We start from the raw sequence: 70,061 nt of genomic DNA, 5'->3' as shown, positions 1-70,061 counted from the left end.
TTGTATTAATTGTGATTGCAGGAGTACGTGGCATAAATTTCAGGCAAAATGGGTGAAAACCCAGGCCGACCAGCCTCCCTTAGGCCAGCCAGCCGGCACCTCCTCGGATTTCCACGTCACTGATCCAGGGGCAAGGAAACACACTTACCTTGCTCATGAGCTGTGCACTTGAAGTCGGTTTGATCCAATGACCCGAAAGGCTTCACCCATGGATTAAAGGGCCCATCTACATGCAAGACTCAGGCAATCACCTAAGAACCGCCTCCCTGGATGACATGCAAGTGTTGATCATCAAGTCGGTGCAATGGAGGGACGAGACGTGCCACAGCCAGGCCGACCAGCCTGGATGAGGCAGGCCAGCCTCCAACTGCTCTGCTTCGGACAAACGCAACCTCCGCCACCACCAGGAGCGTATTAGGACCATCCAGGAGAAGGGCGGTGCCATGCGGCCACCATCCCAGGCCGGACGGCCTGGATGAGGCCGGGCGGCATAGGATTCACGCAACTGTCACAACCGTTTTACCGGCGTCCTCTTCAGCACCTCCACACTATAAATAGAGGGGCATCTCAGCTTGTAAATACACACCAAGGAGTTCTCTTCACTTATTTCACTTTCTAGAGTTAGTTTTAGTAGTCTGGGTCTTAGAGTTGACTTGAGCTTGTCTCAGGATTCCGAAGTCATTATCGGAAGTCTAGTATAGCTCTTGTATCTTTCCCTTTGACATTTTCTCAGTATAATTTATCTTCTTTACTTTTCAAGTCAGCTTACTTTCCGCATTTATTTATGTTTCCAAGTTATCTAGCTTCTGTGCGGAAGTCCTTCCCCCTAGCTTAGGCTTTATTATATTTCTTGTTTATTGGGATCTTACCTTGCGGGTTTTCTCGCCCAGACTAGGGGGCTCAAGTTAGTTCCCTAGGTTAAGGGGGATTTCTCTTGTCGGCCACAAGAGGAATCCTAACACCGAGTGCAGACGTGGTATCTGGCTTAGAGTTAGCTACAAAGTGTGTTCCACCCCATGGAACGGTGTGGTAGGCGGCAGGTGGTGACATCCCTGTCCATCCCTTGTAGACCACCACGTTCGGGTGTTTTCATAACAGTAGTTGTTGTTTGCCGTTGGACTCCCCTCTCACCCTTTTCTGCAGTCCTTCCTCTCTCTGGCCGCCGAAGTAAGCTCTTGGTTCCTGATAACAAGTTAGAAGCAAGGTTTAGACTAGTGAGGCTAGCTTGTTTTAAGAGTTTTTCTCGCTCGTTGTCCTCCCAGCTGCATACCGCTCTAAGGTTTAGAGTCTCCTGTGGCAGACAGTCATTTCTTGACCTTTATCTTATCTTTAATATATTGCTTATACCCATTAAGTTAGCTGGTTGATATCTTTGGTAAAAGTTACCATTCGCTTCTTCGATACTTTTTAACCATTATGCTTCCCCGAGGAAATTTACGATACCTTGGAATACTCCAAGGTGAAGTGCTACAGCGGTGATTGTGCGCTTGCAGAATACATATTCTATTGGGCATAAGAAATGCCAACAAGCATTTCTAGCACCATTGCCGGGGAAGTAATTGGCTAAAGATATGGTTGGATAGTTTGATAAAACTTACTGATTTATCGCCGCTAATTTTAGCGGGCTTACCATTGCTCTCTTTGTCTTTGTGATATATGCAAAGCAGTGCATGACCGGTTTTGATCTACCATACAACTTCAACCCAAATCCAGAAAGAATTGGGCGAATTGTCCGACGCAGAGTCGTCCCACCTCTGAAAAGACTTTTCTTAGGCCAAGGTTCGACAACACCAGCTTCATCACATATGGCTCATAAGACATTCCGTCAGTTCTCAGCCCTATCCAGCAGCCATATCCCTACTGGATTGAACACCGACCAATGCAATGAAGGCTTTGAGCTAAAGACTGGGCTTGTCAACACGGTCCAAGCAAGTCCCTTCTGTGGTAAGGCATGAGAGGATGGCAACGCTCATCTTTAGAACTTCCTGGAAGTGAGCAGCACAATCAACCCAAAAGGCACTACAATGGATAACATTCATCTTTGTCGGTTCCCATTCTCTCTGCTTGGGAAAGTAAATACATGGTTCTACACCAACAAGGATGCATTCACCACACGGGATGCCTGCTCTAATGCATTCCTGGCCAGGTACTTTCCGGTGGGCAAAACTAACACCCTTCGGAACAGGATTTCCAGTTTTCAACTACTCCAGGATGAGACACACCTGGAAGCCTGGGAATGTCTCCAGGAATACAATGCACCATGCCCACACCACGGCATGGAAGAGTGGCTGATCATTCAGAACTTCTTCCATAGCTTGAGCTAGCAAGCGCAAGACCACATAGACGCAGCAGCGGGAGCAGCATTCCTCTCTATAGATGTTGCAAGAGCTAAGGCACTCCTTGACAAGATTGCCTACAACCAGAGTTGGAAGGAAGATAGGCAGCCGGCACGTGCTAAAGGAGTGCACCAGATTGATCGTGTAGATATGCTGGCAGCAAAGATGGATCTTCTCATGAAAAAGCTGGAATCTCCGCATCAGGAAGTCAACAAGGTTATGGAATCTTGGACCACATGTGAGACATGTGGCAATACAGGGCACTCGGGCAACACTAGCCCGTCAACTCAAGAGGACATGAATTTCGTTGGGAACATCAATCCCAATAACTTAGGCTACCGTCCTCAGCAAGATTGGAAATCCAAGCCCAACCTCCCCTTTGGCCAACAGCAAGGTAAAAATTTTAATAAAAGTTTTCAGCCCGCACTTAAGGACTTAGTGTATGGCTAGAAACAAATTAATGATAACATTAGCAAGAAGTTTCAAGCTAATGATAAAATATTGGAGAGCTTTAACTTTGTTATGAAAAATCAGCTGAGTTTCAATAAAATGATAGAAACTCAAGTGGCTCACCTGGCATCATCTTGCCCTAACCATAACGAGGTAAAGCTACCCGGGCAACCGGAAGTAAATCCCATGGAAAGTGTGAATGCGGTGACTACGTGGGCTGGATGCAGGTACACGGCGGAAGACCGTAACCGCCAGGGATACCAACGCTGAAGATGAAGAGAAGGAGGAGGCCGAAGGGTCCAACACAACTGCTACCCAGGAAGAAACCGAGGAAGTCCCAAGGACTTCTCGAGAGTACCACGATACAACTGCCTTACCGTTTCCAGAACGGAGAAGGAGGCCGGTGGCCGACGAGCAATTCAGCAAGTTCGTCGAGGTAATTAAGAGCTTTATGTAAACATACGACTTCTTGATGCTATGCAGGTTCCCACGTACGCCAAGTATCTCAAGGATATCCTTGGAAACAAGAGGTGCCTGCTGACTACAGAGGTCGTGCAGCTTATGGAGGAGTGTAGCGCAGCTATACTCGATCCTCTCTCAGAGAAGAAGAAGGGCACAAGATGCCCCATCATCACATGTTCAATCGGAGCTCAACACTTTAAGCATGCTCTTTGTGATCTGAGGGCAAGCGTCAGCGTCATGCCAAAGGTAGTTTATGATAAACTTAACCATCATGCACTTGCTCCTACTATCATGTGCTTGCAGCTAGCAGACCAATTGGTTTGTTACCTCGCGGGAATTGCCGAGAATATTCCGGTGAAAATACAGACTTCCTTCATCCCCATTGATTTTGTCGTTCTCGACATGGAAGTCGACACCAAGACCCCTCTCATATTGGGAAGGCTGTTTTTGAGCACGACAAATGCACACATTGATGTGGGAGTTGAAGAAATTTAGCTCAACATCAATGGGCAGAAGGAGAAGTTCGTGTTCAGACCGAAGGTCGAACAATGTTCCCAGGTCAAGACATTCAACCGGAAGAAGTCCGAGAAAGAGCCGGATAAGCAATCAACCCCATCCATCAAAGCCCTCATCAAATTTGTGGAAAATCTTCGAATTTGAGAGGAGATCAAGGTGTATAACTAACGGAATGCCAAGCGAAGAATCCAATGTAAGAAATTTCTGGAGCTCGAGCGGAAAGAGATCGAAACAAGCAAGTCCACAAGAAACATGTGGCAAAAGAAAGTGTCCACGCCGACGACATCTCCATCCAGCGATAACAATCAAACCAAAGGTATGGAGAGTCCCGCTCAGGACTCAAAACTCAAGCTCTCGCCATGAGGTAACATGGTAGTTATCCATTCTTGCATTTGCATATAGGATAGTTTATTTCCTTGCATAATTTTTCTAACATCATCATGGCATGTTTATGTTTCTGCAAAATGCAGGTTTAATTTTTGAACTTTTGTTTCACTCACACTGCATAAAAAAGACCAAAAATTTTTGGCTAAATTATAGGCCGGCCGACCCCACCTAGGCTGGCCGGACCCACATGTCATCCTATGGCTAGGGTGCAGCCGCAGGGAAGAGAACTAATAACGAAGACTTTAATCAAAGGAGCAAGCACCAGAGCTAGTGCATGTTCAGGCCGGTTATCTCCTCACCATTCCTGTCCCGTCATGGTAGGAATTTGGTTTGAGTGCACATGCAGGAAGGAGCACTAACATGAAGGGAACACACCAAACAAAGGCGATCTCGTGATCGCGCAGGAACACGCCGTTCGACCCCATCCAGGCAGGCCGGCCTATCCCTCACCACTGCTGCCACATCGCCAACCACCGAGGCACGTTCACGTCCAGGTCTACACACAGGTTGTCGAGGTGGAGCTCCAGGCGCTGTCCCTGAGCCCACCGGCCTAGCCTAGGCCGGCAGGCCTCCCACCTTCTCCCACCTATAAAACCCGAAGCTCCCGACATTCATCGTCGCACCACTCGCTTGGGTTCGCATGCACCTCTCTAAGTTCGATTTCTCCTCTCCCTCTCCTAAGCATCCTTGCTTAATCAAGTTCTTTGAGCTAATTAAGTGAAGGGTCTTAGTGCTAGCTCACCTACGAAAAGAAAACAAAAAAATAGTAGCTAGTGATTAGTGCTAATCAAGGTTAGTACTAATCAGGATAATTACTAAGTAACTAGTGCTAATCACCATTAGACAAGAAAACCCAAAAAAATAATATTTCCCTTCTTGAACAAAATTATGGCACGCTTGAACGGCGCACGTTTGTGGTGGTTTCAACCCCACAAGGACGACTAACGACCGACTAATCTTTCTTGTTAGCCCTACGGGTATTCGTGCACTAATTTTTTGCAGGCATCATGTGGAACCCCATCAAGAAGATGCTAAAAAACATCAGCTCTGCCGGTTCCTCTAGGCACTCACGGAGTTCGGCGTTCTCCTGGGATGACATGTCGGTGGACTCAAGCCTCTCCGAACAAGTATTTCCCAGAAGGACACGACTCCCACGGTGCCTAGGAACCACGTCCGCATCCGTATTCGTATCCTGGAAATGATCAAATAGATCGTGGCTCGAAACGATTACGAGTGGGAGGCGTTGGAACTCTTGAAGAAGCAGAGTTTCAGCCACGTCAAGATCTTTGAGTCCCTCTTCCTCATCAAGACGGGCTTGAAGCAAGACATGAACCGCGCGTTCACTTACGCCGGTTGGGAGGACTTCGTCGACATCACTAAGACAGGTTCGCAGCTCCTAACCACATAATTCCTCATGTCTCTTAGCATTGAAGAAACGGGCAAAACAGCTGAAATCTATTTTTGTTTCTTTAATGAACAATATGAGTTAACGGTGAAAGAGCTTAGCGTAGAGCTTGGTTTTAATAAGAAGTGTCTGGTAGATCCTAATACCCTCACTAAAGATCACCACTTTGATCATACCACCTGGTGGAACTCAATTTCTGAAGAACCTGTTAGCAGCAAGAATAGTATAGTGTCGATCCATAACCCCACTCTTAGGCTGCTAGCAAAGTGGTTTTGCATGGTTGTGCACCCGCGCTCCGACCTGCCCCTCTGCAGCTCTCCCGAGCTGCAGTGTCTCTTCGTATGGCTCAGAAGGTGAGGTACTCTCCCATCATGAGCATGCTGGCTCACTGGCAGAAAATGATCGCGGACAGAGGCCCCACCGACATAACCTCTCTGGTTACGCGCATTGCTGCACATGTCAGTGTGTTGGAAAATGCCTAGGTCACCTACTTGCCTTTGATGGAAGCGTGCCAACTCCAAGTTGGCCTAGAGCACTTTGTGCAGGGGCATCTAATGCGTGAGGGGCCTGGAAACTCTCTCTTCATGTTGAAAGGATCGATGGACCAAGAGGGGGGGTGAATTGGGCCTTTTTCAATTTCTAAAACAAGATAAAGCAACCTTAATCTATGCAAAACTAGAAAGGCTCCAATTCACCAATCGGATAACTAAACAACCTACGCAAGCTAGGTAAGATAAAAAGAGATAAAGCCTAGCAAGGTAGAACTAACTAGTGATCCCTAAATCAAGCACATGAATGAATTGCATGAAAGATAATGCTTGAATAAGTAAAGTGGACAAGGGACAACCGGATTTTTTTCCCGTGGTATCGATGTGTTGGCACACACCCCTAATCCACGTTGTGACACTCACAAAGAGTATTGTCACCTCCCAAGTCACCAAGACGAGGGCGCTCACTAAGAGTCTCCGTTCACCATCCCGGTGTGGTGGAGATCAAGCCACGTACAATTCTCTTCTCCGGGCTTCCACAATCCTTGGCAAGCTCCGCGAGAATCACCTCGATCACCAAGATCGCCTAGGTGATGCCAATCACCAAGAGTAACAAGCTAAGGCCTTCACTTGAGCAAGAACCAATCACCAAGAATGGATGCACACAAGCTTCTCTCTACTCAAGTCCTTAATCTTGCTTCTTGAATGATTGAATGAACAAGTGTATGAAATGATGAAGCTCAAGGTGGCTCTTGACTATAGTATGTGTGTTTGGGTGTTGCCTGGTGTCAAGAGTATTAGAATGACCCATTGGAGGGGTATATATAGGCAGCTCACACGAATAGAGCCGTTGGAGAAAAAGCTGCCAGAAAACTGCGTAGCGCCGGTTAATCCGACGTCCCTCCAGTAGTCATCGTCGGTTTAACCGGTGAATGTAAACTGCCCCTTCTGAAAACTAGCCGTTACAGCTTGGGCAGATTAACCGTCGTTGCATCGGTTTAACCGGTGAGTGTAGTCATCCATTGAACATCTGAAAAACCAAGTCACTGGACAACTGCACCGACGTCCAATTTCAAATAGCGTCGGTTTAACCGGTGAATGTAGTTGTCCACTGATCAACTGAAAACCAATTCACTGGACAACTGCACCGACGTTAAATTTAAATATCGTCGGTTGAACCGGTGTATAGACTTGTCCAGACTCTGCTGACCTCGTTTAACCGACGTATAGAAAACTTGAGGCGTCGGTTAAACCGGTGTTAAGGATTTTTCTGATTTTGTGTTTTCTGACTTGAGTCTTGAATGAAATCCAAATACTTCTTGAGATATAAGTTGAGAACCACTTATTTGAGCTTCTAGAAATCTGAGTGACCATTGTGTGCATCCATTTTCAAATGATCATGTCCATGCTCAAGTTACTAAGCCTAAACCCCTCTTAATAGTGCGATCACTACAAAACTATAAAACCTATACTAACCTAAGTGTCCTTCTCAACCTTATGATACTTAGGATAAGAAAGATCCTTAGTCTTGACATATTATTGAGTTGAATGCCGAGATCGCCTTTTTGAATAATGAAAATTAGGGGCCTCTTTTGACATATAACCAAATGAGCGATAATGATCTATAAATCTGCACAAACTCATTAGTCACAATAATGGTTGTCATTAATCACCGAAACATACCTTGAGGGCCTAGATGCTTGCACATGTTTTATCCCGGGTACGATAGAGAGATCGAGCTCCCCTGCTCGAGGCTCTCTCTCTCTCTCTCTCTACTCGGTCAAGCGACTAACTTTGCAGATGGAGAAGAAGGAGCCTGCCCGCTGTAGTGTTGCCGGTCCGGTAACACGAGGCTGGGCACGACGTAGCACCCAGCAGGATCAGGCAGGACCATCGCAGCCGCAGCCCCAAGCAGACACTTCCCAGCAGGCCGAACCGTCTATGACACACATGAGCTTCGAGGACACCTATGAGCATTATACTCAAGGTGGCTCGACCGCCACTGGAGGCATCATAGGGTACGGCCTTGAGCAAGGATTCAACTACCCCTAGGTATGTAGAGTTCTCATGGACCGCAGGTAGGACCATCGACTTCAGCATGTTATGGTTATGAGAAACCCGATCATGTGGGGGATCATGAACCTCACGACCCAAGTCAGCGCTCTAGGCCAGCAGCAGGATCAGATCAACCAGGACCTTGCGCACAACATCGACCTTGCACAGCAAAACTGGGGGATGACCTCAACCATGCACTACGACATCTTCAGCGTCTTCATCCATCTAGGCCTCGGTCCTAACCAGTAGCAGCACTACTACCCTGACCAGCAGCACTACTACCCTGATCAGCAGTAGCACGACCCCAACCAGTAGAACTGAGCTTCATCTAAGCTTGGGGATGTATCCAAGTAAGTCATCCGACCCGTCCGTTTCAAGAGTTGCCATGCCTTAGTTGTAGTAAAATAATAATAATAGTAGTAGTGGTAGTAGTAGTAGTGGTGGTGGTGGTAGTGGTGGTGGTGGTAGTGGTGGTGGTAGTGGTGGTGGCGGTGGTGGTGGTAGTGGTGGTGGTGGTGGTGGTGGTAGTGGTGGTGGTGGTGGTGGTGGTAGTAGTAGCAGTAGTAGTAGTAGTAGTATTGTTCAAAACTTGTATGTGTGGAAATCCGTGTGAGCTCTTATCATGGAAATGATGAATAGGTGCTCTATCCATGCTCTGCAAGTGCTTCGTTTATAGCTTTTTGCTCTCCTAGTACTTTAATTTGTTGGCACTTGGTTATTGTCACCATTGAAAACCATGAGTTTGTGGGAGCATGAGCTTGACTTCCAAGTCTAAGTTGTTGAGAGGATTGAGATAGTTGGAACCAGAATAAAACTAATTGCTCTAGTAAGGAACTTCTCGGAATTTCTTTAAAAAGAATCATGGTGAAGCTTTCCCCTTTGGCTTACATGTTCTATCCAGAGCCATAATGTTTTACTACTTGAGCCACTATAAGCTATCTTGAGTTGCTTTGAGCTTTGCAGAATGGTGAGCCTGTTCGAGGAAGGTACTCGTCATCTACCGATCTTTCTCCATTGCGTACCCATTGTTTTGCTTGCCTCAAAATGTTTGGCACGTCAACTACCTACTCCGGGTATTGACATCCACTTTCACCAGACACTCTACACACACAACACAGCCAAAATCTCCACAGTGAACCCATCCATCCAAGAAAGGTCTACCTCAATAAATACAACATTCCAATGTTCTACATGAGCCAAGAGAGTATGGATCATCTTCTTTAAAAAAAAGAGAGAGAAATGAATGAGGCAAAGAAAAGAGGAGACAAAGACCCACACATCTTCAAAAATTTAGAAATGGGGAGTACAAATAAAAGACCAAAAATTTTCCAAACTGTGAGTCCATTTCTCCCTCTCCCCTAAACATTATCCATTCCATAAGATCGGAATTTGATTAGGTACCAACCTCTTGCAAACCACTCTTGGGCTCGGCAACAAAGGTAACCAAGGTATGCTACACTCTCCCTACCCATGAAACTCCACATATCAGCCTTAGAAGTGGAAGAAAATGGTCAAAATTTCCAACCATGGTGAGGACTATACACCTTGACCGATTTGAGAGCACCATTGGGGAACGTGAACCACTTTTGAAAAACTTGCAAAAAACCAAGATAGGAACCTGAACAGGAAGTAGGAAATATTCTAGTGAAGACTGTTCAGTCTCTCAACTGCCCAAGACGAGGGATGAAGGGCGAATAAGCCCCACACTCCGAAAACCAAGGTACGAGCCAACTCATTCAATGTACATATGGGTAGAGTAATATTTTGTGCACAAGGTACCCGTAGGGTGTGAACATCAACTCAACTCCTGATCCACGAGCCTAAAGTTTTAGCTTTGCTTGAGGATGAGCAAAAGTTTAAGCTTGGGGGTGTGTTGACGGCCATTGAATCACACTTTGTCCATCAACTTCTCGGCAATAAATAGAGCTTTGCACCATATTCCATACATATTTTATTTAAGCTAATAAAGTTCCACAAGTTTTGGATGAGTTGTGATTGCAGGAGTACGTGGCATAAATTTTAGGCAAAATGGGTGAAAATCTAGGCCGACCAGCCTCCCTTAGGCCGGCCGGCCTGGCACCTCCTCGGATTGCCATGTCACTGATCCAAGGGCAAGGAAACACACTTACCTTGCTCTTGAGCCTTGCACATGAAGTCAGTTTGATCCAATGACCCGAAAGGCTTCACCCATGGATTAAAGGGCCCACCTACATGCAAGACTCGGGCAAACACCTGAGAACTACCTCCCTGGATGACATGCAGTGTTGATCATCAAGTCGGTGTAATGGAGGGACGAGACACGCTAGAGCCAGGCCAACCGACCTGCATCAGGCCGGCCGGCCTCCTACTACTCTACTTCGGACAAACGCCACCTCCACCGACACCAGGAGCGCATCAGGACCATCCAGGAGAAGGGCGGTGCCACACGGCCTCCATCCCAGGCCAGCCGGCCTAGATGAGGTCGGCCAGCTTAGGATTCATGCAACTGTCACAACCGTTTTACCGACATCCTCTTCAGCACCTCCGCACTATAAATAGAGGGCATCTCAGCTTGTAAACACACACCAAGGAGTTCTCTTCACTCATTTCACTTTCTAGAGTTAGGTTTAGTAGTTTGGGAGTTCGAGTCAAGTCGAGCTTGACTTGGGATTCCGGAGTCATCGGAAGTCTGGTATAGCTCCTGTATCTTCCCTTTGACATTTTATCAATGTAATTTATCTTCTTTACTTTTCAAGTCATCTTACTTTCCGCATTTATTTATCTTTCTGAGTTATCCATCTTGTGTGCGGAAGTCCTTTCCCCTAGCTTTGCCTGGACTAGGGGGCTCAAGTTAGTTCCCTAAGTTGAGGGGATTTCTATTGTCAGCCACAAGAGAAATTCTAACACCGAGCGCAGATGTGGTGTCTGGCTTAGTGTTAGCTAGAAAGTGTGTTCCACCCCACGGAACAGTATGGTAGGCAGAAGGTGGTGACATTCCTGTCCATTCCTTGTAGTCCACCACATTCAGATGTTTTTATAGCAGTAGTTGTTGTTTGCCGTTGGACTCCCCTCTCACCCCTTTATGCGGTCCTTCCTCTCTCTGGCTGTCGGTATTTAACCTCCGAGCCCATTAAGGGATACCTCCGAGGTGGTAGATTGTAGGTGGGGTGCCGCCGAGATCAAGAACTTGATGGTGCAAGGAACACGAAACTTTAGACAGGTTTGGGCCACCGAGAGCGTAATACCCTACGTCCTGTGTGGTGGTTTATATTACCTTAGATGATGTAATATTTGGAGGGGGACCCTGCCCACCCTTATATAGTATGGAGGGACAGGGTTACATGAAAGTCCTAGCCAAATGCGAGCTTAAGAGTCATACTAGAGTACTACTCAGGTAGTTTTCTTCTGTTCCGACTAGTCTTACTCATATATGAGTAGTTACAACTAGTGTAGGGTGTGGGCCATGTCCCATGCCTTATCTTAGAATATGTACGCCATGTGCGCAATCCCGTGGTGCCAGGTCTGACAAGCCCCCGAGCTCTTCGTAGTCAAGTACTGCAGGCTTCCGAGTACTCCAGAAAGCATCTTCGAGTGCGTCCAAACTTTGTCTTAAAGGTGTCTTCCGAGTACTTCCTTGGCTGCATCGAGGCTGTGAACTACTCATGCCCTAAGTAATTTTCAAGTCTTCTTTTAAATGGGGTGTGATTAAACTCACACTCCATATGGAGAAGCCCCGAGCCTTAGGTTGAATCGAAGAGTCAGGCTGAGGGTCGAATTAGTCTTGAATCTTCTTTCCTTATCTTCCAAAAAAATTGAAAAATAAGCCATCGATGACACGTGTCTCGCAGCCTCCGAGTCTTGAATCCAAATCCCAAGTTTTGGAAAAAAGGGTCCAAAGAGTCAAGGCATAGATTGTGGAAAAAAAATAAGAATTTGATTTGATGGTTAAAATGAGTAATTTGGTTCAGAATGAGAACCTCTTTTTCGGGATAACATCCCTAAAAAAATGGTTAAGCAAATATTTTCCCAAAGTAACCGGAAATGACCGCTCTAAAAAAATTTTATCCCGATGGGGAAAAACCCTTCGCATTCCACACAGTAATTGTGGGGCCACCGCTGGTTATTTAAACATGCGGTAATTTAGGGTTTACTCACCCTTTCGCTTGCATTCTCACTGCCCTGACCTTTCGTCTTCCTCTATCCTGCAGCCGCTGCCACTCCTAGAATTAGATCTAGGTTATTCCAAGCTCATTTCTTGTGTGGAAAGTAGTCGCTGAGAGCCCCTGCTTCCCTCGAGCGCATCTCTGCCACCTCCATCCTCAGCCCCTGAGCGTATGCAAGTGTAAAAGCTCATGACATCAAGAATGGTGAACAAGAAAGGTGCCTCCAAGGGGAAGGGACAGACTCCAAGCCAGCTGCCACCGCTAGGGATGGGTGGAGAACAAGTTGTCCGAAGCTGATCTGCAAACAATGCTAGATGAATGCCTCCTACAGCCCGAGGAGATAATCCAATGGTGCTCTGCCACTGGTGACAAGAGACCATATGAAGAGGCTCAGAAAATTGTTCTTTTTCAATATTTTGTTGAGCGTGGATTGGCCCTTCCTGTATCTGATTTCTTTCATGGCCTTCTCTTCTACTATGGAATCCAACTCCATCATCTCAACCCCAATTCTATTCTCCACATTTCCATCTTTGTTCATTTCTGTGAAGCCTTCTTGGGATAGAACCCCACTTCGACCTCTTTTGCTACCTCTTCCATCTCAAACCACAACCCAGAGAGAGTTCCATGTATGAAGTCGGTGGTGCCGGATTGCATCTGAGCCAGGAGATAGAAAAGAAGTACATCCTCTACAAGTTCCCAACTAATTTGTCAGGGTGGAGGGAGTGGTGGTTCTACATTGGAAACCATAATCCCTCTCTGCCCAAAAGGACCGCCGGGGCGCTCAGAATCCGAGGCGAATGGACAATGGCATGCCGTGACATGACCCAGATCGAGGAGCTGCTTGGAATGATCAAGAAGCACACAGATGCTGGAGTTACTAGAGTGTCATTGATGTACACATGGCTGGGCAGGCGGATCCAGCCTCTGCAGAAGCGTGCACGCTTTGGCTTCGAGTACCTTGGCGTCTCATATCCATCTTGATTTTCTGCAGAGCTCATTGAAAAAGGTGGAGCCTTGCTATGAGTAAGCTGGGTACTCATGGGTGCTGAAACCGTCCCGTATGTGCCAAGCCTGTACTCAGCGAGAAATCCTCCCAAACAGGTAGGGGTAAGTAATCATATCATTCTGTCGAGTACTTCTAATATCCTTTAATCTATTTTTGCAATGACAAATCTTGGAATATTACTGCAGGATGATGTAAATGTGTATAGGAGTATGCCTCCTATGCCAGACAACGAGCGCCCAAGCCACTTGATGCCTTCCAACCGTCCTCTTGCCAACACCGCATCGAGCGAGGAAGAGGAGGATGATGAAACTGACTCTGGCCGCACCCTGACTGAGGTGATCAAGGGCAAATCCAAGAAGGCCACCTAGGAAGGCACAAGCTCTCCTAGTGGTGATCTTTTGCTGAGTCACCCAAAGAAGCCGCGAGTTACTACCCGGAAACGCAGAGCAAGCTCTTCGCTGGGTAGTAATGATGAAGAAACACCCAAGTAAGAGCTTTCCCCAAACTTGCGAGTACTTTTGCTCAATTTGCAGTTGTTGAGTGTTATTGACATGTCCCTTTTTCTTGACTCTATTATGGAAGCTCCTCGAACCCCAAGCACTCAAAACAAAGGGTCGAGGATGCAGTTGGGGATAATATTGTGAGAGAGCGGAGCGTGCCCTCCATCACAGTGGACCCGTCATCAGGTTCTGCTGGGGCTGCGACGGTGCAATCACCACCCGCGGCTGACTTGAGTTCAATAGTAACCATCACGATTTCCCCGCCGGAGCAGACACCACCCACGACCGGCGAAAATAGGTCGGCGAGTACCCTAGGTGCAGCTCCAACACCTAGGGTACTTAGAAGGAAAGTATTATCGGTGAAGAAATCCACTCTATAAGTATTCGAGTACTTTTTCCTTGTGTATTGTAGGTTTGTTGTTGTAGATGACAACTCTCATTGTTGTTCTTTGTGAGTAGGCCATCCTCTGCTCTAGGCTTGAAGCAAACTCACGATGCCACGGAAACTCCAGCCCCCGAGCCAAAGAAAATGTCAGATGTTGCCACGACTGACTCGATGCCGGTGACAACCATGCTTGTCGAGTAGTCGGTGCTGGAGGAGCCCCTAGAGCCTGTCGTCGCAGAGGCCAGAGGGGCCGACCATGGATTCGAACCACCCATGGGGAGAGGACCGAAGTTGAAGAGGAGTCCCTAGAGATTCCCACGGGTAAGTTGATGTAGCCACCCTCGCCTGTATGATCTACTTTGCCTTAATTCTTCTGATCGTTATAGGTCAGGTAACGGATATCCAGCAGTAGCAGCCTGCACCTCAACAACAAGGTGCTGCAAGTACTTCTTCAGGCGGCATTTTGGTCACTCCGCCGAAGTGGCAGTATGCCGTTCCACGTGAGCTGATTGAAGATCCGATGCTTACATCGGCAACCCTGAAGTAGTTCCAGGATACATTTAAGGATCTGTACAAGTTTTCCACGGTAAGCTTCCTGGACTGGAGATGACTGCCTTTATCAACGTGCTTGATCTTATCTAATTGTTTCCTTTTGTTGGGCAGGAACTGACCAACCGCTCTAGGAAGAAGTTGGATAAGTTCTGAGCTATCGAAGATGGATTCCACCAGTTGCAGGAGAAAGATCACTAGATTGGTGAGCAAATTTACAAGAATGTCGAGTTGAGGAATCAACTCGACACCATCAAACATGAGCGTACCCGAGAGGTCTGGCTGCTGAAGAAGGAGATTGAATATCTCAAGAACAAGAGCAAACTGCAAGCCGAGACTCACCGAGGTGATACTCTGTCGACTACTTTATCTTATTTTGCCATACGTGAAAAGTAGTATCTCAAATCGTACGAGTACTTCATCATCTCCATTTGCTTGCAGAACTTAATAATATCATAAGAAATAAGGATGACACGATCACTGACTTGAAGAGTCTTGTGTACCATTGGTTAGATGATGCAGAGAAGCTGATCAAAACGCTCCAAGATGCTGATCCCAAACTTGTAGAGTGCATGACACAGATCAGGGACATGGCCGCTGAGAAGGAGCTTAAAGATAAAAAAAACTTGAAGAGCTCAAGGGTGAGGCGCAAGTAGTCGTAGACATGGTGGATCCTCTAGAAGAGTGAGTAATCAGCTAGAGGACGCTGCTGGAGCGACTCCGTGAAGCCCCACAGAAGATTTCTGGATACATATCGGAGACCACCAGAACTTATGTAGCGCACATCCTTGGGCTCGTAAAGTCCTACTGGCCGAAGGCCAATCTGAGTCCACTGTTAGATGGCATGGCAGCCGACTGCTCTAAGAAGAAGTTCTCAGAGTTTGTCGCCGAAGTAACCTCTTGGTTCCCGATAACAAGTTAGAAGTAAGGTTTAGACTAGTGAGGCTAGCTCGAAAGTTTAGAAGTGTTTTAGGAGTCTTTCTTGCTCGTTGTCCTCCCATCTGCTTACCGCTCTAAGGTTTAGAGTCTCCTGTGCCAGACGGTCATTGCTTGGCCTTTATCTTATCTTTCATATCTGGCTTACCCCCACTAAGTTAGTTGGTTGATATCTCTGGTAAAAGTTATCATTCGCTTCTTCGATACTCTTTAACCTTAGTACTTCCCCCGGTAAAAGTTATCATTCGCTTCTTCGATACTCTTTAACCTTAGTGCTTCCCCGAGAAAATTTACGATACCCTGGAATACTCCAAGGTGAAGTGTTACAACGGTGATTCTGTGCACTTGCGGAATACATATTCTATTGGGCATAAGAAACGCCAATAGTGTGTCGTGCTCCGCAAGGCGGCAACACAATAATTTAGAAAACTTTTGAGATACTTTTATCAAGTATCCACAACCTAAATATATTTATATATATATGAAATAAAAGTATAATTGATCTATTTTTAAACTAAACATAACAATATCGTGTGTACAAATGCAACTTAATTCCTTCATAACCGAATTGATTTTTGTAATACTCGTAGATGCATTTTAGGAATTTTCCAAAGTTGTTTAAAGTGGCATGTACTAATTTTCTAGATTGGGACATGGTTTCCAAAGTTTATAATTATAAATACCTATATTTTATAAGAAAAAAGTTTAATTGAGTCCAGAACATATAAATGAATTTGGTATGGATCTTAGTTTGATCAAAATAATGAAAATAGTCTAGTTTGGTATTATTGTTATACTATTTGTTTTGTATTATTATTATACTATTGTGATGCCCAATGTGACCCCGCAAAATTTTAAATTAAGAAATTGAGATTCCACGTGTGTGGTGAAATAAAATAGATAAATTGTATTAGAAGGTAAATTGAACCAAATAACATACTTTAGGGACTAAATTGGATCAAGAAATAGTTAAGGGGCTATCCTAACTTTAATCATACTATTTCTCTGTTGTCACGTCAACTCCATGGCACTGGAAACCACTCTAAATTTGAACAAGGTAAAAAAAATAAAGATTTTAAAAGTCGGTGAACATTGAAAAGTGAAATAATTTTGTAGTTAAGTGTTAAAATCCAGACTCACTCATAGTTAACCTTTGTAAAATGAAGTTTTTTTTAAGTCAATAGAACCATAAAGCTATTTCCATTCCATATTCATTATAAACATACTTTCTTTCATTATCTATATGGCAGCACACCCTATGAGATGAAGGTCCTGTTTGGTATTGCATTCGTTCAGAGGAGCTTCCTTAACAAGCTACCTGAAGCTATAATTTTGGGATAAATCCATTTGTTGTGGAGGGAGAAGTTAGTTTTTGAAAACAATAATTTAATTTCAGAAGAGTGTATATACTAAGGCCTTATTGAGTGTTTATTAACCACTTTATATCCTAGAAAGGTTTATTATTGACACGGGCGCATTGCAATGCAAAAAAAGGACCGATACGGTTTATTTGGTTAATTAAGTGGTTTCCATCTAGCTACCAAGAAGAAAAACAAAAGAGGCAAATTGCATATTTACTACATCATTGTACCTCAAACTTAAAATTGTCATCATTATAAAAACAGAAACTGCAGAATAACGGCTTCAATCCATCAATATAACATCCTGTTTGTTTAGAACTTTTATTTAGTCCCATTAAACTGAGGCCTCAAAAATAATTCAGTTACTAAAGTAAAAAAGTGAAAGAAAAATCAAAAGACGATGTTGCCTATGAATTATGCCGATTAACTAACTCTGATTGAATGGTATAAATATTACTTTTTGATATTCAACCGGGAAAACATTTTCTATATATGACATTGCTCTTAAACTATAATCCATTATCACTCCAGCAGTTCTCCTTTCCCTAATAAACTATCAATATTGGGAAAAAATATGCTCCAGCAGTTCGCCAATACCTCTCTCTCCTAGTAATTATTTATTTATTCCAATATTTCACCCCATAACTCCCTTAAATAAAGGGAGAGTTTCTGCTCTCCAATATCTTAGTTGAATTAGGATAAAATTATTGGAGAACTGTAAAAGCACATTTGCAAATAACACATGAAAGTGATATTGGAATATCATAACATCTAGTTATTAGAAGATGTTTATTGGGGGGACTGCTTGAGATGATCATTGCACACACCGTGTTAGGGGCCCTTTCAAATGGCAAAGTTGCCCTTGCCAAGAATCCCTAAAATCATAGACACTGCAAGATGATGAGCGGACTCACCCCACTATAAGAAATCTTCTAATTTATGGCTATAATTTTATGATAAATGAAAAAACATTATAAACATATGATGTTTTTGGCTAGAAACAATATAAAGTATTGCATCCAAGCAAATTTAGTAACAAGATTATAGAACGTCATAAAATTTATTTCCAAGGTCAAAAGGAAAATGTCACTCATGGTTACATGGAGGTTTGTTGATAAAATAAAGTCAATGAAAACGTCATAAACCGACCAGAGTCTTACATAAGTAAAAGTAAAAAATAGGGAGGAAAAATAAAAAGAAAAGGTGCACCTCCAAAGATTCGGACCTGTTATGGAGCAAATGATAAAACTTAGCACTACCCAGAAGTTTGGGATTAGGCATGTTTCCTTCTAACTTAAAACATTTTATTAATAAAATAAGATAGTGTCGGTGTTTTACCGGCTGCCCACCGAGGGGTATACCCGAGGTGGTAAGTTTAGGTGAGGAGACGCCGAGATCATGAACTCGAAGGTGCAAGGAACACAAGATTTAGACAGGTTCGGGCCGCGAGGTGCGTAATACCCTACGTCCTATATGGTGGTTTGTACTGCCTTGGGTGTTGATGTTATGCTTTAAAGGGGTCCCTGCCCCCTTATATATCCGGGAGGGCAGGGTTACATGAATCCTGGTCCAATACTAGCCAAGGAATCGTACTCGAGTACAACTCAAGTAGTTTCCTTCTGTACCGACTAGTACTACTCTTATACGAGTAGAGAACAATATAAATAAGAGATAAGACAAGCCTTATCTCTTAATCCTGTTTGAACTACGTTATGTACACAGTCCCATAGCCCTAGATCTGACAAGCCCCCGAGCTCTTCGTAGCTGAGTACTGCAGGCTTCTCGAGTACTTTCGAAGTAGTCTTCGGCTTCTTTTGAAGCTCCGTCTTGAAGTTCTTCTTCGAGTACTTTCTTGGCTGTATCGAAGCTATGAGGTGCTCATGCCCCGAATTACTTCTTTGTTATGGTGTGCGATTGATAAATTGCACTCCATATGGAGTAGCCCCCGAGCCTTAGGTTGAATCGAAGAATCAGGCTGAGGGTCACATTAGTCTTGAATCTTCCTTACTTACTTTTGAAATAAATTCGAAAAAATAAGTAGTCGATGCCACGTGTCCCGCAGCCCCCGAGCCTTGAATCCAAATCTCTCGGGTTTGGAAATAAGGATCCAAAGGTCGTGGCATGCAGTAAAAAAATGTTCCCATGATATATAACTGGTGTGATGGTACGAATGATGAAAGTTAGATCTGGAATTCGAAAAACCCCTTTTTTCGGGACAATGAACCCTGAAAAAATGATTAATCGAATATTTTATCTAAACAATCCATCAAACGACCCCACACTTCTAAAACGACTCCTCAACTTCGAAACAGTAAATCTGTACCTGGCCGCTGGTTATTTAACCCCGCGGTAACGCTTGGTAAAATCCGTGCTTCCAATCTGCAATCTGCTAAGAAATTTCTGAATCCCCCAATCAGAGCCGCACTCCACCTTCACCCCCTTGTAAAAGCCCCAATCCAGCCAAATCTCTCCGCCCCTTTCTCCGCAGCCCCCGAGCCCCCCTCTCTCCGGTAAGTATTCGACTACTTTTTTAGAACAAGTTCTGCTGTTCTGCCACTACTAACTAAAAATCTTCTGCAGGGACACACAGAGTTGTACCGGAGCTATCCACCACAACCCAACATCCCCCGACCAGACCACCTTCTTCCCAGCACCGCGGCAGAAGCAAAAAAGGCTCAAGCATCCAAAGCTCAACCAAGCGATGAAACAACCGAAAGCGAGAGCCCCCTGGCAGAAAGGGAAACTGAAGGGAAGGCGAGAAGGAACAACTCCCCCGAACCATCCGTGGAGTTGACCAAAACTCTGCCTTTGGTCCCGCGGGGTCGTCGGGTAGTGCGCAAACAGAAAGCACATGTAGTCGAATCCTCCAGGTATGAAGTTGCTGCCTTGTTGAATTGTCAAATATCGGTATTGTTGCATGCTAACACTGTCTTTTCTGTAGTCCGTCTACTTCTTCTCCCGACCCCAAGCGCCAAGAGGTGGGAACGGACCCATCAGCTGGTGTGAGCCCGCCGCCGGCAACGAGCACCGTGGGTGAAATACCACGGGCCTTAAGAATAAAGAAAGCTGTCATGAAGAAATCATCGTTGTAAGTGCAAATCCTTTTTGCATAATGAACATCCTGTTCTTTTCGACTTGTGTAATAATATAACTGATTCTGCTTCATTAGATCTGTAACCAACATGAGGTACAAGCCAAAGCCTGCCGCAGCTACTCCAGCCCCAGAGCCACTAGCCCCAGAGGAGCCCGCACCCGAGGATCCAGCCCCCGAGGAGGACACAACACTGCCCGACTTGTCACCCCCCGAGCCCCAGCAACCCGAAGCCAACACCGGTGGAGAAAAACAAGTCGAGGCCACTGATGCCGCTCCTACAGATGGCACAAGTAAATGTCTGACCTCTCCTGCCTAACTGTTTAGACCACAAACATCATGTACTGAATGTGTCTTGACTTGCAGGTACCCCGCAACCACCAACTGACGAGGCGACGGGTACCTCAAGGAACTCTGAAGATCTGCTGGTGCCCGGGAGTGGATACCAGAACATCATTACCACAGATCTAGTGGATGATCCACTCCTGACCATCAGCAACATGCGATACTTCCAGAATATCTCCAAAGAGATGTACCAATATACTGTGGTAAGGCATGATTACTCCTCTGCCATTATACTTTGTCAAGTTACTTGTCTTAATCCTTCCCCTTATGCAGGATGTGGCCAAACTCTCACAGCGAAAGTCTGAAAAGCTGAAAGCAGTCGTGAGTGGCCTCCAGAAACTCAACACAAATGATAAACGCATATCAGAGGAGTTGACAAAGAACATATATCTCCAGCGAGAGCTCGACAATCTGAAGCTAGAGCGGACGCGAGAAACATGGCTTCTCAAGAATGACCTCCGCAATCTTGAGAAGGCCAACTTCAAGCTCTAGAAACAACTCAAAGAACAGAAGAAGGCGTACCAAGGCAAGCCCTTTCTTCCCTCGAGTACTTTCACTTAACAATTTATCTTGAATTCTGAAAATATCTTCACCGCAGATCTTAGGAAAATCTTAACATATAAAGAAGAGCTGCTTAGTGACATGAAGAATATGCTGTATCGCCGTACAGATAATGTCGAGAGGCTGCAGAAGGTGATCGCCGATACTGAACAACAGTTTGCCGACTGCCTTCAGCAGATCAAGATGCTGGGCGAAGAGAAGGAGCAGTGACAGAAGGATCTGGAGGACCTCAAGGGAGCCGCCCAAAAGCTTGTGGACATGGTGGACCCACAAGAAGGCGGCGAAGCAGATGAGCGGCCCTTGCTGGAGCGACTTCTCGGAGCACCGCAGAAGGTCCTCAGCTTCTTCACTGAAGCCCCCATCGCGTGTGTCGGCCACGCTCTTAGCTTTGTCAAATCCTTTTGGCCGGAGGCTCGACTAGAGGCCTTCGCGCAGGGTGTGGCTGCATGAAGAGCAATTCAACGAGTACCTCCAAGAAGCCCAACCTGTAGCAGAAAAGATAGTACAAAGTGTACTACAGGATTGAGATGTAAAAACAAGTACTCTTTTCCTTGTATAAATTAGTCTTTGATGTCTCCACTTGCATGTGCCTTATGACTGAATTGTCAAACAAGTTCAAAAGCTAAGTAGTAGACACTACCCCGGGTGCAGCGACCCTGGGAGTAGTCGAAGTAGCTCCGAGTAGGAACCCATCCAACAAGTTAGATATAACCCGATCGGGCAGGTCTAACCAGTTATGAAAGAACGTGAGCATCGTCGCATGATTGCCGTGCTTATGGCAAGAAGTCGAAACTAGCCTGAGTGCAACGACTCTGGGCGTAGTCGAAATAGCTCCTTATGTGAACCCGTCCAACAAGTTAGGTATAAACCGGTCAAACGGATCTGACTTGTTGGGAAAAATATGATCGTCATCACAAACGACCATCAAAGGTCATGGCAAGAAGTCAATTTATATAAAACATGAATGTGGCCGTGGCCTCCGTTAAAACTCATGGCGAGAAGTCGGTTCATATAAAGCATGAACGTGGCTACAGCCTCCGTATGTTTACATTCCGAATTTTGTGACACATAGCCTCCAAATTGATTCAGAAGAAAAAAGGCCGCCTAGGCGCCCGGAGAACAGCTATCCCCGCACGTCTTCTCATGGGTAGAACTTGCGCAGGTTCTGAACGTTCCAAGAATTTGGGACGGCTTGGCCCTTGGGGTATTGTAGTCGATACGACCCCGGTCTTTGTAACCTGTTTGACGACGAACGGTCCTTCCCACCTCGAGTTGTGCTTGTGTAAGCCGGACTCGTCTTGGATGCGGCGTAGGTCCAAATCGCCTATACTGAATGACCGTTCCCTCATGTTGCAATCGTGATATCGCCGGATCCCCTGCAGGTATCGTGCTGACTGAACAAGAGCGGTGCAGTGAGCCTCTTCGACAGAGTCGAGCTCTAACTGCCTTGCTTCATCCGCCTCGCCTTCATTGTATATTTCAACCCTTGGGGATTTCCACATGATGTCGGCCGGTAAGATAGCTTCAGAGCCGTAGACAAGGAAGAACGGTGTTTGTCCTGTGGCTTTGGACGGCTGAGTCCTGAGCTCCCAGACGACATGTGGCAACTCGTGTATCCACTTTCTTCCTTTCTTGCTGTTTTCATCACAGAGTCTTTTCTTGAGACCCTCGATTATCATGCCGTTCGCCCTCTCGACTTGACCATTGGCCCTTGGGTATGCAACAGAGACATATTTGACCTCGATGCTCGCATTTTCATAGAACTCCCAGAACTGGTTGGCCGTGAAATTTGATCTCAGGTCTGTGATGATGGTGTTTGGAAAGCCGAAGCGATCCAAGATATCGGAGATGAAATCAACAACTCGATCTGGTGTGAGCTTGGCTATCGGCTTGTACTCGATCCACTTGGTAAACTTATCGATAGCCACCAATACATGGGTGAAACCGCCTGGCGCCGTTGTGAAGGACCCAATCATATCAAGGCTCCAGCAAGCGAACGGCCATGATGGTGGTATGGTGATGAGACTATGAGCTGGGACGTGAGATTGCTTGCCAAAGAATTGGCAGTTTTGGCATCTCCGCACGAGGTCCTCAGCATCGGATACTGCGGTGGGCCACCAGAAACCAGCTCTGTATGCTTTCCCCACTAGTGTTCTTGAAGCTACGTGGTTGCCGCAAACGCCCTCATGTATCTCCCGCAGTATGTCGTAGCCGTCTTCTCTCATGACGCGCTTCATGAGCACACCTGATCGTGCGCCACGCTGGTAGAGCTTACTGTCGACTAGGACGAAACCTTTGCTTCTGCGCATGACACGAGCTGCCTCTGCGCTTCTTGCGTCCATCCCCACTGGTAGCCTTTGATCCCGGATGAAGTCGATATAAGCCTCTCTCCAGTCCTCTCCAAGCGTCATAACCTCCTGATCAGGCTGATGAAGGCCAGCATCAGCAGTTACCTGAGGTGAGGACTTGATGGATGGCTGTTTCAGCTCCTGGATAAAAACTCCTACTAGAACCTATGCGCGGGTGGATCCTAGCTTGGACAGTATATCTGTGTCAATATTATGCTCCCGTACCACATGATGAACCTCCAGGCCAGAAAATTTATTTTTCAGCTTGCCCACTTCTTGTACATAAGCGTCCATCATCTCCTCGTTGCAGTCTCACTCTTTGTTGACTTGCTGAACGACAAGAAGTGAATCGCCATATACAAGTAGTCGCTTGATGCCTAGTGATATCACCAAACATAGCCCGTGAGGCAATGCTTCATACTCGGCTTCATTATTGGATACCTCTCAAAGGATTTGGTGGACATACTTCAGTTGTTCGCCTCTTGCAGAAATAAATAGGACTCCAGCGCCGCCACCGTCGAGCTTGAGAGATCCATCGAAGTACATGGTCCAGTGCTCTGGCTTGTCGACTAGAGTTGGAATTTGATTCTCTCTCCACTCAGCCATAAAATCGACTAGAGCTTGAGACTTGATTGCAGTGCGTGGCTTGAAGTCGATTGACATAGCCTCCAGTTCCACTGCCGACTTTGATATACACCCCGTGGCATCTTGATTGTGAAGAATATCCGCCAACGGAAAATCCGTGATCACAGTGATCTTGTACTCATCGAAGTAATGGCGCAACTTTCGCGATGTAATCAGAATTGCATATAAGAGTTTCTGAACTGCCAGGTATCGTACCTTGGATTCGGAGAGTACCTCACTGACGAAGTACATGGGCCTCTGCACTCCAAACGCATGGCCCTCCTCGCTGCGCTCGACTACAATGGCGCTGCTCACAACATGAGTTGTCGCTGCAATGTAGAGTAGTAGATCTTCTCCCGGCAGTGGTGCTGTGAGGATCGAGGGAGACTGAAGGTGATGTTTCAGATCTTGCAGGGCCCGCTCGGCCTCCTCTGTCCACTGGAACTTGTCTTGGCGTTTCAGGAGCTTGAAGAAAGGTAGTCCTCTTTCCCCGAGTCGGGAGATGAACCTGTTCAGGGCTGCCGTACATCCTGTTAGCTTCTGCACATCTTTGATTGTGGCCGGAGCCCCCATATCAGTGATGGCCGTAATCTTCACAGGATTGGCTTCAATTCCCTGGTTGCTGATGATGAACCCGAGCAGTTTCCCTGATGGTACTCCGAAAACACATTTAGTTGGGTTGAGCTTCCACCGAAACCTGCGTAGGCTGCTGAGCATCTCTTCCAAGTCTGCAATCAGGTTGTCGGGATTCCGTATCTTGATGACCACATCATCCACGTAAGCTTCAACATTCCGATGCAGCTGATCAGCAAAGCACATCTGAATTGTGCGCTCATAAGTTGCTCCTGCGTTTTTCAATCCGAAAGACATAGTTTTGTAAGCGTATGTCCCGAACGGGGTGATGAACGCGGTTTTGATTTGATCCTCCTCCTTGAGCGCAATCTGGTGATATCCTAAATAACAATCAAGGAAGCAGAGGAGTACACAACCCGCCGTCGAGTCGACGACTTGATCAATGCACGGGAGCCCGAAGTGATCCTTTGGGCAATGCTTGTTGAGATCGGTGAAATCAACGCACATTCTCCATTCATTATTCTTTTTTCTTACAAGGACAGGATTAGCTACCCACACTGGATGGATTACTTCTTTAATGAAGCCAGCCGTGAGGAGTTTAGCTATTTCCCGTTTAATTGCCTCACGCTTGTCGTGAGCAAATCTTCGAAGGCGTTGCTTTTTGGGCACTGCCCGTGGGTGTACATTCAGATTATACTCAATCAGTTCCGTGGGCACCCTTGGCATATCCGCTGGTTTCCACATGAATATATCTTGGTTGGCCCGAAGTAAAACTGAGGAGCGTGAGTTCCTATTTCTCATCTAAGCCTGCGCCGATAACGGCGGTCTTGGATGAGTCACCCTCCTGGAGCTGGATCGACTTGAGGGCCACATTGCCAGTCGACTGAATGCTCGACTTGCTGGCCTTTCTCAAAGGGATCTCCAGCCCGGCTTGGGAGAGCTGCTGCGCAGCCGCGAGTACTTCGCCTGAAGCATTTGGCACACGCGTAGTTGAAGCATACTGAATCGCCTCCTGGTTGCAATCATATGACTTTTTCAAGTTGCCTCGGAGAGTGAGTACCCCACTTTGTCCTGGCATCTTGAGAAGCAGATAAACATAATGCAGCACTGCCATAAATTTGGCGAGTGCCAGTCGGCCCAGTATGGCATGATAAGAAGATTCAAAGTTAGCAACTTCGAATTTAATGAACTCGGTGTGGTAGTTCTCCCTCGTGCCGAAGGTGACTGGAAGAACCACCGTGCCAAGTGGGTGCACCGCATTACCTGGGACAATGCTGTAGAAAGGAGACTTGCTTGGAACCAGCATGTCCATGAAGTCCAGACCCATCTTTCTCAAAGTGCTGGCGAAGATGAGGTTGAGACAACTCCCGCTGTCGATGAGCACCTTGGTGAGCCTGACTTCTGCCACCACCGGATCCAGGACCAGGGGGAACTTGCCGGGCTCCGAGAAGCTTTTCCACTGGTCATCACGGGAAAACGAGATGGGGACCTCCGACTAACGGAGTGGTCGTGGTACCACCGGCTCGACAGATATGATCTCTCGGAGAAGCAGTTTCTGGTCCCGCCTGGAGCCGAAGTCTCCATCTCCCCCGAAGATGACGTTGACGGTCTTTGAGGCATCCTGAAACTTCGCGTTGTGCGATTTGTCCCCTTGGACGTCGTCTTTGGGTTCTTTGTCCACTGGCTTATTCTTCTTGCCGCCACCAGGATTGCTAAATGTCCTCTGGAGGTGGTAGCAATCAATTGCCGCATGATTGGCGCCTGGATGTCATGGGCATTTCTTCTGCAGGAGCTTTTCCAACTCCTCCTGCGTCGTTGTCTTCTTGCCTCGCGAGGGACGATCCACAGCCGCGACGAGATCGTCTGGCTTGCGCTTTTGGGACGGACCCGAGTAATCCCGCTGGCTCTTGTTGTTGCGGTTGTCATTTGGACGCCTCAGGCTGCTATCATTGCGCCTCGGGAACCACTCCCGCATCTTTTCTTCCTGCTCGGACCAGTCGTGCATCATATCATGAAGCCCTGCAATAGTTTTCGGTCTGTTCCACCCAAAGTCCCTGTAGATGCCTGGGTCGGTGATGCCGTTGTAGAAGCAGTCGATGATGTCTTCCTCCGAGATATTCGTAATAGTAGCGCGGACGTCGAAGAAACGGCGTGTATAGGACCGTAGGAGCTTGTTACGTTCCTGTTTACATTGAGCAAGATCGTGACGAGTACCTGCACGAGTGGTCGCCCCCTAGAAGTTGTCGATGAAGACCTTCTTCAGCCGCTCCCAGGAGTCGATCGAGTTGTTGCTGAGGCTCTCCAACCACGTGAGCGTTGTAGGGTCCAAAACCAGCGGGAAGTAGACGACCTTGGTGATGTTGGAGCCCCCTGCAACTTCAATGGCGGTGGAGTAACAACATAGCCATTACTGAGGAGCTTGCTTGCCATCATACTTGGTGATGCCGATCGGCTTGAAGCCCTCAGGGTACTTGTAACTGCTAAACCGTGCGGAGAAAGCTGGAAAACGGTCACTGCAGTAAGTACCCTTTGTCTCAGCTATTTCGCGCTCTCTGCGCTTGGAATCAATTACGGATCGCGCATCGCGTCCTTCATTGATTCGCTGGCGCAGGTCTTCTGGAGGAGACCGATGATTGGCCGGTCGCGGGTTACCCCCTGGAGGTGGCTGCTGCCTCCCGCCTGGGGCCTGACACCCGCGGGCGTAGTCGTTGATGTTGCTACGCTGAGGTCGAGGATGGCCGCATGTAGTTCGACTGTGAGCCTGGCTCCGGCTTTCACCCACGCGCTCCTCCCTGACGGTAGACGCTGGGTTTTGTTGATCAAGCTAAATCCAAGCTCTCTGTGCGTAACGAAGTGCTTGACGCACATTTGGATCGTTACTGCGCTCGAGTATAGCCGTTACCCTGGCGATGTTGGCCACTGGAGTCCTGAAGCCCCGCTCGCTTACGGTAGCGAATTCGACGTCAAGCTCGCGATGCATAGATCGCATGCGCTCATTGACCCTCCTTCGGCGGGCTGCGCGAGCTCTGTTCCTGGTCCTTCGTGCCTCACGATCGGCGTCGTTTTCATCGCCGGCGTTGGCTGTGGCCTCATCTTCAAATACCGCGTCAAATTCGACGATGGGCAAGTCGCCATCATCCTCGCCTTCTTCCGCCATCAGCACCTGGCGTGAGATGAGCTTATCAGAGCTCGCGTCCACTAGCTCGGTCGACTCCTCTGCCATGGTGGCTAATGGCCTGCCCTCCTGAAAAGGCAAGGGCTCAAGGTGTGCCACAAGCCGGTCTTCGGCCTCGAGTAGATCAGAAAGTTTCATGCCCTTCCAATGCACAAAACGCCCCTCTGGAGAGAAGGTGATTATCAAACCGTTGGCACCAAAACAACCCGCAGCCCCCCAATGTGCGGTGGCTTCGGGCTTTCCGAGTTGGAGTAAAGAGTCCAAGTCCTTCTCCAATGTGGAGAGGGACTCGGAGATGTTGGCCTCCTGAAGATCAGTGGACAAATTGCGTAGACCAAGTTGTGATCGACTACGCGAGACCTCAGATTGGAACGAGTCCAACCCAAGCAAGGTTGTTGCAGCGCTGGATGGAGTCACGCCGAAAGCAGACTCCTCCTCGGTCCTCGTAGCGGATCCATGGATTGACAAGTCATCGAGATTATCGACGAACTTATCGAGGTCGCTATGAAAACTCATCGCGGGAGTTTTCGGCTTCATGTCGACGAGGAATCGACGGAAACTGCCCATGTCATCTGCGACACAGACCCATGAGCCAAAAACAAACGTCGTGCCCTAAGAGGGTTCTGACCTGGTGAACTGGAAACATGCCATCGAGTTCGCCGGTGGATCTTCGATGCGCTCCCCTACCTGGCGCGCCAGCTGTCGGTGTTTTACCGGCTGCCCACCGAGGGGTATACCCGAGATGGTAAGTTTAGGTGAGGAGACGCCGAGATCAGGAACTCGAAGGTGCAAGGAACACAAGATTTAGACAGGTTCGGGCCGCGAGATGCGTAATACTCTACATCCTGTATGGTGGTTTGTATTGCCTTGGGTGTTGATGTTATGTTTTGAAGGGGTCCCTGCCCCCCCTTATATATCCGGGAGGTCAGGGTTACATGAATCCTGGTCCAATACTAGACAAGGAATCGCACTCGAGTACAACTCAAGTAGTTTTCTTCTGTACCGACTAGTCCTACTCTCATACGAGTAGAGAACAACATAAATAAAAGATAAGACAAGCCTTATCTCTTAATCCTGTTTGAACTACGTTATGTACACAGTCCCGTAGCCCCGAGTCTGACAGATCCTTCCAGGTTCCATATGTAAGTGTCAGGTGAATTAGCGGGGGATATTTTGGTACTTGTTGTGAGAAAAACCCATGCTTCAAGCAAAAATTGGATTACCCACTGTTATGCACCGGCGTTAGGGAAAGCAGAATAGAGAAAAGGCAGCCACAACAGAGCATTCTAGTATAGATCTATGACTTCGCATGGCGCCTCAGTCTTATGGCAGTCCATGGAGGTACAAATATAGTACAAATATGGCATGTCAATCCCATCAGTAATGAGATGTTGAATTTTCGTTAATTTCATTTTGTATCAATGTATTTTGAAGTCAGGCAAATCCGACCTTCTTTATTTGAAAGCTTAATATGGGCAGATGGTGGATAAATGATTGTGCACTATTTACCCCTAAACATGAAAACTAGATCTATGATTTTGCGGATTTTGTTAGTAGTAAAAACTATGAGGATGAAAAAAAAATACTCCGCCCATATTGTAGATTTCTGAATCGGATTAGTGATAGTTAAGGAGATGCATTAATGCACTTACTTAGGAGTAGGATGGGAAGCACGTACATTAGGTGAATCAATCATGAAGAAACATTAGATGATGTGGTTGAGGATAATGCAATTGTACAGGATGACGAGCTTCATGAAAATGCAATTATGCAGGATGGTGGGTTCTGGAAAATATGATTATTCAGTATGATGGGGTTGGGGAAAATGCACAACATCATGGAGATGAAGGCACTGCTGATAGACTTCCTGATATGATAATCGACAAGTGCGATACAAATGAGCTTGGTGAAGGAAAATTGTTGTAATGTATAAAGGAATATTTAAGTTATAAGGTGACCCCTGGATATAGAGATACACAATTTACATTTGTTGTTAAATTACTTCATATCAAGTCTTTCTATTAGACCAACAATGTTGCATTTAATGCAATTCTGAAGATGTTGTCCGATGCATTCCTAGAGGGATCCGTCTCGGCATCTTAGGATAAGACAATAAAATACATTAGTACTATAGGACTTGGCTATGATTCAATACATGTTTGCAAGAATAATAATGTATTGTTTCACGACAAAGAACTTGTCAAAGCTAATGTGTGCCCAGTGTGTTGTGAAGCGGATTCAATTTGGAAATATATAGACAGTATGAAGCATATTTCTCATAGGGTATTGAAGCATTTTCCACTGATTCTAAGGCTGAAAAGGACATTTTTTTTCATCAAAAACCGCAAAGAATGCACTATGGTACAAGTTAAAGCAAAATCTAGTGAACTATAAGCTCAGTCATCCAGTTGATAGTCCAGCATGGAAAGACTTTGATAAAAATTGGTTGTCATTTGCAGATGATGCTAGGAACATTACGCTTGATCTTGCGAGCATAGTATGTGATCAATATTTATTGTGTTGTATAACATGCCACCATGGATATGTAAGGAAGAATCAAACTTCATGATGACATTACTCATTCATGCAGAGTTCTCCATCAAAGAATTTTGATATGTTCTTGTAGCCTCCCTCTCGTTGATGAGCTATATGAGCTTTGAATGTCCATGCATTCAATGCCTCTAGTAAGAAAGATTTTGATCTACATACTATGGTTACATGGTACATACATGACTATCCAACATTATTGAGCACATTGGCGGGATAAGTCATGAAAGGTTATTATGCTTGTGTGCGTTGTGATAAAAATCGTTGCTCAAAGAGATTGAAGATATGTTATATTTGGCATCGTTGTTTCCTTTCAACTGATCATTTATGGAGAAGAGACAAAAGAATTTGATGATAAGGCTAAAGATGGTGAGGGGTCAGGTCAATTTACTATTGAGGAGCTTCTGCAACAACCGGAGGAGGTCAAATATATTAAACTAGCATAGCCTCCTCAAAGCTAGAAAAGGAACAGTAAAGTTTGATGCTGGATTGCGAGAAAATGATTACGTATCTTGATATGAATTACGAGAAATTGGTTTTCTATATGCTAAATAATTGTGAAAAGGTCTGAGAGCAGATGAATGACATGCCAGGCTTGGTTGTCGCAGCGAGGGTAGAATGGCTAGACGCACTAGTGTTTGTTTGGGCCACTATTATGCTCCTCATCAAGGGCGCGCACCTCCAACAGCAGCCACAAGTTAGATTGGTAGCACAAGGTCATGTGGTTGCTTGCCGCAATGGTCTTGTTATGTGATCCCTTCAGTTCATCTTTTGCTCATGTGACGACTGAAGCAGCTGCATCACAATGTCCTACGAATGCCGGCAACGAGGTAGATAGGCGTACACATGGTCGTGGAGTTGGAGCTTTTCGGCAGGCCACATCAAGCCACGTCCGTCAGATGATTTATTGTCCACGGTTAGTGTCGGTAATATCAATGGCCAATTCAATGATCTTAGAGAGCGTGAACGAGTAATCAATAGGATAGATTTCGGTATATGGCATCTCCATGGTTTCTCTCACCATCGAGCTTGGGCGGTTGCCCGGAGTCGTTGAGCCTTGGATCTACACTGGTTGGCTTGAAACAGCAATAGCATTTAAAATTTAAAAGGTAATGAGCTTTTTGGGTGGCACATCACGGATAAAAGTTTTAGTCAATAGCCTAAAAAAATGCTTTTCCCTTCGTTTAACCAAACCACAACCATAGAATCACGGGCTAATGGTCACTGTCCCTATAGTCATGAGTCTCTTACTTCATTTTAACCGATTTGATATATGTACACTAGTAGATCGTAGAGATAGTATGCAAGGATTCAGTGACGAACCTCAAAGAAAATATTTTCGTTTTCCTAGAATTTGGTAATGTTATAGCTTAGGAGTTTTCTCTAAACAAGAGCCCTCGACCATGCGCGGCACCAGGATACAATCTTTTTTTTTTCTTTGCTCCATCTTTACAGGACTCAACACAAGGACCGAATTGTAAAATTCGTAAAGCGGTGGTGTCGTCGATGTTAGTTCCCCTTCCCCTTCCTCCGCGGAAAACCCTAACCCCGCCCAGGTTGCTCCTCGCCGCCGATCCCCACCCCAAATCCGAACCCCCTCCTCATCTCCTTGGGTCCCCTTTGCGCGCGCCGCCATGCCGGACGTGCAGCCGCTCGTCAGCGACTTCGTCCTCAAGCTTAAGCGCCGGTAAGCCGCCGCCTCACCCCGGCCCTCCCCATCCGATTCCGTCGCCGTTGCTCTGGTGCTCTGATTCCAGTGCGTATCTGTGTTGAGTGGTCAGAAAGGTGGAGGGGTCGCATGCCGTGGCGCGGCAGACAGCGGAGCTTCTGCGGTCGGTGGTATCGCAACACCGGATGGGCAGCAGCGCCAACCAGGCGGCCGCGCTCGCTGATGCCGTACGCGCCGTCGGGGAGCAGCTCATCGCCGCCAATCCCATCGGTAAAAGCTCCAACTCATACTTAACCGAATTGTGATTCTATCGTGCTCCAGTTACATTGAGAGTTAGTGGTTTTGCTCATCGTGCATTTTTATGTGTATCACTAAATTCTCAAGTACTGATCGGATGGATAATTTGCTGAACAGGGGGTGATGTTTACTGCTTTCTAGAATGTCAATGTTCGTGCACCGGATTTAATTTGTAAAATTCACCTGATTCTTTTTTGTGAGAATGGGCCCTGTGTTTCCCCAAATCACAATTTTACCACCATGTTAAGGAAAGGGGCTTACCTAGTTCTTATGAACTAGATGAATGCAATAGGCCAGCTCCAGTGACGTTGGAGCTAGTTTACTGTAATTGAATTTTGTTGGCTCCCAACTCGAAGTTGCAGCCTTCCACTTCGGTGGCTCATCTGAGTTGAAATTGTGCCGATAAGTATTGGTATTTGGGACCATTGCTTATTATTAGTATGCCTCACTATTTACACCTAGTTGTTTGGCTTAAACTGCACTGATTGTGGCTTGATGGTGTTCTCAGTTGGCCACAGAGACACCAGATTCAGTTCAATGGGATGTATTTCCTTGCTATTGAGCTTTATGTTTTCTCAGCAAACATTAACTTTGTGCATATCATAACTTAAGAAAAATCATTTGAAGTTCATTCCCCACTGTAGTTTAATTTATAACATGTACATGGGTCAGGTCCCTTATTATATTTACTTCTTTATTCTCAAACTTATATGTTTTTCTTTCTTGTTGGTGGCTCATGTTGGGTTTCATCTCTAGCCTACCCTAACATGCTTCAGAATAAAAAGGCTTTCTTGTTGTTGCTTCAAGCTCTGATGTTGTACTATTTGCACTTAATTAGATGTATAGTTGTATTGAGTCATAAGACTCATAACTTGTATGTCTAGGCTTCTGAGGGCATGTTGTACTTGAAAAGTCAAACTTCATAATGGCTTGAATTTGAGAGCTGCTGTTGGAGCCTATTTTAGTACCATATTTAAAGGAACTACCTTGTACATTTTGTTTGTTACTAGCATAGCTCTGAGCTCTCTAATTGTTGTAGCATCTGATCTGTCAATGAAGCATATTATAAAAGTAAATTGATGTTCTTCAGTGTAATAAATGCAATATCGGGAGCAAACATGGAGTCATAGGTGGGCCCAAGCAACGAAGTTTATTTTGTACTTTAATCATTCTTTACCATAATATAAGGACTCCTTTGTTTTGGGTGCTTCGGAGTAAGGAAATTAATTCTAGAACTTTGGATAGAGTTGGACAGTATATATGCACAGGTGTTTGCTTGAATGAGATACTCTTCTTGAATAAAATTGAGTGAGCAACAGTACTCAATGGTATGAACATCTGCCTAAACACCATACACGTTAAATAGTTAGATACAATTGCTGTACAGGCGCTGAAATTGCGATGTTGTACCATTTGTGTCACTAAAATTGCACTTCAGATCCTTAGCCCCCTCAACTTGTAGTTTATTTGCACCTTAGATTGTCTCAATTATCAAATAATAGAAGCTGCTGAGGTGGAAAATGATGTGCGGAACAATCCTAACTCCTAAGATGTAATAAATATTAAAGATGATTGCCACCTAATTCCCCTACCACTGGGTGTGCTGTACTGCTGCTAGCATCCTTGCCTCTTGCCTGAGAAGCTGGTGAGCCACTGAGCTGTAGCCTCTTCAAACTGCCACCTCAAATCCCCCAGATTCGTCTTCTTCACCTTCCCCTCTTCAATCATGTTTGAGGCCATCTACATTCCCTTGTGATTTCAACAAACTGCTTCCTTGCCCTATTTCCATGAGCTTGGTGCCATCAAGCTATGCTCTGTCCCAGATGCATGGGACATTTTGCTGGTTCGCTTTGAACCCCTGTATCATCATAGGATGAGAACTGAGCTAAATCTGCTGCAAATGGGGGACAGGAAAGTAAAATGCAAGTTCAAGGAACATAGTGCTACAACCTTACAAGTTGGCACGTCTGTACCTTGATGGAGGACGATAGCTAGATGATACCTGACGTATCCTTTTTTATTGTAATACCAGCTTTTATATTAATGCCAACTTTGTTTTTGCAGAGCTTGCTGTTGGAAACATTGTGAGACGTGTTTTGCATATAATAAAAGAGGAGGATATATCTGCTACAGCAGTTGGTATTGAAGGCCTTTCTGTTACCGTTGACAGTGATGATGAATATGACAGTGAACATGATGATCGCCCTTCATTGTCTGCTGCTGTTCTTGCTGCACATGCTAGAAATGCTCTTCGTGCACCTTCTTTGCAGACTCTCCTAGAAGATATTCCTGTGAGTCCTGCAATTTCACGCACTGCGTCATCAACTGGGGACTCAGACGGAAAAAGTAAATGTATGTTCTTTAGTTATCTTCCAGTGCATATTCTCACAATTCTCTTTCACTAGTCAATATCCCACCTGGTCTGTTATTTTTGATAGTTCCTATATAATTTAGAAAATATATCATTTTAAAGAATGGTTATTCTAAAACCATATTTTGAATATGTTACCCTTGTAAGGACTCGGCTTGTTTACACCATCATTGGCACTGAATCATGTTTTTTCTACTATAGCAGCTGGAGATAAGAGCTCAACTAGGAAACTGAAGCATGATGTCATTGCAGCCATTGGTGATCTTATTGATGAGATTGACTCATGCTATGAGCCGATTTCTGAGCAAGCTGTGGAACTTATTCACCAGAAGTATGATTGTGCTTTGGCTAATATTTAGAAATATTATTTTTTAATCTAGTAGAACCCCCCTTTTTTATTTGAGTTACTTTAGTGATGAAGTACATTTTTGAGCTATTTCATATGATAGGTATTCTGGATACATTTAACATGTGCTAAAGCATACCTCAAATGGCAAGTATTGCTTGTGTGGCTTTCAATTGTGTGAACATTAATTGCCAATTAATGGGAAAAAATATCTTCCAAATGGACAGAACTTTTCATGGAAATATCCAAATGATCTGTGATCTTGATTACTGTCACATCTAGGAAAGGCATTGGTAGAATTGTTCTCTCTGTCATTTCGTGCAATCATAGATGAATATTGTTGATTATTTATTGGTCTTTTGATATGAAGAAAGCTTATTTTGCTTAAACAACCCATTGCATTATACTTACATGTTGCGCGAGAGTATTTTACCTCAAACATTGGCCTTAGCTTATAATCAATACAGGTTCGGCAGGCCAATATCCGAAGAATCTGATATTGCTCTAGCTCATAATGTTATTATGTTAGTTATATTCTGGCGTTCCCCTATAAATACTTAAGTGGTAGCTGATATATATTGCTGGTTTACTTAAATACTAACCGTAGCTAATTGTTTATTTATTATTATTTGCTGCAGTGAGGTAATCCTTACTTTAGGTCGTTCTAGAACTGTCAAGGAGTTTCTGTATGCTGCAAAGGAGAAGAAGAGATCTTTTCGTGTATTTGTTGCAGAAGGTGCTCCAAGGTTTGTTTGTTATTTGACCTTTATTGTAACCTGATTGTCTTTTATGCACATGATCCTCTTGCTTGACTCATTATCTTAATATTGATGTTTGAATTGAATCAGATATCAGGGCCATGTTCTTGCAAAAGAGCTGGTTGAGAAAGGTGTACAAACTACTGTTATAACAGATTCAGCAGTTTTTGCTATGATCTCTCGAGTTAATATGGTACACATGTGTGGTTATTGTTCGTTTGCAATTTCTTTATTTTTATTACAAATATAACTCTTGATTTTATCTTAAGGTCATAGTTGGAGCTCATGCTGTAATGGCAAATGGTGGAGTCATTGCACCAGTAGGGATGAACATGGTTGCACTTGCTGCCCAAAGGCATGCTGTGCCCTTTGTTGTGGTTGCTGGTAGTCACAAGGTTTGTTTATGTACCTAATGCATTTATTATGATATCTATTCCCAAGTTTTGCAACCTAAGTAGCCAAAAGAGAACCAGGATCTCTATTTTCCTGTTGTTTCCAAGTATGCATGCCTCCATAGTTTTGTGTTTGATGCTCCGATCAACATTCATTGCATGGTGCATTCTCCTGCTATCGCCCACTTGCTACTATGTCGTTATTAAATGAAGAACAGAAGTGGACTTAAAGCACTTACAATGCTGCTGCCAATGATTTAGGGTGACACCATGATACATATTAGCCAAATGTTTCCTTGACATCAATTCAGATACTACTTGTTTCTTTTATTTATAAAAATTATTTTCATCTTAGGGGATCTCAATGATACTTCATTTTTTTTCATATTAGGTGCCGTGCTTACTTAGACTCCTGATGTTTGTTGTACCATGCGCATCGTCAGTTGCATTCAATTATTATTCATTCAGTTTTAGTATCACAACAACAACAACAACAACTTAGCCTTTTGTCCCAAACAAGTTGGGGTAGGCTAGAGATGAAACCCACGGAAAACAAGAATAAGAAACATAAAAAGGGCACAAGCCAAAGGAAGAGTTAGGGGTTAAACAAAAAGTAACAAATGTCACGGTTCAGGTACGTTAATTGCTAATCTCCAAGCGCTCCTATCCATAGCTAATTCCTTAGCGATATTCCACTCCTTAAAGTCTCTCTTAACCGTCTCATCCCAAGTTAGTCTAGGTCTACCTCTACCTCTCTTTACATTATCGCCCCGCTTTAAAACTCCACTACGCACCGGCGCCTCGGGAGGCCTCCGTTGTACGTGTCCAAACCATCTCAACCGATGTTGAATCAACTTCTCCTCGATAGGTGCCACCCCGACCCTATCTCGAATCTCTTCATTCCGAACTCTATCCCTTCTTGTATGCCCGCAGAACCAACGCAGCATACGCATCTCTGCTACACTCAGTTGCTGGACATGTCGCCTTTTTGTAGGCCAACATTCAGCACCGTATAGCATCGCCGGGCGAATCGCCGTCCTATAGAACTTACCTTTTAGCCTCTGTGGCACCTTCTTGTCACAGAGGATGCCAGAAGCCTGCCGCCACTTCAACCAACCGGCTGAAATTCTATGTCTAACATCTTCATCAATGTCTCCATCTTTCTGAAGCATTGATTCTAGATACCGGAAAGTATCCTTCTTGGCCACCACTTGACCTTCGAGGCTAACGTCCCCATCCTCATACCTAGTCGGGCTAAAGTCGCACATCATATACTCGGTTTTGGTCCTACTCAGTCTGAACCCCCTCGACTCTAATGTGTGTCTCCACAGCTCTAACTTCATATTAACCCCTGCCCTACTCTCGTCAACTAGCACCACATCATCAGCAAAGAGCATACACCAAGGGATATCACCCTGTATGTCCCTTGTGACCTCATCCATCACCAAAGCAAATAAATAAGGGCTCAATGCTGACCCCTGATGTAGTCCTATTTTAATTGGAAAGTCACTGGTATCGCCATCACATGTTCGGACACAAGTCATCGCATCCTTGTACATATCCTTGATTCAGTTTTAGTATCATCACAAGAAAATAATACCACTAGATTCACCATCAAATTTGTTTTTACAATGTGTAATTTGTTTTGTTGGTAATAGTGTCCATAGAAATAACTAGTCAAAATATCACCTTGAAGACTGTGCCAGTGTCCTAAACTACTAATATTTGCTACCAGATGGAGTGATAACCCTTCATTAAAATCTGCAATATTTTGTGTATATTAGTGGCTAATGTTTAAAACGTTTTACTGCAAATATTCCAGGAATGATGATTAAGAATGGCTTCTAATGTTGCTTAAAGAGCAATTGGTTCTATTTGCACTTGAATGTTCATTTACCTAGAATAATTTGAATTGGAATCTACTTCTGAAGTTCTGTTGTACCAATCTTTTTATATCTTGTTAAACATTTAACAGTCTTCTTTCTTGTGCCCCAGTTGTGTCCTTTGTATCCGCACAACCCAGAGGTGTTGCTGAATGAGCTTAAATCACCGTCTGATTTGCTCGACTTCGGCGACTTTTCAGATTGTATGCATTTCAGTACTCAGGATGGTAGTCCCCTACTGAATGTTGTCAACCCGACATTTGACTATGTGCCACCGAAGCTTGTGAGCCTATTCATCACTGATACGTAAGTTATCTCTGGATCTGTTTTCTGGGATCTGGTAACTTAGTAAAGGATGGATATCTGCCTGGTGATACTTGCTTTATCGGTTACCTAAACCAGAGAAACTTCAGTGCCTGGTGTGCTGATGCCATGCAAATTCCCATGTGAAGAAACCATTTTGGCATGCGTTTTTCTCAAACACGCAGGAGAGCTGCGTGTCATTTCATGAAAGAGGAGTATGTAATTACAAGACCTCACACACCACAACACCTGGTAAACTTAGAGACATTCTCGCCTGCAAAAAAATGGAAAAGGACTACCACAGAAGGAGCAGGCTAGCCTATCCAGAAACTAGATCCTCAAGGTCTTTAGCTCCTACAGCACACTACAGGGTACCTTGCTCCTTCATTGCCCTTTATCACCGATGACAACATCAGGAACAACCCCACTGAGGACAGTCATCCCTGTGTTTACAAGTTTCTGACGGGTTAATTAAACACTTTCCTGAAAAGCTTGTAGATCCTTTTCAGTGCTCCACACCACTAACTTGAAAAGGACACCACGCCTGGCTGTGGAGTCATAGCTTGCAGTCCCACTTGCTGAAGAAGGATGAACCAGATTTGTCTAGCCCTCACTTGTGAAAGGAGTAGATATTGAGTAGTTTCTTGTTCCTGATCGCAGTGTGGGCATGAGGAAGGATGTGGTAGATCTTGTTTGGCCAGCCTATCAGCTGTCCAACAACGTTTAAGAATTACTAGCCACAAAAAGAACTTGCAACATAGTGGTGCCCAACCTTCTCCCAAGGAGCACATTTGATTCAACACAAAACACATTATAGATTTGGCCTGTGTTTTGTTTCTTAGAGTTCAGACACCTTCCTGAACTGATTAAGGATTGAAATAATATTTACTTATTTTGAGAAGTAAACTTTTTGGCATGTTTGGTTTGCTACCACACCTTGACAAACACTTGTCATGGGTGTAGATTTTTTGCACTTCTGTTTAAACCATTCAATTCTTTTCCTGATCTACTTACCTTTGCCTGACAGTGGAGGGCATAGTCCATCTTATATGTACCGGCTTATTGCTGAGTATTACTCAGCTGATGATCTGGTAGTGCGACGGAAGTCAACAGCTTGAAGGAGCAGAAAAGCATTCTAAAGGTAACTTCACTACAGGTGTTTTTAGTGCTTATTATCACAAATCTTCGTCTGCGCCCTGCAGATGTTGCTCTCTTTGGTGAAATCGCCTATTGTGCGTTCAGTTACTGTCGAACTGTGGGGAATTGATGCAAGCATTCTCCTTTTGGTAGCTGCATCGATTGCGGCATTTTGGGTGTAAACTGTTGAGCAAATGGGGGTGTGACCTATCATGGATGGTTGTTTAGCTATAGAAGATACAGATATATGATTGAGTGTAGAGGGTGGCTGTTCCATATCCGTGCATCCTGGCCTGGGTTGGGCCGAATTTTGTCTGTTCTACATTCAAGCTATTTCATGTGTATCAAGTATTATTGAGCACTCTGATGGAATTTTCTGAGCAACTAACATACGTGCATTAGATTTTTTTTTTCGCTTTTTCGGTCATTTTAACAGCACTGAAGTGCGAACAAAGGAACTCGGAAGACAATTCAGACGGAGATAGTACTTCATTTGATATAATATATCAATTGTCTGGCAGCATATAAGTTGATCTAAAAGCTGTCCTCTTTTTTGGGGAAAAATTCTTAGGAGATTGGTAGCGCACAGCAAGTCTGTTTTCCCCATGTTTGAATGCTAAACATTACACCAGCCGTTCGAAAAATGTAGGTAATTTTAGTTTTGTTCAAGATTAAAATTCTTTATTAATAGGAAATTATATTAACTTCTATAATTCTAAATAAATGCACTAACAATGACAGTTCGTATTGTATTTGATGACGTAGACGTTAGTATGTTTAATTTAGTTAAAGTCAGATAAGTTTGCTTAAGACAGGATAAACGATTTGTATTTTGGAACAGGGGGATCTGTATTCGTTGTGCTGCTATCTCCAGTATGATTAAAGCTAGGGATTGGAGTTTAGGAAGAGAGAGCCTTCTCTGACCCACTTAAATATTTTAGAGAGCCCAAAATGCAGTTTTTGCGCTCAATAGTTTAGCGACCATCCATAAAATTTACTTATTTTAAGGAGCAGTTCATCCTTTGTCCACTCTATTCTAAGCTTACAAATTCATTTATAGGAGTTGTGTTGTTTTTTGAAAAAAAAATAAATCTTGGGAGGTTCCTAGAATTCCTCTGCTTGGCCTATCTCAGAACATCTGCATGGCCTGTCTCATAAAACAATCGAAGACTAGAGCTGAGCTGAAACTCCCCGCCCGTCTGCCTCTCAGATGGGCACCGGATCGGCGACCTGGAGGCACCGCAGGAGGTCGGACTCCGGCGAGGCCATCGGCGGCAACGAGAAGTGCCCGTACGTGGAGCTCCCGCTGCGGAGCTCGCCCATGGTGACCAGTGCGGCGATGGTGTTCCGGAAGATGCCTTGCTCGGTGGCCGCTGCGGCCACGGGTGTCGCACCGGCGCCGGAACGCCCTCCACCGGCCTCGAACACGGCCTCCATGGTGGCCTCGCACTCGTGGACGAGCCTGGAGATGAGCTCCGTCGCGAAGAAGGGCTGCCCGAGCACCTTCTCGATGAAGGGCAGCCGGAGGAGCCGCCCGGTGCGCTTGTCGTACTTCTTGAGGATCTTGGCCAGCCCTGCAAAGTTCATTTCTGTCGATTAGCCATTCAAAAAAAAAATGAATCTTCAAGCGCCATGTCCAGTTTGTTGCATAATGAAAACATCTGCAGACAGACGAATTGGCTGCCACGGGTGATTGATGGGCTGGATATGGCTAGTCTACTAGTTGAAGGGTTCAATCCATGAGAGGTTTCCAGTCAAAAGTCAGCATTGAGCCCTTCCTTTTTTTTTGGAGAAGGGACACAGCTCCTGATGCTAGGAAATCAATGACTCGTTTGTCTGCTAGGCTATATGGCATGTGCAGCTACCATCCTTTTGCTAGGTAGTCAATCCTTTTGTAATACAAAGACCACAATTTGAAATGTACAACCAGGCAACTGGTCTGTTGTAGCAAAAACCTGGTCTTGCTACCTGGCATAATCCAAGGAAAGATTGTGCTGATGTTTGGGAAAACTATGTGCAATATATTTCAGTAAATTAGACCTGACCAATTAGAAGCCGTGCTCTTTGTACGATACAATCTACATCATTTCGATTTCGCACGCCACAAGCAAAACAGAGGTGCAGGAGCAGAGGGGGAAAGCAGAGTTCACAGGCACAGCACCGCCGACACGGCGAGACCGAACCAACCTGTGTAGTTGATGGCGCTGTAGTTGAGCAGCAGCACCATCTCCCCGTGCAGGTCGACGACCTCCCTGCGCACCCGCCTCACCTCCGCCGCCGCCTCACGGTCGCCCGCCACCACCTTCTTCACCGCCTCCTGCAGCTCCTGCACGCCACAGACGGAAACCCCCCGAGAGCACGTCACACCACCACACAACTACACGAACAGCGTTTCGTGGGATAACAAGCAGAGGACCCTGGACGTGCCCTGTGGCGGATGACGAAGTCTTCCTCCTGCTCCAGGAAGAAGGCGTTGAACCTGTCGACCTCGCCGTCAAGCAGCCGCACGAAGGCGGCCTCGGCGGCCCTCCGGCGGGGCGGCGGCGACGACGGCACGAGCCGGACGAGCCTCTTGAGGCGCTTGTACGCCAGGAACTTGTCCCTCCACTCCGGGAGGCTCTCCTCCACCTGCTTCTTCAGCCTCTTCCCGAACTTCATCTCCTCTCCTGTGCCTCACTCACAATGCTCAGCTCGGTCGGGTTGCTCAACCCCAACAGCCCGTCGTAGCTAGTAAGTAAGATCTACACATAAAATTAGAACACGTACTCACTAACTTATATATATGCATATATATAAATATATGTCATGGCGTCGTGGGTTGGCAAATGCAACGAGGGAGACGAAGCATCGTTGGGGAGGAGTGCAAGACGGGTTAGCTACCTCGTGCTAGTACGCTTACGCTGGGAGCATATGCCATGGTTGGCATGGAGGACAGGAAGGAAGGGGAACGAACGTGACTGCTTTCACAGGGTTTTCACCATCACAACAGCGAGAGATCGCCATGATTTGTAGAGTCCTAACCGACCGGCCGGATCAGTCGTCAGGGTCGCCGACTGTGGCATGCATGTCCAAGCAGCAGCAACCGGCCGGGTCATCGGGAGAATGCTTCTTCGTCAGGCAGAAGAGTAAAGCGTCAGAGGGAGGACCGGGGACTGGACATGCAGGAATAAGATCGAATCTGCGCAAGGCATATTCCTTTACATGCGCGGACTCGGGGACACGATCGGGGCTTGATCCACACGGGTCGTGTTCGGTCCGTGAATGGTATGATTCCATGGGATCTTCGGAAGTCCACTGTTGACATTCCAGCGGAGCCTTCCTATTGTCACTCTCTTTCACTCCTCAACTAGAACCTGAGGCGCGCGTTGCGCGCCCTATCATTGAAAACAACTTGTAGTGCCTATAGATCAAATATAAAATGTTAGTTTAAATACTTGCGCCACTGCGTGTTTCAATGGCACTCGAGACAACTAAATTGCTCAAACGCAACATAATGTGAGGCACAGAAATAAATATATATAAAAAAGAAGTCTAGTTTCACCATTGCCTCAGAGAAGTCTAGGCACAGAAATAAATAACAGCACATTATTAGTTCTATATTTGCACGAGCAATTAAAATAAATTCAGAGCACATATCAGTTAGGCAGCAGAATATTATAGCAGTATTACTGGAAGTCGTATGCCTTACAGTGACTGCGAAGTCCAATAGGCATGAAGAAAATGTATTAAAAAAATATCAGAAGGCGATCATAAGTTTCTATTTACATATGCATAAGTGGCGACAACAATATTTGGACTACATTACATTGCAACCTGTAAGGTTGTTCGGAGCACTGACTGAAAAGCAAGCACCAACACAGTAAATTAGTTTTTTGATACTACCAACAAAAGAGGGTCCATATAGGCGCATATAAGACGGTATGTTCTCAAAATACAAGCACTGTTACAGTAGCAAGTGCGCTGGACAGCGTGTTCGTAGCAGTAGATGAACACGTGTTACTTGCTTTCAAATCAAACACAAAAGGATGGCGGCCTTTCGCTCAATCCCACTCCTAGTAGTAGATTAACACACATCCGTTGTAGTCTATCCATATGAACATAAAAGCATGACACAAAAGTAGGACGATCCCTGTTTCGGTTAGGCGTCATCTTTGGCTGGGCTGTACAGAAAAAAAGAGGCCATCAGGGATAATTCAATCAATGATAGAGGATAGTAAGGACAAAGCATAATAACATACTGAAACTAATTTTTCATTACGTTGATTTACTTCTAGCATTTTCAAAAGCCTATTCTTGATGAGTATGTAGAATCGCCTTTCAAATAGGGATATCAAAAAAAATATTAGAGCAAGGACTTAGCTAAACTCAGTGAGAATCTCCGAGACAATAAAGCAACAGCTAAAAAGTTATGCATGTCACTTGAAGATTATTAACCGGAAACTTTCATCTAGGACTTAGCTAAACCCAAAGAGAATCTCTCAGAAAATATAGGACCACTAAAAGGTTATGCACATCACAAAACATTTCCATTTATTCAATGTACTCCTTTTATTCTTTTCTATAGTAGTTTCAACAAAACTTTCAAGTAATATAGGAAAAGAGGTCATCACATTACTTAGGCATAGGACAGCCTATCCAAGATCCAGATATAGAAGAACAGCCTAAATTCCAAAGCATAAATAGGCACAATGCACTAATCAGCTAGTTATATTATAAGGGTTAAACGTGGTATAGTAAATGAATAGGTAAAATGACTGAAATGTAAACACATTTAGACAAGGATGACCATAACCCGGTATAGTAAATGAATAGGTAAAATGACTGAAATGTAAACACATTTAGACAAGGATGACCATATAGTCCCCATTTGTATTCACAGCTGGCAGTATCACCAACAGAACAGCTAAAATGCCACCGAGCGCTGCACGTTTCCACACTGCACCGCTAGAAATAATCAAACTTTGAACGCAAACCGACAGAAATGGAAGGCACAAGAATCCCCACTTTTCTGCAACGTATTTCTCCAGGGAGCACTGCCACCAGACACAGAAACAAATAGGCCTATAAGGTGTAGTGGCAGGCGACATACCACCTCATCTTCATGGTCGTTTAAGTAAACAGAGTAACGTACCAGCCTGTCATTTATTTTTCTATTATTTTTAAGCCTAAAGAGGATTTATTACCATGGCGTGGGCATGGCAGCACATTCTGCATTCAATGAAATAAATGCTGTGCAATGTAACCCAAGCTGGTTCCTTTGCATTGTGATCCACACCACACGCATCAAAACAAATTCCTCACGCCACACAATTATAAGTTAATCTTGATTGCAAGCAAGAGGCAGACATTTTAAAGATACCTATATCCTGAGAGAGCCACACAAAATTAGAGGTATGTAGCTGTAAGCTGCCAAACAAATACTGGGCCAAGTCAGAACTGCATCCACATTCTAGTTATTAACCTGTTAATGTATTGGATACCAGGCCAGTACATACATTGTACATTTTTTAGCCATATTCACAATGCAATATCAATTAAGCAGATAGTGGGAGATACCTAGGCCCAGTAGGGGGAGCAGCGGAATCATCCCCACTGTCATTCTTGTCACCATCATCCAAAACAATCTTCCTTGCAGTTTTTCTCTCGAGTGATGCACGGTTTCTAGAACCATTATTCTATCCCTTAGTGATGTACAAAATTATGTGGTATGAACTGAAATATCTAAAGGAATCAAACAATGTTGTGCTGACCTTTTCTTAGTTGTGCTTTGCTGCGCTTCAGGCGTTGAATAAGTTGGTACAATTGGTGACACTGTAACAGGACCCTCGCTTGGAAGGCGGCTGTCCTTGTCCTGCACTGCCTGTAATTTTGTACATGAGATTTTGACAAGAGTAAGTCTTGAAGTAAAACATGTGTTTGCACATCAGGCTGCGAGAACTATTCTACCTTATTCTTATCAGATCTTGTGCCGCTCCGTGGTGTAGTTGGTAGCCCAGTGTCAGGCATCACGGTCTTAGAAGGTGTGGTGCTTGATGCATGAGTAGCCTGTGTTCTGGCTGATGGTGAAGGTAAAGTGAAGTCAGAGTCCTTTTCTGGTGTGCACTCTACACTGGTGCCTGCATGGTGCGAGAGCACAGCTGACGATGACTGTGACCCAACCGGCGTTAGTGGAATAGGATTCACATCGTCAATCTCCGCAACAATGGCATTGACCTGGAAAGAGACATTGCCAGAAGAAATTGTATTCTCTGTGAAGCAAACATTGAACGTGAAAACCTTTTCCAATAGTCTAGTGATCTCGTCAGGGATAAATCCAGGCGGATTATTGGCAATGAGAGCATCGACTGTCTTTTTTATGAGACGCTGCGCTATGCGTCCAAACATGACAAACTCAGTGTCACCAGTCTCGTCCCCAGCAATGATGACCAGTTTGTACCTGCAGTGAGAGAATCAATTAGTAAAAGTTGTATACGTCTAATGTGCTTGTGAAGAAGATAACCTCTAGATGAAAAAAATGGATAGTAGTGTAGCAAGTATGACCTGTACCTTGGGCTAGGCGCACTAATGGTGCTACATGTTGGATTAGAGCATTTGTAGGTGTTGCCATGAGGCCTAGTTGTCCTGAAACATTTCTTGCACGACTCATACCACCATGACTTATCAATCTTCATTATCTTTACTGTAACCAACCATTCTACTTTCTGTAAAATATATAAGGAAAGTAAGCAGCCTTATATAGCCAGCTAGGTCTATCGTTTTGAATGTGGTGCCAGAGGAATGACCTTGTTCTTGAAGGGGTGAAGATACTTGATATCAGATACTTTCTTGTGTTCTGCAACGGAAGTTCTGGGCTCACTGTATTTTACTTGTGGAGCGTGTGCGACTGGTTGGTGCACGCTTTTCATGCTGGTAAGAAAAGAGGTTAGTTGTTAGTTAGTACATAGACAAATGCTGGTAGTGAGTATCAATAATGCTTTAGATGGGCACATGACCTGGCAATAAGTTTTTTTTGCTTCAGGGACATCAGGATTTATATACCACTTGCATGATGAACCGCCAGACAATGAGATGGTTCCTAAAACAGCAAGGAACGGTTTTAAGCATAGTGGTACAACACTTGCCACTATACAGTTGTTAGATATACATACCAGCACCAGCATAGCCCCTCACAAGAGTGCCAACAAATATTACAATTTGTGGTGAATGCTGTCCATCTTTATGAAGTTGTTCAGCTGGAAATGAAGTGGCTCGCTCACCCCAAAGCGTGACGTCCAGAGAAGCACCACTGCTCATGTGAAATTGCAGACACACAATATTATACAAACATAGGTGCAGAACCTGCTGCCATGCAAAATAGAATAAAACATGTAAAACTAACCTTTCATCACATACTGTCACAGTTCTTTTCATGGTATGAACTTGCTGGGATCTTGGCCGTAATGGCAAAGCATCCGAGATCTTTGTGACTGCGCCAAGCACATCTAACATGGAGAACAACAATGCATGAGAAGCTTTTTATTTGTTTTTTACCTGCATACATATAGAATGTATTGGCCTATGGAATCTTACCTGTAAAGTACTCTTTGTTATCCAAAACTGATGGGAGCTTCTCTATGGGAGTAAGGGAGTAGGTGAATTCTGGGAAAGCTGGTGGAATCTCAACAACCTCCTCCACTGTAGTCCATCTTGTGAAGCTGATCATAATGTCGTTTTGAACTGGTTTATAAAGTCGGTTCGCCTTTTTAACTTGGAAAAAGGAGAGATTGTAAACTCTTCCTTCCTCTAACAAAGGTTTGAATTTTTCAGGGAGAGGCGGGTAGATTTGTGCATGAATGCTATTTCCCTGTATAGATTAATCAGAGTTAGCATATATTGTAGAACGAGTCAGTAAGATCAGTCAGTACAAGAATAAACAAAATCCTAGAGAAGCAGTGTGCTGTAAATGCGTTGAGGTAATTCTGGTAAAAAAAATAACTGTCATAAATTAATGTGTCAAGTAATATGGTCAAGCTATAGTCAAAGCAATCAACTGAGAATATGCCTAACAAATATATTCATCTGGCTGGACAATCACAAACAATGCACAGTATATCCCTAGTTTACTTTTTCGGATGATAACACAACAGCTTCTATCCTTGGAAATATCCCTAGTTTACTTTGGTGTTGTTATATTACTCTGTCCAATGGATGTTGTTACTGGATATATAATGCAAATAAAAATACGCAAGCATCTCTTCATGTAGGCAAGAGTAGGCAGACAAAAATAAACTGTACCTCTTCATCGAGCAACACCAGATCAGTATGCAGCAGCTTTGTTTCATCTTGAAGATCGTTGAACTCCCAAATCCTAGAGGCACGTACGCATAAGCAGTCACTGCAGTCCCCAACCATAAGGGCACCAATCAAAACGTCTCCCATCTGTTGGTATAGAAACAGAGCTGTTAGGTGCAGAAATAGTAGGACAGAAAGAAGCAAATGTGGGATTGCGATCAGTCAAACACACTAACATATTAGGATCAAAATACTTTGCATGCAGCACCAAGCTCAGCAGCAGAAACGGAAGAAATGAGAGCCAACAACAGAGATCACCAAACTCCGATAAAATCATATTTACACGCTAAAATACGTACAGTGCTTTTTTTTTCTATGTAAACAAGTCTAAGCTGATGCCGTATTAGCTGCATCCAGGACTTCTTTGTAAACTACATTTCGAGTCTGCGAACCACATGAGCCATTGTCATTTTCAATCAGGACCCTAAGGCCGCTTCTAGATGTTGATCTTGAAACAGCAACATAAAGTTGGCCATGTGTAAAAACTGGTTTTTTTAGGCAAAGGCCAACCGTTGATAAGGTCTGTCCTTGACTTTTATTGATCGTCATTGCATAGCATATTCGCACATGGAACTGCCTTCGCTGCAGTGTAAATGGCCACTTTACATCTGTAGTGTTTAGAGCGATCCTTGGTATGAAAACTTCTTCACCAACTCTGCAGCCAGTCAGTATTGTGCAGCATAATACACGCTGTCCAAGTTGCGTCACATGTAGTCTTGTGCCATTGCAAAGGCCCGTAGTTTGATTAAGGTTTCGGAGTAACATAACAATGACCCCTTTTTTCAGCACAAGTTTATGGATAGGGAAATTATTTGTGTTGATGGAATTTAGGAATTCGGTTGGGTACAAGACATCAAAATCAGGTATATGTTCAGTTGATTTAGATATTATGTCGCAGTTAAGATATTGAACATCGTTTCCAGGAACCAGTTTGACGATATAATCGTTTATGTCGTCAGCATCTTGGTTGTTAGGACAGACAATAGCACGTGCGGTTCTCTCGTGTTCTCTGTGTCTCGCTCAAGAACAGGCCCCTGCTAGCAAGCTCCTTCATCTGATCGAGTGCCATGGCCTGCCCTCAGGTACGTCCAATGTTCAGTAGCAGCAGTACATATCATACAGTTCTCTGGCAATGCAGCAATTGCCTCACCCACATTTGTAATCGGCCGCTAACTTTGTCGATGGTAATCAGGAGGTGATGTTTCTGTACGTATTTTTACTCTCAAGGAATGAGTGAGTAAAATTTTACTAAAAGAGCAAGTTGCAAACGATTACACCAAGGGTGCATAACAAGGATACAATTAAAAATTAAAAGCACAGCATCGAATACTTAGGAATTCGGTTTTCAGCCGTCAGAGATTTACTTATCTAAACATTCTAGTCATATCCATAATTAATATAGAATAAGAACGTATAAAAAATACCTAGGCCATCATAAGGTGGTTGTTGAGCTACAGCATATATAACTGCAGGAGGAAAAATATAAGCACAAGTTATGACAAATTCAAAGTATATAAACATTAGAAAAGGGGAGAAAAAGTGAAGCAGTTGAGAACTTGGGATTAGCAAGATCATTGCAGACAAGAGGTATCTCAAATGCTACCAGTCGTTTCTTGCCTTTACATGACATAAGCTGGGGGCACAGTACTCTACAGTTGTAATCTTAGAACGTAACAGCTGAAATATTGATAATCTTACAGCTGAGTAAATCAGGAAAAATAAGGAGCAACAAGCTAATCTCCATCCAGCACGTCCTATATCAGCTATAAGAAGGTTGTATTATTGTACTTTCTACTTTCTAGTACGCCTAGCTTAAGGGCTCATATAACAAAATCATTCACTTCATATTATCTGGCAGTAAGCCAGTAACTGACTGATTGCAAAACCAGGCTACCAACAGTGCTGTTGTACAGCAATTGGTTCAGAAATCAGAACGAGCCAATCAGTAATGTTGGGGCATTCATCAGGCTAAACATCAAACTTCTTTACACGGCATATGAGATAGCAGGGCAAACAATATTTTCCATCCTGCTTACAGAGAAGTAGCCCAATCAGGGTTACTACCTTTATAGTGCTCTATGCATGTATAGAGAAAACAAAAGACACTTCAATAATTTGAGAGGAAAGGGGGGATAGGATATATTAAGATTGGTGAATCAACGCTCCAGTCTAAAATATACAAATTCAGATATGCTGGCCAAGAGTAATAATAGTTACATAGATAATAGATTGACAAAAATCATCTGTAATAAACTAAACATACCAACAAATCCCAGAAAGTAGCCAAGGGCCAACCAATAGTCGATAACCAAAGTAACTGCCAGCAATAAGCCCTACAATGCAGGGAAATTCAGGACAAGGAATCAGAATGTGAATTCGGCAACATTAACTACAGTAATGGGCCAGAATGCTGTAGTTACCTGATTCTATCAAAGAAAACTACAAGTAAAGATTCATTATTTCATATGGGGTCAAAGAACGATGGATAAGAAACCAGGATCATCCCACTTTAGCATACCTTTGCATAGAGCAGTGAATCAGCAATGGATGTTTCCCAGGTTTCCTCTCTCACGATCTGCCAAGCATCAACAGTTTAGTTAGCAAAAAGCATGTTCAGGAGATTTTACACGATTCATCATCTCATATCAAGTAAAAGAATGTGCTCCACTTCCAGGCTTCCAGCAACAAAAAGAATAGGTCTGAGCAAGCCTCTTTGCATATTTGCAATATGAGGAAGTATCCCACAACGAAAAGCACAACATTGTCCTCACATCACAACCTGCAATGTTATAATTTCTATGGACCTTGCATACTTAATCTGATAGAAACTTACAGCATACATATCTAATTCCATTAATAAAAACAAACCATGTACCAGGCCCATATTAGGATATGGAAAAGTGGCCCATTTTCTTCAAATTTACCACACCAAGTTCAGCATGTTGAGTTGCAGAATAACTGATGTAAAATGCAAAATAACATATACGCAAAATGTTGCCTCGTTTAAAAATAAAACATATGAAGTTACACATGACGGCAATATGATCCAAGTTCGAATCACATGGCAATTCAACTCCACAATTTCATCTCTCCGCCTAGTGCTCTCCTATGACCATCAAATTACAATTTAGAACAACATTGAAGCTAAGACATACTCCCACCAATTTTATCACCAAATCTCAGCACAGAATTCAGGAAATAAGTTTACACAGGAACTCTAGTTGGCATTAACCATCGCACCTTCACTACGAAGAGCACGAGGAACACAAGCACTGCCTGGATCTCCTGCAAAAACAAGTACACCAACTCCGATTCGCATGAGCCAGCACAGCTTAATCACCAACCAAATGACACGATCCAGATCGAGCACTCGGGGATCTCTGAAGCTTACCCGGCGGAGTAGGCGGTCGTGTAGCTCCCCTCCGTCGGCGGCGGCGAGCGCCGCACTGCGGGCCGCGAAGTAGGAGAAGAAGGCGAGGAGGTGAAGGAAGTAGTAGGGCTCGGAGATGGCCGCTTCGAGCCACGGGAACGGGTGGTTCTGCCGCGCTGCGGCGCCGCTCGCCGCCGGCGCCGACGCCTCCGTCGCCGTCGCCGTCGACACGGCTCGGAGGCCACCAACATCGGCGTGAGGGGCAGCGGAGGTGGGCATCGGCCGCGGGACGGGAACGCGCGGATGGGACGGCTGCGGCGGCGCGGGAGCAGCGCGTGCAGCGGCGGCGGCAGCCGCTGTGCCGGGAGCAGGATCTGGAAGATACGACCGAAGGGGAGCCGCAAGCGGGGGTGGAGCAGAAACATCCGCGGGAGAGAGGGCGCGGAGGCGGGCACCGGCGACGTGGCGGGGGCGCGGACGGGAAGACGACGCCGGCGTGCGAGCGGCGCGCGGAGCGGCAGCGCCGCCGGCGGCCGTGCGGAATCGAGGGCCAATGGGGAGCGGCAGGCGGGGTGGAGCAGAAAAGGACCTGCGTGAGAGAGAGCGCGGAGGCGGACACCGGCGGCGTGGCGGGGACGCGGACGGGACGACGGCGCCGGCGTGCGAGCGGCGCGCGGAGCGGCAGCGGCGCCGGCGGCCATGCGGAATCGAGCGGCAACGGGAGAGGGAGATGCGGATAGGGTCTGCGCCTCCAGGAGGAAAGCCCAATTCCCACTAAACGCGAGGGTTTTTTTGCAAAATCGCCGGCTCCGGGGCGGCCATCCACGGGAGCCAGCGCGCAGGCACGCGTCGGCACGGGACGCGGCCGCTGCCGACGTGGCCGCTCCTGGTGCGAGGAAACGGCACGGTGTTTTAATAGAAGAGATGCTGTTCACGGGTCCTCTCGCTCCTTAAGTGCTTTTGCATACGACAAGCATCCATTCGGATCCGGACATCCAGTCCGGTTTATCTATAGTATGCCATAGAGATACAGTCTCGAGCACAAATGTTTTACATGTTTGTTTTGAGTGTTTTTTGTGCGAGGAAACTTAGAGTTTATATATATATCAATAATAAATAGATATTCTTTTCGGACACGGTATAAATGCAAATGTTCATATACAGCACGTGCATTCAGCCGATGAACGTGGCCAACATAATCTGCCCCATAAACACGTTTGAGAGTCCGAGTCTGAAACTTTAAGATTAACAAAGTCACTGCAGAGAAGTTGATATTGCCGGATGCATTGCCTATCATTAAAATAATATGTTAGACAAAAAGTAGAGCTATCGCCAGCTGCGTAGGTACCACCATTGGAACTTAACAAACAATAGTTGGGAAATCAAATTAATAGTTTGCAATGGCATGAACGAGTTTTGATGATGATGAAACAAATCGACCCATTCTATATTGCGATAAATCTCATTACTTCCATTTTTAAAGTCTTATACAATCTTTCTACAGTTTTTGAAGATGTACCAAACTTATTATAAGTACCTCCACTTCTACCATGATGGTATGTGCTCTGTAGTGGGGGCGGTATCTCGAACAAACTAATCATATCTATGTAGAACAATTACCAATGGCGGTATACATACATGGATGCTTTCGGCGCTAGACGTCCAATTCTCTACTGTCATATATGCTTTGTATTTTGTTGCTCGCAAGAATAATCTTTATGTGTCCCCGGTTCACATCCCCTGTTGATCATGCAGTATGGGTATATGCCTATACATCTTTGTCTAGAGAAATAACCAAAGTGGAGGTTGGTTTGTCAAGGCGGTGCCACACGGAACGTGGTGGTCCGGGCCAAATCCGGTATCTTGCAAGATTTGGCGCCTGCTAACACGGGACGTGGAAAGTTGAGGTGGTTGCTGCCGATGCCGAGAGGCATATCCAATCTGACTTCACTCGTCGGGTTGTCGCTTTGCTTGCCGTGGGCAGTCAAAGATTTGGCTTCCAAAAATCATTTTTGCATTTCCTTTTTTTCCTGGAGTTTCAAGATCGACGTGACTCGGTACTGTCTGAAAAAAAAGATGGTTTGACTCGAGCCTCAAGGCATCATGCATCTGATCCAGCATTTTTTTTTTGGGGGGGGGGGGGATGGGATCCAGCAGATTAGCAGGTGTGAATTCATATCAGCCTATCAACATTTCTTTTTGTAAGGCCCCGTTTCCATTATTTAAGATAGGAGAGTAAGCTCCCGTTTGGAAAGTTTAGTCCGATGTTTCATAATGGACTAAATATGAACTAATTCTAAACTAATCAAGGCTAATAGATTCTAACTACTAATTAGCCATAATCAATGCAATTAGATTAGCAATTAGTCCATATTTAGTCCTAATTAGTCCGTGCCAAATTTAAGGACTAAAAATTAAAATTTAGTCCTCGGATCCAAACAGGATCTAAACATTAGGTAACTAAACTTTAGTCCATACCTAAACATATAAATATGTGAAACTAAAGTTTAATTCGAATTAGGTGGGTTCTATGGACTAATGGACTAAACTTTAGTTAGGATGAAACTAAACTTTAGTCCATATTTGGATCATCTAATGTACTAAACTTTAAACTTTAGATCTAAAATTTAGTCCGTGGATCCAACCAGAACCTAAGTACAACACATGAGAATAACGCATCAGAACACTACATTTCAGATTACTGCTAGTCTGCTAGGCTTCTCATCCTTGCAAACTGATTACCAACTTGATGCTGTCATAATCCTTGCAATGACAGCGTAAATGATGATTGTCGCCACATCACATGCATACATGTGTCATGTTTTACCTTGTTTACACTTCAACCACTTGCATCGATCCGAGTTGTGTGGCCCGTTCGCTTCTAGAAACTTTTAGGACAAAAAAAGTGCTATCTTTAGTCAAAAAAGCGCTGTTAATATTAAAAATTTGACAGCGTTGATGTGTTGTCTAATCTTTGCGTTTTTTTCTTCCTCTTTGAAATAATTTTGTTTAGCTTGATTGGCTTATAGGCCAAACCGGATTGAAACGTGTCTAGCCAGGCAGAAAAGGTGAAGCTTAATCATGAAGTTGGCCTGACGCCAACAACCACTCTGGCTTCACATCGTCTAATCCCAACCGGATATTCGATAGATTAAGCTTTCCTCTACCTCTACGCGGAAGTACCGGATATTCTTGCAGGAAACTGCGAGGTAAGAATTCTCGCATGGTTTCAGTTGTCTCTTTTATTTGTGAGGCTGAAGGTTGTTTAGTTGTGCCGTCTCACCACTACTGGAAACCAAGATTCCTCTGTGTGTGATGAATTTTTCTGTCGTTTTTTGCAATAACACACAGGAAAATTAATATTAATCTGTCGGTTATAACAAAACACACAGAGAAAATAAATTTGTCTGTGCGTCAGGGCAAAAACACACAGAAAATTTGAATTTCTCTGTGCGTAGTAATAAACCGACAGAAAAATTGGCTGTTGCCACGGAGTGCGAAGCAAAACAAGCAACTAACGTGGGCCTGGGCCGCTATGGCGTTTCAATCAGCCGAACAGGTACGCGCTCGCGTCTCGATGTATAAAACCATCGGGGAGGGCTAACCCTAGCCACAAGCGCCCGCCTCCCGTCTCGTCCGCACAGCAGCAGTGCTGCCGTCCGCATCTCGTCTCTACTGCAGCGCCGCCGCCGCCGCCGCCGCCGCGCCGCATATTGTCTCACCGCAGCGCCGTCGCCGAGCTTCTCCTCGCCCTGGCGTCGACGTCTCCTCTGACCCCGGCGCCGCTGTCCGCACCCGCCCCGGGGCGCCATCTGCACGGCCCCAGCGCCGGTGCCGGCACCACCGTCTGCTCTCATCCTGCACCACCAAGTGCAGGTGAGATGGCGTGGTGGAGGAGCGACAGGTACGCAGGATCCACGTGTGCACAAGTGCAGGTGAGGAGCCGTGATGGAGCAGCTGGCGGCATGTAGGATCCCTGTGTGATTTTTGCAGATCTAGCCCACGAGGCATTCGGGCTCTTGTGCCGTTGTGCGGAAGCATCAGCTGGAGCTGAGCTCTTGGGGCTGTAGGCGTTGGGGTATGTCCTCCTCCTCCTTCGAGCTCGCGCTGCGCGACCCCTTGTGAGCCTTGTGAGTCTCCCCGAGCAATTACTGCTTTCCTTGTTTAGTTACGGATGAGATTAGCAAACCATTTATTCCATGTCAGTACCAGTACTAAGGTCATATCTCTAAAATCTTTCCAGATGTATTTCAATTCAGCTATATCTTTCCAGCTATTGTACCACCAATTAAATTGTAAAATTGTCTTGTTCCTGTCAGAATGGCATTCAGTGTAAATCTCATGGTAAGGTCTCAAGAAAGTTTCAACTAGTAGTCTATGCTTTCAAGCTGCAAGTGAATACTATTGATGTCATTTGCCCAATTGATTTCTGAAATTTGGTATAGCGAGTGTAGATGCTTATTATGATGAATTACAGTTAAGTGTAGATGTCTACTATGATGAATTATAGTTAAGTGCTGTGATGATAGTTGCTTTAGACTTGCCACATTTTTTAGAACATAAGCATCAACAAGTGTTATCTAGCAGGTGCTCTATTCTAGAGCATATGTGTTATCTAGCAACTAGAGCTACAAAATATAAATCTGTTAACTTCTGGCTATTGTTTTAGTGTTAGCTTCTTAGATGTCACATCTGGTTTGCACTACACAGATACGGCTACAGCTCTAGTCACAACATAATTGTACTTTTTTTTAAACCACATACACAAGCATAGTCTCAATACATATGCATAAAGTGACCACACAGTGTCGGCACATAAATAATAATTAGTTAAAAATGTGAAAATATTCATGCATAGTTAGGGACTCGAACCTAGGTGTGTACATTTCAACACAAAGAACCTAACAAACTGAACTTTGTTTTTCTTGTCGTATTTTTTCTATTTGAGGAGTACATTCTTAAGTAAATTATGTGACAATTAGTTGAAATGATATTCCATTTAAGAAACAATTGCACATGCAGATGCTCAACCACATGCACGTCATATTACAATGAACGCATCTAGGCCGATAAATGCATATGGTAAGTTTCAGTGATTAATGACAACCGTATATGACTATCTTATGTTTTGAAGGTCACATATGAAATATGAAAGGAGACCCCTCAATTCTCATTGATATGTGTGTCAAGACTCGGACATGAAGATTAAGGACTTTTCTAGTATCAAGTGTCACAAGGAGAAGAAGGACACTTGACCTAGTGAAAGTTGGCCTTAAAAATATGTACACTTGCTCAAGCTCAGTACTAGGCAGCTCAAAGAAGTTAAAGCAACATGTGGAAGAAGAAGAAACTCGAAGAAGAACTCAACTCAAGTGAATTGCAGAAGTGGCAAAAACATTCAACGGGTCAGTTAAACCGATGCCCTTGTTTTATAACATATTGGTGCATAGGAATCTTCATATGGCGATCAAGTCATCTGCATTGGTTAAACCGACGGTTTTGTCAAAGGTGTCAGGGCAATGGTCGGTTACTAATACCAAGAGCATTTTGGAGTTGCAGGAGACTGGGTCAAGAAAGGCTATAGCACCGGTTAAACGTATCAACAAAGGCATCGGTGCTTTGGTAGGTTACTTGTACAGAAGCATTTGGAGTTGAGGCTGAATGCCTCAACAAGAATCTCTTCAGCACTGGTTATACCGACGAGCGTCGGTGTAAACCGTCGGTGCAATGATGTCAGCCAAGAAGACTGTTAGGGTTTAACGGCTACTGTTCATAGTTTAGTGTGACCGGTTGAACCGACGCCTGTGAGGCTGTGTGTTTTTTACTAGGCAATATGAGCATGTTAGTGTGTTTACCTACCTAGGATGTCAATGTTAGTGTGCTCTAGTTAATAGGTTCAAAATTCATAGATTGGGCACGGGCCCGGTGTGGGGGGGGGGGGGGGGGGGGCGCAAGAGGGGCAGCCGCCCTGGGCCCCAAAATAAAGGGCCCCCGGGTACGTACGTATGCAGTAGGTATAAGTAGATTGATACGCGCGTATACTGGGGCCCAAGTACAACGGAGAGCCTGCTTCTCTCTTTGATTTTTGTGATTTCGTCTCTATTTTTTGGGCGATTGGCGCGTCACGGAAAGGCAGCATGCAAGCGCCAAGCAGCGCGTCAGTGGTTCATCCCCTCGCCGCCGCGGCCGATCACAATTCATGGACTCGCAGGCATACCGGCCATCATCTTGCATTGATCGTGTGTCTGATGGTCGTGCCTCCGACCCTCTATCCTCAGTCAGTCCATCTCCCTACAGTTCCTATCTCCCCGCACCGTCGTGCAGGGCCGCATCCAAGCAACCAAGAAGCAAGGCAGGAATTGGAGGAGGGAGCGAGGTAGGAACTTTCAATTTTTGCCCATGGCTGGCCCTGGTACACACCGGCTCAAGGAATTGGATTAATTGGTATTTCATATTTGAATATTGAACCTTCGTTACAATATATCATTGATAATCAATTTATTGGACATTGGTGACTCAGTGAGGAACGCGTAATATTTGGATTTGAGTTCTATGTACAAACCATCCATGATTTCTCATCTATAAATGTTAGAAAAAAGTATTTATTGAAGGGCCCTGGGTTTTAGTTTCGCCTTGGGGCCCCTGAAAACTCAGGACCGGCCAAAATTGGGCAACACTAGTGGTAGTTTAAATATTTGGTAGATATTGAAAAGGATCCAATTCATCCTTCTTGTTGGGCCTCGATCCTTTCATACAATGGAAGTTCACACATTTCATTACGCACCTCAAGTGGTGTTACTTACATATGGTCCTAGACTCATCACCTGTTATTGAGACATTATTTTTGTGATAGATAATGACAAGACTAATTTCTCTTTTTTTAATTTCACTGGTCTTGGGATTTATCCTCCTCAACTGGACACAATCCCATTGAAATACTGACAGGAAAGCCTATAATATAGATAGATGTGAAGGGATGTATATTTCTTTTTTCTGCAGTCCTGCTAAAGTTTTCTCAGGTTACTTAATTCCAGTGGTTTGTGATTGCCAAAGTTTGCGCAACTTAACTTTGAGCCCTACCTGTAAATTACTTGGTTCCATTTGATGCTTTCATGGCCTTCTGCCTTCGTGACACAGTTGGGCATTGGGTAATATATTTCCGAAGCCCAGTCCCGTAACCCCACCTCAAAACTTATCCAAGCAAATTAACATTTTTGTGGAACTAAGGGTGTGTTCGTTTCCTAGAGTCTAAAGTTTGGAGGGGTCACATCAAAGAAAATCTTGTCATTCAGAAGTATTAAATAAAGTCTAATTACAAAACTAATTGCAGAACCCCAGGGCTAATTCGCGAGACGAATCTAATGAGGTATATTAGTCCATGATTAGCGGATGATTACTGTAGCATCACTGTGGCAAATTATGGATTAGTTAGGTTCATTAAATTTGTCTCGTGAATTAGCATCCATCTGTGCAAAAAGTTTTGTAATTAGATTTTATTTAATATTTCTAAATGATAAGATTCTTTTTGATGTGATAGGTCTAAAATTTAGAGAGTAGGAAACGAACGCATCCTAACTCCAGTTGGGCCTTGGCCCATTACTATCTGCTTCTCGTTATGGTTTCTTAAAAATATTTTGCCCAAACTAGGCATCCACTACAGGCCAAAAAGAAAAAACTCCACAGCGATGTTTTAAAAATCCCAATGGTCAAAAAAGATAAATTTAGACCCATCATTTGCGGCCGTTTATGTTGTCTTTCTCAATAGCTAGGAATATTATTTATAGGCAACATTTAACCTCCTTTCACAGCACGTCTTAACAAATTATACCTTTCCCATACTGTTGACGCAGAAAACCAACTCGGCTTCCTGCGTCACCCGACACGAGGACCTGGAAAATTTACTTTACTCCGTCGCAGGCTCCAGTGCTAGACGTGCCAGCTGTAATTAGGCAATGCCAAATGTCAGAATGTATCGACTTGATTTCGGAACCGTTTCAAGAGAGTATCGGCTAAAAGGTCGATATGAATTTGGTAAGCAATCAACTAAAATCAGCTGATTATAATGCCTACCACTTTGGAAGTATCCCTCGGTGTGAAGGTTAAACACCGACACCCATTTCAGAAAATGAAACACAACTATTAGCATAAAATGCGAGCTGTTGGAATCGATTGCGAGGTTTACATACTTACATTAGTAGGCCGGAACGATTTCCAATTTTCTAATAAAATGTGAAACAAACCACCATAATTGTTTCTTTATATAGTCCTTGGTATTAGACATTAAAAAAAGATTACTAGTCTACTTTGACCATCGGTTATCTTAGAATGTATCAACCAATGACATATTGAAAATATTTTGTGAAATTAGGATATATTGGCATAGCTACGTGCACCAACAAAATTAGGATACATTGGCTTTCATTACTAGTTCAACTAACTGTTAGTCTAAATTTTTAAAGTTTGATATTTTAATATTATAATGGGCCAATGGAGGCAATAAAATACTCATTTGTTGCCATACCACTAGTACAGAAACCATCTTTCATTTTTGTCATTTATCGCGGTCTACATTGGGTCTAAGAGTAATGAAAGCATTAGTCACAGGTCCAACAGCTAAGAGCCGAACAGGAACGGGAGGGACATTTAGTCTCGGTTGGAGCCACCAACCGGGACTAAAAGTCCCTCATTAGTTTCAGTTGGTGCCTCCAACCGCGGGCCAATTATCCCGGTTGATAGTACCCACCAAGACTAAAAGAGAGGTTTTAGCCCTGGTGGAAACAACCACCCCGGACAAAAAAGATGGCCGGCCTCTCGCTCCTTAATATTTCTAAGTCCCTGACCAGCTCCTCTCTCTTATCTCTCTACAGTCTACCCCTCTCATGTCTCTACCTCTCATCCCTCTCTACCTTATCCTCTCTCATCTCAGAAGCGTGCGGGCTGCCGCTAGCCGCTGCCGCCGCTGCGGAAGCCGGCCATGATGATTTTTCTTTTTCTTCATACTTTCTTGAAATGGAGATGCATGTGGGATTGTATGGATTGTATCTATCTTAAGATGGGTTATTTGAATGATTTGCGGAATTTATTGATTTTGTATCGATCGATTCAAATTTGATGATTAATTCTTCGAATGATTATCGACACTACTGGTAGAGGATGCGATGGCAACGGGAGGGGATGCGAGCGGCGGGGATGGCATGGCCAGACCCTAGCGGGCGGCGCGGCTAGACCTAGCGAGCGGCGGCATGGACGACCTGGCCAGGCGCTGAAAAATTACATTAGTCCTGGTTGAATAGCTGCCGGGATAAAAAAGTTTGGCACATTAGTCTCGGATTGGCAGACCCGATTGGAAAATCGGGACTAAAGCCGGTTCCTAACAGGGACTAATGAGTGATTGTGTAGTAGTGTACATCTAAAAATGAAGGGAGTAGTAGTAAGTATGTATCTTCAGGAGAAGGAATACTTACCACGCTCTATTACTTAATTTATTACTCCCTCCGTCAAAAAAAAATGCAACTCTCGCTTCCCGATGAGTCAAACAGTTTCAAATAGAAGTTATACAAAAAATTACTAAAATTTATATCTCCAAATATATTTAGTATAAAAATATATTACATGGTTAGTCTAATAATACTTATTTTGTAACATAAACGTTAATATTATTTTGTATAAATTTGAAACTGTATGACTTCACGGGAAGCAAAAATTGCATTCTTTTTTGGACGGAGGGAATAGCAAAGTCCAAGGACAGCAAGAAACTTGGTACATTTCGGTGCCACCAATTCACTATCCTATGCACACCGTGTACGGCAAATTAAGACAGGGGGTTCGGCGGTGCGGGAGCGTGCACGCATGGCGACATCCGGTCTGGTCAGTTCCGACGCGCGAGAGATCTGAGATGGCAGCGGGGAGATTAGCAAAACACACGGCAAGATCAGGAGATCGATGAACTAGCTACTGAAGCGTGCCCATGTCGTGGAAGCAAGGATTATATTACCGGTGATGCAGCATTTATCAGTGAGCTCCGGTAACGATAATCGGTGGAAAATCGGTGAAAAATCGTCAAAACCGATCGGTAAAGAGATCTAAATTTAAAAAAAATGAAAATCAACAATTTATCGTCGATAATCGATGCAAACTGAATGATTTATCACTTCGCCTACTGAAAATGTGTTTTGGCAATGGAAAAAAATAAAGGTTTGATAGCATTTAATTTTTTAGTTATGTATTATATTATATTAGATAAATTACATATACATGCACAATTTTGCATATAGAATTGCCTAAAAAATAAACATGTTTACATATTTTGCCCATAAAATTGCATAAAACACATGAATTTGCACGTATATACAAACCACGAAGTAACAAACGAGTGCATAGTCTATACAAACTTCATAGTTCACGGAACTAAAAGAGTGCATAGTTCATACAAATCTCATAGTGCATAGAAACGAGTACATAGTCTATAAAAACCACATACAAACTAGCAAGCACATAGTCCATACATGAAGGCATTCGGCATATCAATTTAATCATTCTTCGGTCTCTTCTTGCTGGTACGTGTGATATCCATAATAATATTCCTAAATATTGAAATGAACTCAAATAAGAGGGGAATACATAATGATGTAATGATGAAATTGTAATATATGTACATACATACCTGTAATTCACCAATCTGACCACTAGTGCTCATGCCAAGATGTACCGGTAGTTGAATGAAGTGGCTTGGATATGGTGGTGGGTGTGAATATGGTTGTGGGTACGGATACGGGTATGGTTGTGGGTATGGATATGGGTAGGAGGGTAGACGTGGATAGCTAAAGGTTGAACTCACTGAGCTGGAGCTATCACCTTTCCGAGGATCAGATCGATGTCGGTTGCTTGTCGTCCTCCGTTGTGACATGGGTTGACCATGATCTTGATCTTATGTGGCATGGGTGAAATCTGTCTCTCCGGTAAATCTAATAGGCGACATACTACCATCACTCCTTCCTCGTGAGGCCACAGTGTGGTGAAAGAGTTAACAGGTTAACGGGTTAATGGATGGTAACGGGTAGTTAGATAAAATTATTTTTTCCCTAAGCAAACAATTGCTGCTTTCAACATGTGATAATATTCTAGAATCAAGAGAAGGTCTAGTTTTTTATAAAAATAAATTCTCTATTTTTTATAAATTTTTTAAGTTTTTGAATTTTTCATTGAAATCCAGCGAAATTCCAGTCGGTTTACGTTTTCAGCTAGCATCGCTAACGATAAATTTCACCGATAATCATGATTATTGAGCGGTTTTGTATTCCATGCCTGGAAGACAACAGACGTCGCTTGTTTGCACTTTGCGGTGGACTTGCATTGTCGTGATCATGCACTTTGCGGTGGACTTTGCTTATGGTATACCAGTTCAGGTGATCATGCATGTCTAGCCGGTTTAGAATAAGTAATTGCCGCTAAAGCACGCGGTATACCATAAGCATGGTGTGTCTGCTCTCGCTCGCTAGATAGAGTCGAAAAAGAGCTGTGTCGCATTATCAGTGGCTTTATCTGTAAGCCCTCCTTTTAGTGAAACCGGGACTAGGAGTCAGGGAATAATGGTCCCGCCTCTTTAGTCCCAGTCCAACAACCCGGACTAAAGTCTGCTGTAGGGCTAAAAAAATAATTGTTAAAAAGTCAACCAAACTCTGCGGTTTAGAGGATTTGAGAACCCAAGATCTTTTGTCTCACGCATACCTTTCTTACCACCCTATCTACAAATCATATGTGGATTTGGATGAGATTTGCTTATTCTAAAGTAGCCCGTCGATGATCATTTAGTTCTGGTTGGTGGCTCCAACTAAGACTAAATATCCCCCGCCTAGCCGTTGAACCCGGGACTAATGCCTAGATTTGTCCCGAGTCCAAATGTCACTTGTACAGAATTGGATTGTTGTCCCCGTTCCCAACCTTGGAACTAATGCCTAAATTAGTTCTGAGTCTAAATGTCACTAGTACCGAATTGGATTGTTGTCCCGGTTATGGAACCAAGACTACAAATTCGGGATAAAAGACCCGGATTATTAGTTTCGGTTCCCACACCCGGGACTAAAGGGTATGTGCAAGCCAAAAAATTTACTCCGCACCTAAGACTCGAACCCAAGACCTCTTATCTCGCATATAACTTATTTACCACCCCACCTACACAATACATATGACTTTGAATGAATCCGTGAATGATCTTTTAGTCCCGGTTGGAGCCACCAACTGTCCAGTTGGTGGCTCCAACCGGGACTAAAACTCCCCGCCACCTCCTAGCAGTTGGACCCGGGACTAAAGCCTTCATTAGTCCTGGGTCCGACAGCAGCCAAAACTAATGTTAAGGATCAAAGACCATTTTCTGTACTAGTGTGTAATCGGAACTAGTGTGTAATCTGTACTGGTGTCTAAACAGTTGGTCACCTATTTATTCGTACTAAACGACCATTTAAATATGTTAAATGGTTACTAAACGGGATAAACAGTTGATGAAACAGACACTGCTAGCCACTATGTAACGTTTACAGTGTGTAAATAGGCTAAACGTCCGTGTAAGCCAAGTGTTAGCACTTATCATTTGCACGTCATGTATATGGTCAGCGAGACAGACCGACAGATTCAAACCGTCACTAACACGTCATGTATATGGTTAGCGAGACAGACTGATAGATCCAAACCGTCACTAACTCCTGCATTGAGTTCCCTCTCGATCTTTCAGTTTGTGCAAGTATATGTAGTGTGGCCTATCTAGCTAGGAACCACGCGATATATAGCTAGGGTCAGAAGAGCGCAGACCCTGAAATTAAGTTTAGACTAGCTAAAATTCCCTTGATAATATAACATAATAAATTAATAATCGAAGTTTCAAATAATTAATAATCAGTTTATCTCTTAGAATGGCCGAGCTGCTAACATCTTCCATGGAAGAAAGTTTTTGTTTTCCTGAGCAGAGCACATGATGGATTCGTACTGTGAACTTTCAGGGCTGTGTCATGTGTCCTTTGAAGATTCCACTGCTGCATCATTTGATGGCGACACAGAACAGCTTGCTCCTGTTACATGCCTACTTGAGCTGTCAAGACCAACAAATTTCTCTAGCTATTCCTTGCCATTTCTAGTTGTTGATATACTTGAGATGGCCACAAACAACAATTTGCTCCATGTACAATCTCCCCACATATATAGTATGTTAGAAAGGGCATGTAGGGTGTGATGTACTATTCAGGTCGTGGTGTGTGTAAGAGAGAGGGGGTGGTCGAGGGGACAGAGAATAGGCGTGTTTTCCTCCCACTCGTGCAGAAGTAGTAGAAATAATACAAGTCTTTTATCGACAAACACGCGATAGCAAGTCACAAAAGAAGTAACACTATAGCATGCCACGCGAGGAAAGCACTGTATCCATAGCATCAAAGAAGTAGCAAATGATGGCCATTCTTCTGCTGCATGACAAAAAACTGGCAATAAAGCACCAAAATATGTCTAGTGCTTTGTCCGTAGCAAAGAAGGAATAATTTACGTTCTTTTCTGTTTCACTGCTGATACTAGCACATAAATTCCTCTCGAAGTAATTGAAAACAATGGAAATCACACATGACACACCAGTATATAAACAACCACGCTAGAAACCTAATAAACCTGAGTCCACTCCGGACGGCCTCTAATCTAAGAATAACACAATTATCAACAGTTTAGACATGCTAAAATTAGAAGAAAGGAGAATATATAGAGAAAGGACCCTAAAATTACACAGTGAAACGAGACTATATTGCACATAAGTGTGTGGCTGTGTGGCTGTAGCCGGACTCCAGGCCCCCCTCGCGCTCCCGCGCGGGCCCTCCGCTCGCCCGCTCCCAGACACCCAGACCCTTGCATTTCACGAGCTCCCTCGCTCACCCAGACGCAGAGAAGCAAACGAAAACGCACCCGAGCCTCCCGCGCAAGAGAGAGAAGGGATCAACAGTAACCCACCACGGGACACCGATCGAGGACGGGGAGGGGGATGGCCGCCGCTTCCGGCAAGAGCAGGTTCGCCGTCACGTGCGCGCTCCTGCGGCAGTACATGAGGGAGCACCGGGGGCAGATGGATGACCTCGCCGGCTTGTTCCAGGCGCCAGCGCTCCCGGTGGCGCCCGAGGAGAACGACGACGAGAGGATCATGCAGCTATTCCCCATCCGCGCCGCCGTGGCGAAGCCGGCCCAGGAGAGGTGAGCGTTACTCCCTTTGGGCTGATGATGCGTTCTTTAGATGAGTCTGGTTTCACGGTGGTCTTCTCGGTTTGTTTCAGGCCGGAGATGAAGAAGCAGGCCTCCATGGCCATCTTCTACGAGGTTCCTCATCAAGTAGACGATGCACAGATGAGGGCGGCGTCGCTGCATAGGTTCCTCAGGAAGAGGAAGGTCAGGTGAGGAGAGGAGGAATCACGGCGATCGCTCACGATCACATTTGAGATCCACTGTCTATTTGTCTTATAATTTTCTCTCCATGCTGTTTGGATAGATCAGCGGATGATAACATGCCTATTAGTACTCCGCAGGATCAGCGACACCAACCCTAACCGCAACGAGGACTCGACGCCGGCGAAGAAGCAGAAAGACGCCGCTGCAGGCAAGCCCTTCCAGGACGTGCCTGATCCCGCGTGGCTCCGGCTTTGAAAACTCTTCAGCGTTTATTTAGGAGAACATTGATGGAAACCTTTAACGCTAATCACAATGGGGGGTTTCATATCCCTGTTTCCAAAAACGCCACGTCAGCTTAGGGAATGAATGAAATACTATGCCTCAATGGAGAGTTTCATTTCACTGGTTCCAAAGCTAACCAGTGTAATTAAATGCTAGTTGATCTATTGGCGCACGGGATCCCTATGAAACAACGGCGGTCACAGTGGTCGTTTTACGCCATTTCCAACGTCTTAGAAACGAGTTAGCCGAGTGTCATGGGGATGAAACTGGTTCCTTCTCTTCCCTCATTAAATCAGTGCCACATCATCAAAAATGCTGATATGTTATAGTAATTAATGCCATAAAACTCGCCATGAAACCCCACTATGATTAGCCTAAATAGCCATCTTAGAAGGTGACATGTACGTAAGCACTCAAAAAGAGGGGTGCTAATTATTGTTGGTGGAAGATATCCTTCGGAATAAACGGATATCACACTAGCCCATGGAAATGTCAGAATACGAATTGACAATCAGACAATAAACGAAGAGAATATCCACCGTAGAATTTGGCACTAACCTTCAGATCAGCCGTCCCAATACCTTTATTAGGGTATTTCGAACATTACAACTTTTTACCCCTTAAATGCTATATTATTAGAATATTCCGACCCAAGAGGCCATTTTATAACTTTATAGCTCAGCTCTTATCAAACCCTAAAGCTTCGGCGCATAGAGGGGAGACCGAAGGCCTTGCGACCCTTCCAGGCTAATGCTTCTACTCCGCGAATCTTCCTAGAACAAGACCTCCGCTATATTCCGGCTCATCCGTTTTTGTGTTCGCCATACGAAGGCCCTTTGGTCGAACGTCCCTGGAAAGCCTTTTGACTCATGGCTCCGCTTTGACTGAGGATCCCCTGAAGGTCTTCTCCTCGGTCGATCATGATCCTTCAGTACATGGCCAAATATGGCGTCCTCAACAATAATAGACCCTCGGGCTCGAGGGCCTTCTCCGATGGGCCGAGTTCCTGACCTTGGTGCATAGCACTCTGAAGCGCTACCTTTCGGCTCGTCTGCTGTTGATGGCTAGCCTGCAAAAGGAAATATGATGAAAATTGCCCTTTCCTTATTTTTAACTATCCCGATATCGTGTGTACAATAAAGCATTTTTGCTTTACATTTGTTTTTGTCTTAAGTGCTTGGGTAAAAACATCCAGACATTGTGGGAGCGTTGCTCTTGCCTTTAAAAAATGCCAACGCCCACTGTTTTTACTGCACGACAACAAACCTATACCTTCGGACCTCTCATTCTGCAACGCGCTCCGAAGGTACTTATCACAACCAGAAATAATGGCTCCTAAACCTAGCGTGCCGAATAAACCAACAACCATCCTCGGGTGCAGAAAGGTGAATGAAATCTTCATTGCCAACTTAGGATGTGTTCGTTTCCCCTTAGAGGCCTCTAAAAAATTTTAGAGTGCTCGCTCCCTCTAAAGAATCGCGGCCTCTAGAGGAAGGACACTCGCGCGATTAGAGGCCGGATTAGAGGCCGGTTCGGTGCCGGGCCTCTAAACTTTAGATGTTTGGGGCTTTAGACCCCGGAAACGAACGGACCCTTAGTCGCAAAGAAAATGATAGCTGCCAGGCGGTGCAACCGCCCCCTCCAGACCAGGTCATTGCCGAGCCCGAGGTTGACGAAGTGATAGTGTATCGTGATCTGTTCTTAATTTGCTGAACTTCGGTTCCCTCTAGACCCTATGCTGGTTGCTATCCGTCAACAGCACAGCATGTACTTGCACCAGCTCACTCCGAACTCTCATTCGCCTGAATCAGTGTTACTGGGTCACGAAGGCATCTAAGATCGAGCCCTTGGCCAGTGGAATTGCTTTTGCACATCGTATCTAAGACTTTCACCTACTCTCACACTGAAGGGCAGGTGATCTCCGAACGGGCTCAGTACGGGGGAAGAGGTGAATTAGGTAAAACCTTAACTGGTCTCCATCTAAATTGCAGAAGACATAAACTAAAACATACATATGTAACTATGGTTTGTCTAGTATTTCAACCCACCCAACAAGAGTTCTGCAACCTAGAGTCAATTCTAACAGAATACTACTCTACGGAAGTAAAAGCACACGACTTGCAAGTATGAAGTGCGGAAACGTAAAGGAGTGGGATGAAGAAATGCAAACTCGGCACGTCCATTTTTCCCCATGGTTTTAGTGGGCAAAAGCCACCCCTAGTCTATGTTGGAGCTCCACCAAGGATATGCTCCCGGGCACCGAGTCTCTTCCGATCAAGGGCTTGATCTCGCCATTAAGGATCTTGCCAAGTAGATGAGCACCTTGGCATAGAGGCAATGCTCACCACCCCTTGCACCAGTCACCTTGGCACCGTCTTCACAACGGAGCTTCCCACGGAGGAGGGGTCTCCTCCTCCCCCGAACATGATTGTCTTTACCGCTCCACACCTAGCCAGAGGATCGAAGATTTGTCAGCGAGCCACAAAGACTCCAACTCTAAGAGGCTGGCACACCAAGATTATAGCGGTGGTTCATTCTAAAACCAAACACAAGACAGCTACACCTTGCTCTCTCATTTTCTCTTTGCCTAACCTAGCACTAACACTCACTAAACATGTGCTAAAGGTATGGGATGTGATCACTTAGCACTATGGTGGCTTAGATATTTTCTTCACTGTGTATGAGCTTCCTTTAGACTCCAACTACTCCAAATGAGCGAGTAGAGGGGATATAAATAGCCCAGCAACTCTAAGTAGCTGTTGCTCCAATGATTAGAAAAATTACAGTAGTACCGGATGAACCAATACACTGACTGAGGTCGGTATCGGTTCATCTAGTACCCCTTTTCAGCGTATAGCTGTTGGCCCCTCTCTCCGCTTGGTCTTCTTTTGCATGCATCATTGATCTGATGCTTTGATGAACACCTCATCAGTTCATCCGGTCCCGAAGGGATTTCTTCCAAAACCTTCTAGACACAAACACGCTCTCTGAGTAATCAAAGCACGTTTGCACCACCGCTTCTTGCCATAGTACCGAACATCTGGTACTTAGTCCGGTACAAAGTCGGTGCATTCTACTGAATTTCTTTTGACTTCTCCTCAGCGTTGATCCAACCAATGTATTTTACATAGTGTCGGTTCATCCATAGCCCCGCTCCATGCTGAACTCGTCCAATTCAAAGCTTCTTTTAGTTCTTTCTTTGTTTCGTGCTTTGCTTCGTTTCACCTGTCATTTGGACACCATAAAAATATTCTCTCTAAATTTTTACTATAACTTGAATATCTTTGCTAATGGACATTATCCATGGAATCTAAAAAGCCTACAAATATAAACTCACAAACTTATTATTAGTCACATTGACTATATTATCATTAATCACCAAAATCACAATAATAACCTAATAAAAGGCTATTTCCCTACACCTACAAAAGCTAGTTCGGCGATCAAGGGTTGGAAAGAGGCTTCTCGTCCTATCCCATGCGTGACTTCGGGGCTTCTTTCAATTTGATTGAGGAAAGTGAGTATCCTTCGGTCTATTTACCCTTCCCATTTTGTTTTTGTGAATACTGGCCTTTACAACTTTTGGTGCTCTGGCAGATGTTGATGCGGCTGTCACCGAAGACCGGGCTGATTTTTGCTGGCCCCGGAGTCCCCCTCGGAATTTAAAGAAATAAGGCAGAAACTTGGCGGGACTCGGATGAATCAGGTCTTCAAATGCTTCAACATTGTGCCTCCGAAACGCTCTACCACTCTCAGAAACACATTGCTAAGGCCAAAGAGGAAACCCGTGAACTCATATCTGGGTCTGGTTCTGCGACCGCTCAGTTGGAGAAGACAAAACAAGGTCCCGCTCCTAGTGGTCTCGCCGCTCGGAAACGTGCAAGGTCTGGCACGTCTCCGTTCAAGAAAGTGAACGCTGATACTCCGTTGCTGGATTCCCCTTCAGCTGCTGCTGGTGCTGTGGGCTCTCCATGTAGCCCCATCAGTAAACACATAATATATTTGTTTAATAACTGGTCCAAATAGGAGAGCCAGAAGCACAATCTATTGTTATTAGCAGGAGCTGCAGCTATTTGATTGGCAATTGCATACAAATTTTTTTTTTGCAGATAGAATTTTTTTTTTGCAGGTTCTTTCTAGACGTCACACTGGCATCGGTGTTGAGCTCTGTTACAACAAATTGATGACCGAAGGGGCTGGTCGAGGCTTGCCATCTTCTAGAGTATCACTATCTAGTTATTTGTGTTCCACGAATGGTCTTTCATTTTACCTAC

General features: G+C 44.6%; 5 protein-coding genes, 1 long non-coding RNA gene and 1 other non-coding gene across 11 annotated transcripts; 3 read left to right on the top strand and 4 right to left on the bottom strand.

Annotated features, from left to right (window-relative positions):
• Positions 1-2,171: 2,171 nt before the first annotated feature.
• Positions 2,172-2,278, bottom strand: LOC112878410. Its single transcript, XR_003225736.1, has one exon. It is a non-coding gene; the product is annotated as a small nucleolar RNA R71 (small nucleolar RNA).
• A 29,445-nt stretch (positions 2,279-31,723) lies between these two features.
• On the top strand, positions 31,724-39,759 carry LOC112875389 (translation initiation factor eIF-2B subunit beta). 3 transcript variants are annotated; one of them, XM_025939223.1, is made up of 9 exons: positions 31,724-31,929; positions 32,017-32,181; positions 34,273-34,560; positions 34,784-34,910; positions 35,564-35,671; positions 35,774-35,876; positions 35,953-36,078; positions 38,071-38,264; positions 39,289-39,759. In XM_025939223.1, the coding sequence occupies exons 1-9, from the start codon at positions 31,749-31,751 to the stop codon at positions 39,377-39,379; spliced, it is 1,383 nt and encodes a 460-aa protein (XP_025795008.1). In that variant the 5' UTR covers positions 31,724-31,748; the 3' UTR covers positions 39,380-39,759. The 3 variants fall into 3 exon arrangements, with proteins under 3 accessions (XP_025795008.1, XP_025795010.1, XP_025795009.1); XM_025939225.1 differs by having other exon boundaries at positions 31,744-31,929; positions 32,024-32,181; XM_025939224.1 differs by having other exon boundaries at positions 31,744-31,929; positions 32,024-32,181; positions 34,781-34,910.
• A 151-nt stretch (positions 39,760-39,910) lies between these two features.
• LOC112875391 (SPX domain-containing protein 3) lies at positions 39,911-42,635 on the bottom strand. Of its 2 annotated transcripts, none has more exons than XM_025939227.1 (4): positions 42,279-42,635; positions 41,826-42,139; positions 41,586-41,724; positions 39,911-40,972 (listed from the first exon to the last, which is right to left on the bottom strand). In XM_025939227.1, exons 2-4 carry the CDS (start codon positions 42,054-42,056, stop codon positions 40,605-40,607), a joined length of 738 nt encoding a protein of 245 aa, XP_025795012.1. In that variant the 5' UTR covers positions 42,057-42,139; positions 42,279-42,635; the 3' UTR covers positions 39,911-40,604. The 2 variants fall into 2 exon arrangements, with proteins under 2 accessions (XP_025795012.1, XP_025795013.1); XM_025939228.1 differs by having other exon boundaries at positions 42,298-42,635.
• Positions 42,636-44,932: 2,297 nt separating this feature from the next.
• Positions 44,933-47,100, bottom strand: LOC112872985 (replication protein A 70 kDa DNA-binding subunit B-like). The gene is made up of 9 exons (XM_025936018.1): positions 46,968-47,100; positions 46,777-46,879; positions 46,553-46,683; positions 46,407-46,473; positions 46,181-46,319; positions 45,945-46,099; positions 45,345-45,834; positions 45,149-45,258; positions 44,933-45,059 (listed from the first exon to the last, which is right to left on the bottom strand). Exons 1-9 carry the CDS (start codon positions 47,098-47,100, stop codon positions 44,933-44,935), a joined length of 1,455 nt encoding a protein of 484 aa, XP_025791803.1.
• Positions 47,101-49,106: 2,006 nt separating this feature from the next.
• On the bottom strand, positions 49,107-51,378 carry LOC112872984. Its single transcript, XM_025936017.1, has 5 exons — positions 51,121-51,378; positions 50,970-51,014; positions 50,248-50,304; positions 49,993-50,062; positions 49,107-49,195 (listed from the first exon to the last, which is right to left on the bottom strand). Exons 1-5 carry the CDS (start codon positions 51,376-51,378, stop codon positions 49,107-49,109), a joined length of 519 nt encoding a protein of 172 aa, XP_025791802.1.
• A 3,348-nt stretch (positions 51,379-54,726) lies between these two features.
• Positions 54,727-57,646, top strand: LOC112877854. Of its 2 annotated transcripts, none has more exons than XR_003225573.1 (2): positions 54,727-55,229; positions 56,234-57,646. It is a non-coding gene; the product is annotated as an uncharacterized LOC112877854 (long non-coding RNA). The 2 variants fall into 2 exon arrangements; XR_003225574.1 differs by having other exon boundaries at positions 56,122-57,646.
• Positions 57,647-65,107: 7,461 nt separating this feature from the next.
• LOC112872983 (protein TIFY 11d-like) lies at positions 65,108-65,760 on the top strand. The gene is made up of 3 exons (XM_025936016.1): positions 65,108-65,313; positions 65,394-65,510; positions 65,643-65,760. Exons 1-3 carry the CDS (start codon positions 65,108-65,110, stop codon positions 65,758-65,760), a joined length of 441 nt encoding a protein of 146 aa, XP_025791801.1.
• The last annotated feature ends 4,301 nt before the right edge of the window (positions 65,761-70,061 follow it).

This window comes from Panicum hallii, chromosome 9, assembly GCF_002211085.1.
Source record: "Panicum hallii strain FIL2 chromosome 9, PHallii_v3.1, whole genome shotgun sequence".
NCBI lineage: Eukaryota > Viridiplantae > Streptophyta > Magnoliopsida > Poales > Poaceae > Panicum > Panicum hallii.
The sequence above is the reverse complement of the archived record's forward strand: the minus strand, read 5'-3'. Positions and strand labels throughout refer to the sequence as shown.

Excerpts from the sequence above, each read along its gene's own strand:
- LOC112875389 (XM_025939223.1), top strand. The coding sequence starts at position 31,749 with ATGTTAGTTCCCCTTCCCCTTCCTCCGCGGAAAACCCTAACCCCGCCC. Across the intron at positions 31,930-32,016 it reads GTCCTCAAGCTTAAGCGCCG|TGGTCAGAAAGGTGGAGGGG; the intron begins GTAAGCCGCCGC and ends ATCTGTGTTGAG. Across the intron at positions 34,911-35,563 it reads GTGGAACTTATTCACCAGAA|TGAGGTAATCCTTACTTTAG; the intron begins GTATGATTGTGC and ends TATTTGCTGCAG.
- LOC112875391 (XM_025939227.1), bottom strand. The coding sequence starts at position 42,056 with ATGAAGTTCGGGAAGAGGCTGAAGAAGCAGGTGGAGGAGAGCCTCCCG. Across the intron at positions 41,725-41,825 it reads ACTTCGTCATCCGCCACAGG|GAGCTGCAGGAGGCGGTGAA; the intron begins GCACGTCCAGGG and ends TGTGGCGTGCAG. Across the intron at positions 40,973-41,585 it reads CAGCGCCATCAACTACACAG|GGCTGGCCAAGATCCTCAAG; the intron begins GTTGGTTCGGTC and ends TGAACTTTGCAG.
- LOC112872985 (XM_025936018.1), bottom strand. The coding sequence starts at position 47,100 with ATGATCAGCTTCACAAGATGGACTACAGTGGAGGAGGTTGTTGAGATT. Across the intron at positions 46,684-46,776 it reads GTGACAGTATGTGATGAAAG|TGGTGCTTCTCTGGACGTCA; the intron begins GTTAGTTTTACA and ends TCACATGAGCAG. Across the intron at positions 46,320-46,406 it reads CCTGATGTCCCTGAAGCAAA|CTCTTTTCTTACCAGCATGA; the intron begins AAAAACTTATTG and ends CTAACAACTAAC.
- LOC112872984 (XM_025936017.1), bottom strand. The coding sequence starts at position 51,378 with ATGCCCACCTCCGCTGCCCCTCACGCCGATGTTGGTGGCCTCCGAGCC. Across the intron at positions 51,015-51,120 it reads ACGACCGCCTACTCCGCCGG|GAGATCCAGGCAGTGCTTGT; the intron begins GTAAGCTTCAGA and ends TTGTTTTTGCAG. Across the intron at positions 50,063-50,247 it reads ATTCACTGCTCTATGCAAAG|GGCTTATTGCTGGCAGTTAC; the intron begins GTATGCTAAAGT and ends CCTGCATTGTAG.
- LOC112872983 (XM_025936016.1), top strand. The coding sequence starts at position 65,108 with ATGGCCGCCGCTTCCGGCAAGAGCAGGTTCGCCGTCACGTGCGCGCTC. Across the intron at positions 65,314-65,393 it reads GCGAAGCCGGCCCAGGAGAG|GCCGGAGATGAAGAAGCAGG; the intron begins GTGAGCGTTACT and ends GGTTTGTTTCAG. Across the intron at positions 65,511-65,642 it reads CTCAGGAAGAGGAAGGTCAG|GATCAGCGACACCAACCCTA; the intron begins GTGAGGAGAGGA and ends AGTACTCCGCAG.